Raw genomic sequence first — 72089 nt, 5'->3', positions numbered from 1 at the left:
TCTTTCTGTAGTATGTCTGGATTCAAGGTTGAGGGAGGTTGGCTGCTATAATGAGGCTTATTTTGAAAGGCACTGAATTATGTAGAATTGGATAGGTCAGCGGGGACACTCTGTGCTTGTAGCTGAATGGATAATCAATAATGTCCCAAGATCTAATGAGCCTGCTTCAGCATACACAGATCTAGCCTTGCTCTACAACATTGATTGTGTCTGTGATAAAGACGTGGTCCGGATTCAGATGTCAAGCCTGTCAAAGTGACCATAATGTTCATCTGCCAACACTGTTCAACTACTACTATTTATTTTTATTTTTTTTCCCGTCCCCTGTAGTAGGGCTGGGCAATAAATCTATAATGATTGTAGCAATATAATTTTCCTCAATAACAATATAACAAATGTTCAATAAATGTTTCAGTTAATTCATTTGAATCATGAATGAATGAAGATATTAAAGAGGTGGTATTATGCTTTTTGCATTTTTCCCTCTCCTTTTATTGAGTTATATCTTTTTTTGTATAATTGGTTTCGTCCAGTCCAAAGAGAGTTCCTATCTCCACAGAAAACACTGCTCTGAACTGCCTGAAGTTCAGCCGTTTCCCTGTCATCCCTGTGGCGTCACAGGGATGAAGGCGTCATTTAATGCTTGCCAAATGGCTAGTCCGACACGCCCTCAAACACCGGTGGAAAAGCACTGAGCTGCAGCATACGCCTCCTCTCCCTTCCAAACACTAGCTACACTCCAGGAAGTCAATGGACAAAGTTGTTACTGTGATGTAGAGACAGAGCTCAGTTAAAACTTTATGGGTGAAAGATACATTTGTTACAGATTAATAACTCGCCACTCTGAAACTCTTGCTCCTGTCTATGTTGCCAAGCTGGTCCAAGTATAGCCAGCTGTAGCCCGCAGACCTGATGGAAGTTGACGGAAGTTGAACTTCCAAATATGGTAAAGTTTTAACCTAAATCAAGATGCATCCTGGCTCGTGATGCACAGAATATTCTTGGTTTGTGAAACTTAAAATCACTTTGGAACAAATATACAACAGTATGAATTGAAACATTGCTTTATTATCATTACGCTATTATAAATAAATTTACAGTATTAATATACTATAATAATATAATTATAGTATAAAGTAAATACTAATGCGTAATGTACACTGATTGGTACGTTGATACTTATTTATCGGCTCTTTTTTTAACTGCTCTGTGTGGGCCCAAGGGCCGAGATAAACGTTAACACGTTTTGTGCACGGTGGCATGTGGGACGATCCATACACAGAAGTTCAACTTCCGTCACGTTTGTCTGCAGGCTGCAGCTAGACCCTTCTCAGCTGGTCGGCAGCATGTACAGCTGAAACGAAGCTGGTTTGTCATTGGCCCGCCCTTCTGTTTCTGATTTGCTAGTAGTCCTTAACTAGGAACTGTGCATGTGCAACTCCCAACAAAGATCATTTAGAGGCAAGATGTATCACTCAATAGCAAAAATTAAGCCTTCAACACAGGGTGAAAAGAGGAGCTGCTGCTATGTGCAGTATGACCAAAAAAATGTTATTTGAAAATTAAACCATGTAAAACTGTTGTGGTGCAACCCCTAAATAAGATTTTGAACCTGAAAATGAGCATAATACCACCTCTTTAAAATGTATTTTGTTGAGGAAAAGGGACTGAAGAAAGATTTAACTTAATTTCACTCATGCATATTTGTTGAAAAAAGATTTTATCGTCGTCTTTAATGTTCTACCTCAGATTTAAGTGATCCACTGTTTGGCATCAAGCGTTTGTGATGCTCTGACCATTAAAGAATAGTTTAATACCACATTAACCATCTGGTTTCTTCAACTTTCACTCAGGAGCCAAAATCAGCCTTTAAACTTGAAAGAAATAATGATTTAACATTTATAGTGATAATCAATTATTGAATAATATGACATTATATATCATGGGAACATTTTCGCCATATCCGCCATGTTTGTAAAGATGGTGAAAATTTTGGGTTTTTAAGATGTTTTCTTTGCTCCCTCAGGGTAATCCTTGCTCTGGGTATCTCTATGACATTCATCAATATCCCAGTGGAGTGGTTCTCCATTGGCTTCAACTGGACCTGGATGCTACTTTTTGGAGACATCCGGCAGGGCATCTTCTACTCCATGCTACTCTCCTTCTGGATCATCTTCTGTGGGGAGCACCTCATGGTACTGTGCCCGGCATCATTAACTTTAATGTTTGATGTATTGTTTTTTTCTTAGAGACGTGCAGGCTTGCTTGCTTACTGCAATCTCAATTATAGCCTTTAAGTGCTTAAGGTATTTAAATCCCATCTTAGCCATTCTGGGACTATTAAGTTAATGGTGTTGAAATAAAAAAAAAAAATTTTTCAGCGCTTGTGAGTCTGGTCCTCCTTAATCTAGGTTAATATAAAATTGTAGAGCACTAGCAGCTTGTCCTAGCAGACTGGTTTCTGGATATTTTTTTTCTTTTGTCTTAAAGACTTGAAACTTATCCACAAGTTGTGTGGAATGGCACACAGCTGAGGTATTCAATAAAAATTCAAAGTGGTCCAGTTAGAGTGAGTGTATGTATGTATGTGAGAGGGAGGGAGAGATCTATCTCCAGTTGAATCAACATATGTCTTTAGTAAACAACTGACTGTCAAATCAAATAATTCAAGTTTTAAAAAGGGTTTTTCTCTTGCCAGATCTATGAAATATTCTGGTTTTGAACTGCCCATGGGAAGAATGCACATGTAAGAATCATAGACTGTATATAAGAGGTGGACGTCGTCATCGTAATGTCACCCATTGGTTTGTGGACTGCTGTTTTGAAGCCTCGAGTTTGGCTGATAGCCGGCGTGTGGGGTTTTGTTTTTCAACCGGCGGCAAGGGACGTGACCATATTTGGATGAGACGGTGGAGCTAGTCTTAAAGAGGTGGTATTATGCTTTTTTTGCTTTTACCCTCTCCTCCTTTATTGAGTTATAACTCTTTATTTATTTATTTTTTTTTTCTTTTCTTTTTGGTGCATGAAACAGGTTTGTAAAGTGGAAAAAGCCCAAAGTCCAGCCCGAAGGGAGTTCTCATCTCTCACAGAAAGCACGGCTTTTTTTTTTTTCTTCACAACTTTATTAATCCAATAGTACTTGAGACCCAACAAAACAGGGAGCATAGGTTATAATAAACAAATGGAAAAACAAACAAGACGCATAAGTAAACCAATATAAAAATAAATGGATAGAATTTTAGTTGCTATCTATAATGTTTTAAGATATTGGATGTCTTTAAAACTTTCTTGTTTTTGTTTTTTTTGTTTGTTTTTTTAACATTCTGCCAATAGAAAAATATAGGTTTTTAAGGTCAATATAAAACAATGTCTGTTTTGAAGAAATTGCATACATTTTGCTTTATGAATATGTTTACCCAGAAGACATAATAGCTTAACCAGATCAGCAATTTCACAGTTTATAGATTCCACATTAAAAATAAGACCATACTTTCAGATAAAGGGACCGAGATATTATAAGAGATCTCGGACCAAAAGTCATATGAAAAAGTACACTCATGAAATAAATGAGAACGACTCCGTCTCTGACTCACACAAAGAGCATAAAGGCGAGACATCAGATCTAAACTTGTGAATAAATTCATTGCAAGGATATTATCTGTGTAGAATTTTTACCAGAATTTCCTTCACTTTGTTGGGGACAAAAATACGATTAAATTCTGACCAGACCGTTCTGTTATAATTTGGGAAAACTGCTTTCCTGATAAAGATAAACACAATACCTTGGTCAAACCAGTCCTTAAAAAACATGGTCTTATTTCTATATGCAACTAGTAACTTGCACAATCTGCTAAGTTGCGGTCGCAGTCTGAAGCGGCTTTGATTTGGATCCCACTACTTTGGCTGCGTTTGAAAAGTCTTTTTTTGCTCAGGAAGGTTCCTAACTGAGTGAAGTGAACCGGAAGTATTTCAGGGGCAGCCATAAGAGCTGTTCTTTAGCTTTCAGAGAATTCAAACAGCTCTATTCTCTGAAAGCCAAAGAAAGATACCTCAATGCTTCCTTTCATATCTCCTTTAGCATAGGGTACACCTGACCATCCTTTACGAAAGGAAAGGAGAGAATGCCGTCCCACAATTCCAATTAAACACAAAATTAAATTTAAAGCGGCGCACGTACTCTATAAACTACTACGATAAAATCCATTAATCACATTTAGCAAGATCCTTGTAATACAGAAGCACATTATGATACTTTAAGAAGACTCACAATTACCTTCTTTCTTTTGGTTTGTTTTCTTTTGGCTTTTTTGTAATCGAATACTGTTTCAACACTGTTTTATGTTTCGGGTTGTTGAAATAAGCCATTAAGTGTTTTCTACAATAAACAAAACAATTAACCAACCATGATGGATAAAGGAGGTTGATCACCATGTAAGTTACCATTGGCTATTAAGCCTTTTCTCTCTTATGCCATAACTTGCTAATATTCATATATCTTAAACTGATCACGTTACAAGACAGCTCACATGGGTCTCAGTTATTGTTGACAATGTGAGAATAATGTTGCAGCATGTAGCCTCACGTTATGTACTGCAGCCTTCAGCAAATCAATACTTAAGTCACAGATGCCGAAACCCTCGCCTTTATAAAGGCAAAGATCAAGTAGGCGTTTACCACACACTGATTTATTTGTGGCGGCCTGCCACATTATCAACGGTGATTTTTATATATTCTCTCAGCATCTCCTCTCGCCCCATCGCTCCCTCTCTCTCGGCACAGTTATCCTGTCATTCTGTGGGAACCACTGTATTTACATACAATTGGGATTCATGTTGATAAATACGCTTATGGGTGGGCAGGATGAGCTAGCATTCTCAATGTGACAACCCTGTCTATTATTTAGTGACCGGTAGGCTGCCTTTTTGCTATCTTGGTTATTAAGTAATCCACCGTGTTGTCCTCCTATTAGATGGCCTGCATTACAACAACATGGGCCGCAAAGGCCGTGTCAAAGATGCGCTTTTTGTAGTCCATCTTCATAACATTGTAGTTTAATCACGGCAGGTCACGTCAGTAAAATCCGCTGTCTCATAATTCCGTTGCTTAGAAAAGAGCAGTCGGATTCTCTTAGACCCGTCGTCCTCTTTACCGAATACGGATTCTCCTTCACGTATTTCCTTGACCTCATGACGTTTTCCATCGAGGTCAAAGAAAGGCGGTTAGGAAAGGAGATTTTTTTTATTTTTATTTTTGACTTTTCGGATGCAGCCTTTGATTTGGATCACATTACCTTGTTTCTTACGACCCGCCCTTCTCTGCTTCTGATTGGCTAGTAGTCCTTACCTGGGAACTGTGCATGTGCAACTCCCCACAAAGATTTTGTACAAGTAAGATGCATCACTCTGTAGCTCAAGAGCGGAGTGTTCAACACACAGGGTGAAAAGAGGAGCTGCAGCGTGTAGTATGAGGAAAAATATGGAGTTTTTTTTTTTTTTTTTTAATTAAACCATGTAAACCTGTTCTGGTACAACCCCTAATTAAGATTTTGAACCTAAAAATGAGCATAATACCACTTCCTTTAAAACTAAATGTACATAACAGAGAAAATGAGCAGCCAACTCCTAATAAGCTTTTTCAACGGCGCTGGTTAAGAGTCACTCTAGCCTGATTGACAGGTCGCCATAGTAATGACTCCTGTCGCTTTATGGTTTATTTTCCTCTAAATGGGACCATAACTTACAAAATGAACATCATATTGTATTGAAGAAGACATGAAACTAGAGATTGAGACCTTAAACTCATTAGGAAAGTGTTTACTGAGGTAATTATTCAGCTGAGAAGTAGGGTAATTTTACCATTATTTCTAATGGACTTCTTTTTGCAACCAGAAGAGTCGCCCCCGGCTGGCCATTCAGTAGAATGCAGGTTTAAGGGACTTCGCGTTTGCATCAGTTTGCTGACCGGAAGCTTCCCGCTTGGTTAAAAACCATGTAGGTCAGGGTCCGGAGAGGGCGGCGGCTGGGTCCGGATCTGGACCACGGTCCACCTATTTATCAGTTTTTCAGTCTTGGTTTTAAAACAGAAAAAAACCCTACTTTTTTGTTTTTTATTTTTGTTCTGATTCTGTTTTGAAACTGATTAATTAAAGAACGAGCCAAACACTGATTAAAAAGAGCCCCCTTTTATCTCACTATCATTTTTGTCCAAGAAACGCAGTTCTTTTCAGCATGGGTTCTGGGCAGAGGACAAGTAAAAATGTGTGAGCTGTGACTAAGCCTCAAAATTCCCTGAGCTTGACCTTCATCCCACAAATGACTTGCAGGTCATTCCTATCTGACGTCTGTTATTTGGCCTGTATAGGGGAAATCAAGGAGATGGACAAGACATTTTTCCCGCTGAATGGAGAGTCCATTAACTTGGTGGCCACTTTGACAAACTCCATGTCTGCCTCAGACAGTACGACAGTCTCTTTACCCTCCTCAGCTCTCTGGGCAGCAGCATATTCTGCACAGCAGGCTGTTTCTCTCATGTGGGTGGGCAGGCTGAGCTCTACTGCCTTGTGCAAGAAGGATTTTGTTTGCTTCTTAGCTTCAGTCTATGCATTAAGGTCTATGCAGCGATGCTTCATCTCTGTCAGGCCAACTGCCTCAACTGGTAACGCGTTCCTGACATTATCTATTCCTAAACCTGGTTGCTTGTTCTCAAGGTTCCACCTGGCACACACTCTTACATAAAATCCTGTGTATGCTTGTTTGCAGCACCTGATTTTACAGACTACCTGCTTCATATTTTGCTCCAGAGCTCCAGTATTTGTGTTAAAAAGTCTTAGTTACTAGTGGATGTAGCCACCATGACGTCACCCATTGGTATGTAGACTACCACTTTGAAGTTGGGCTGGCCTGAAGACCATTGTTTGGTTTTGTTTTTTTTTTTTTTGTTTTTTTTGGTCATCAGTGTGTGAGTCACTGCGTGTGTGAGTGTGAGAGAGAGCATTGTTTTATTTATTCCCACAGCATTTTTAAATCATTTTTCTGTAATCCAAATGATATTTGTACATTTTTAGTAACCTTTAGGTTTGTATGGAATTTCCTTTTTTGTCTTAATGATGTAGTGTCAGGAAATTGACTAACCAGCAGTTGAACCTTGGAAATACTTTGTGTAGTAGAGCTAATATCTCATGTTACACCTTGATTATGGTCACAATTTAATATATATTGAATATTTAATCAGTTGCTTTTTAAGGGTTTTTACAACTTACAATGCGGTTTTCATAGATGCATCTGTGTCATCAACTCTTCGCCTGATGTACTCATTCACATTCGGTACCTTTTTAAAACATAAACTCTTCAAAGTTCTTATTTTGGCTACAGGGCAGTAATTTATCTACAGTGTGACCTTGATCAAGAAGGATTTTACTGCTAATGGACTTGTACCATATATGATCAATGACATGTATTCCATTATATCTCATCTTTAAGTTTGTTTTGTCCTTTTCTCTCAGGACCAGACGGAAAGGAACCGTTTCTCAGTCTACTGGAAGCAGGTCGGACCAATCGTGTTTGGTTCCTTCTGTCTCTTTATCTTTGACATGTGTGAGAGGTGAGCCCAACGGACTTGTTTTACAAAAATTGGTTTAAAAATCCCAACCAATACATTATAATAAGGAATCTTGTGACATTATGTCTCCACATGCTGGTTATGTTGGCTTTTTGTAATGAAATGCTGTGACACATGCAAAAATGTTTCTCTTTTTGTGTCACCAGAGGGGTCCAGCTGACCAACCCGTTTTACAGCATCTGGGCGTCTGATGTAGGAACTGAGCTTGCTGTATCTTTTTTTTTTTTTTTATTAATTTGTCAACAGTATCAGAAAAGGAGCACTCCGTTACCGCGGCAAACCGCTTGTCTGACAGGTAGGATGTTAACGAAAACCCTCTATGTAAATGGTCAAATCATGTTTTTCCGGTTCAGCAGCCAGGAAACATGTTTATGGTTGTTGCTCTGCTCTCTGTTGTTGTTGGAACAAATTCATGTCTTTACCGGTTGTTTGTTTATTTTTTGTCTCATCTTCAGGCTCACATTATCATGACTACTAACAAGATGAAAAACAATTTGGTAACGCCATATGTGAAAGCATTGCCCAGGGTCTCAGGATGATGTGTTTGTGTGTGTTTACCTGGCTTGCCAAGCTGAGCAATGCAAGATTCATCAGAACACCTCCTCAAAAAAACAACACTCCTCCCCACTTGAGTTCCATCAAAAGGAAAAGCCAGATTAGTGTTCCTGACGCTCAGTGGTTTGAAGACATTCGGTACAGAGTCTATAACCAGGGTCATCAAATCTTTATAAGGCCCACCGCTGATATGTTTCTGCTGTACCTTCAACTTAAGTAAAGTCTTTTTAAGGTTTCATTAATGAAAACCATAACTTACAAAGTATTTAAAAGCATTTTTTATGATTTACAGATTTGAAGTTGCTGATTAAAGTGTAGATAAAAGCATTTGTGGACAGACAATTTTTAAGTAATTACATCTTCTATTTATATTATAGTATGCACCACCATTCTCCTGACAGGCTCTTTTTAAAATTTGGTTATTACCTTGACTGTTGCCTCAGATGGCATTCATAATTGTGGCAGGGATCTGTGCCTGTCTCTACTTCCTCTTCCTCTGCTTCATGGTTTTTCAAGTCTTCCGCAACATCAGTGGTAAGAGGACGTCCCTGCCTGCCATGTCCAAGGCCAGGCGCCTGCACTATGAGGTGGGGGGGGTGTGTGTGCATTTCTAATTGTTCAGCATCATGAATTTAAAAAACAAAAAAAAAAACAAAGACCAGTTTGTTCATGATTTCTAGAAAAGGATTTCTCTGCTACATGGAGTATGTTTTTAAGAAATTCTGAATCTTTATTGCCACATAGGTTTACACATGCAAGGGATTTTCTTTGGTGTTTTGTTACAAACTCATCCCCTTTATCACTCTTCAGGGTCTGATTTTCAGGTTCAAGTTCCTCATGCTGGTCACTCTGACCTGTGCTGCCATGACTGTCATCTTCTTTATCATAAGTCAGGTGAGTGCCATAATGTTAGGAAATCAGAATGTCCATTTCCTGTCCCAAAACATAGAAGCACCCTGCCATACAACCCTCTGCCTTTAAAACAATATGTGTGGTGTATTTATTGTGGTTTTTTTTTTTTTCCCTCCGTGTCCAGGTGAATGAGGGCCACTGGCACTGGGGAGAGCACACAGTGCAGGTGAACAGTGCCTTCTTCACGGGCATCTACGGCATGTGGAACCTGTATGTCTTCGCCATCATGTTCCTCTACGCACCGTCTCACAAACGCTACGGAGACGCGCAGTCGAGTGGTCAGTGCATAACTGGTAACTACATATTTCTTCTAGCTTTCTAAAGAAAAGATGGCGTGTGTTGGTTGTAAATGCTTTGTAGTAGTCTTTTAGGATGAAACATTTTCAGCCATTGTAGCAGTTAAATCTCGGATATAAGCGAGACAAAGAATTAAATATAGATAAGTATAGTGATAGATGTAGTTTAAAAAAAAATAGTTTCACATTTGCATGAAATTGTCTTAATGCTTTAATATTGATTGGTTAGATAGGTCTCAGTTAAATTCAGTCCAGATAAAAACCCTTTTGTTTCTTGTGTACTTTAAGTTTTGGTTTGAGATCTGGGAAAATATGGTGCTATAATTAAAGAAATAATTGAATAAGTATTACCGTTGGTGTTGCATAAACAAACCTTGTCATTGTCTGAAAGTTATTGGTTAAATTTCATTAGTGTCAGTAGCTCTCACTTCATTCTGATAGGGGAGTAAGTGTCTTTGCTCTGCTGTAAAGCTGCCTATTCATTCGAAGTTTGTTTTTTTGGGGGGGGGGGGATCAGTGATTCACAAGTACCCAGATTCCCAGGGGAAAGAAGGGTCTCTTTGGCCCGAGAGGGTGACTCTAATGGACACCAGGCTTCCTTCCAGACGGAAAGGAAGGGAACAGTGAAGAGAGGATGGGGGTGGGGAGGAGATCAGGAAAGTAATGAAAACCATCCATCTCCTGACGTCCGTGACGCAGGGAGAGAAAAAGAGGGTTTGAAGTTCTGAAAGCTTTCCCTGAAATGCGTCATCCAATCTCCTGGGAGGGGCGCCTCTCTCCAAGTTTCAGTCTCTGTTGATTTACTTTATCAACTCTTGAGTTTCACTTCTGTTTCGACTATGCAATTGTGCTACTGCCTGCCTTGGCCAGGACACTCTTGGAAAAAAACTGTTTTTCTGGAATAAAGGTAAAATAAAACCAAAATCTAAAACTGTAACAGAATATGCAGCTCTAAAGCCTTCTGGGTTGCTTTCAGATATGTTTCTCCTGTAGATCAACTTTTAATATTATCACTGCTGATTCAACACACACACAGGCGTGACTGATTGAGGTAACCTCTTTAAATGTGCATATGGCACCTTTTTTTTTTTTTTTTTACGTCATCAATAATATAATTTTTATTCATTTATAAACTCCTGGACTTTAATAGCTCCTGTGTTTCAGCAGGTTTTCTGCTCACGTTCAAAGTTCTGCACATTCAGAATCTAACTGGGTTCTCTGACATTTCCAGAATAAAGGAATATTTGGAGAAAAGACAATTGTAAAATTAAAAGAAAAATAATCCTCCGTCAAAGTGATCAATGCTACTTCACTAGATGTGCAAAGAATCACAAAACTCACGGTTCTGTTCAATCCATGGTTTAGGGTATTTTTATTTTTTAAATGTGCTACTTTATTGGCTCTGATGTAGCTGCCTCTCTCGTCTGTAATCACCACTCTGTAGTCTTGCTCAGTGTCCCTGGTTGGTTACACGTTACGAAATAATAATCATAATAATCAAAACTTACAAACAGAGGTGGAAAGTAAATTAAAATTACTCACGTTACTGTAAGAGTAGTTTTTTTTGTGTTCTTGTAGCCTACTTTTGCTCATGTAGTTTTTACAATGTGTAATTTTACTTTTACTTAAGTAGCCTTATTTGAAATGCGATGAATCGTCTCCCCATTTAGAAAGACGCTGTGCGCATTTACGTCCGAGGTAAAGCAGCATAACGTCATTGAGTATTTGAATCTCCCGACTCTTTTTTTTTTTTTTTTTTTTTTTTTTTTTTTTTTTGTCATCAAACATGTGCAAGCATGTAGAGGAAAGGGAGGGGGTTGCACTTCTCATGACAAAAGGTCTCCAACATTGTTTTGCACCATTGCTTGGCAAAGTAATTATCAAACGAACTAAAATCAAAAGCGCTACTTGGCAGGTATGATAAGCAGCCCAGTGTCTGTCCAGTTACACCACTGAACATGTCTGAAGTCACAGCTGGGGGTTCACTCAATGGAGGCGGAAGTGACTGCTTTTAAATCAGTCACTGTCTCCCAATCCACTCACTCTAACTTCAGAGTTTAACACAGGATGCGTCTGTCTTTTCACTGCAGCTCTGCATTGCGATGTAATGTTGCGTATTTATTAAAGAAGTAGGCCTAATAGCAGCAGTAAAACTGTTTCTCATACTGTGGTGAGAAACAGGTTAAACTTTGCAATCAATCCACGGTCCACCTGCGTGCCGCACCGTATGGAGGGGATCTATACCACGGATTCTGCGATTCGTTGCACCACTACTATCCATGGTAGTGTAAGGGGGATTTAATTCTTGCATGTTCGTGGGGTTTTTGTTTTCCTTCTTTTTTTTTGCGCGTGCAGGATCACAGCCCCTATATGTCAACATGAGGAAAGGTCAAGATAGGCTATTAGAGTAAAAATAAGTCTTGTCTAGTCTATTGCATTAGACTAGACAACTTGATGAGTTTATTTTTTAAGTAGCCCATTAAAATACAAATGCAGTGAAGAAGTTCAAGTCCACTAAAATTTGTGATTTATTTTCACTTATAAAAACATCTCAAAACATCCCAACCCTTTGTTTTTTCATAAATCGCTATTTATTAGCGTACTCATAAATGCCAACAGGGTTTATGAAGCTGCAGCTTAAAAAGGATAACCGCGTCTCGCAAAACTCTTGCATTCCAGCAGCAACCTCCTGTGAGGTCCAGTCAACACATGTATGGGCGAACATCATTTTTAAAACAAGACAGTGACCAGGTTATCTGTCTTTCAATCAAGGTTCAGTTAGTCTGGACTAATGCAAGTTTCCCCTTCTGACAGAAGCAGAACCCCATTTGGGACTCTCGCCTACTAGCTGAGACAAGGTGGTGGAACGGGAATCTAACTGAAAACACTTGTGATCAGGTGATCAACCTCACCACAAATCCACACACGTTAATTTCAGCGCCTCTGATAAAGTGCAGCTTGCAGCCACTTCAGGTGGCTCAGAGAGGACAGACAGAGCTACAGCTGTATCATCTTATTCTCCCGCTAATTTGCAGTGAAATGTTAACCGTCTGTGTAGCAAATAAACTGACTAGACACTGACGGACAACAGTGGTGTGATATATTATGGTTTGATCAAAATTATTGCTGGGGACAATCCCATAGTCGCTGATGAGCCCTAAAGCCTCGGTCTCTCGCGCTCTCTCCCTCCCGTGCATGTAACATTAGTTAAGCGGAGTAAAGTTCAATTTGCTGCCTCTTTGTTTATAAAAATCCTTTTGAGATCCGGGGCTTTTCAAAAAACATCTGGGGCCCAGGGCTTACGACGCTGCTGGTACTGACGTTCTGTAATTAATCATTTCAGTGTTGAAGATGTGTCGTGTTTATGTGTGTAGGAGATGCCGGCACAAACAGTGGAGAAGACCTACAGCTTACTACTACTATCACCCATGTTGATGGCCCCACTGAGATCTACAAGATGACTGGCAAAGAGGCCCAGGAGTAGATTTCACTGTAAGACTTTAAGACTCCCCTCCCTCTACCTACTGCTCCATTGATCACCTCTCTCATATATGTAATCAAACAGGCTTTTCTCTTTACATCCCCTGGCCCTAAAACGGCATCAACAATCCACAGTGACTGTCCTCTTCCAGCACCAAACCCTCAGCTGTGTGATTTTGTTACATGTCACCCTGTTTCCAAATGTATCTCTAAAGGCTGAATATTATCTACACTCTTATCAGTCCTTTTCATTTCATGGTGGAGTTTTTTTTTTTTTTTTTTTTTTTTTTTTTTTTTCCCCTCACATTTCATTCTGTGTAAACTATGTTGTGTTTGTAAATGTTGCACAATGCTTCTGACACCAAAAAGATATTGAAGTGTAAAGAAAACCATTTCTTGGTGTTCAGAAATTGCATTTGGCAGCCGTCACACTCCTGTTTTGAAAAGTACAGTGTGGTGAAACTAAATTGTTTGTGAAGATCTGAGCTTTTGACAAAGACGGACAAGATTTTGTGGATACATTTTAGCCACTTGGTTATGTTTTTCCACTTAATCGCCTGTTATATAGTGTCACAAATACATATTCTTCTATGGAACTTAGATCATGTTGAGTATTGCTGTCAATCTTAGTCTTTCAAGGAACAGGTTTTTTTTTTTGGTTTTTAAAAAAAATATCTTTGGGGAAAATGTACAGACAACACAGCCACTTTCGGAAATGCATACTGTACGTTCATTATGTTACATTGTAGATATCTATTTTTTATAAAGTGCTTATTTTTAACTGCACAATATATGCATCAAGCTCTATCAATGTTTTTGAAGTTGCCTGTAGCCTGGTTCTTAGTTTTGTTTTTCTTTTGTTTTCTTTTTATGCTAATTTAAATTAAAAAAATCTTTCCTGAACTTGTGTATTGTCATAGTACTTGCTCTTAATGATTCATGATTCCTTACTTTTAGTCTTATTTTCCATTAATTTAAAGACAAATCAAGGGAATGTTACTTTAATATCTTGGTCTTCTGTGTGTCTTACCTCATACCCTGTATAAGTTCTTCATACTATACTGGATAAACTAATCACAAAACTGGGACCTTGAGTGTTTTTGGTATAGTACACAGTCGAAGCACATTGGCTGAGAGGCTTTTTTGAAATAAACAAGAATACAGTACTTGAGCCAAAAGTTGAGTATGAACATGTGTTCCTGTGGGGAGAGTGCGCCTCTGCAAGGTTCAGAGCAGAACAACAAACCTGCTTTCTCTTTTCTGTACAGTCAAGTTAGCGAGAGAGCGCTATTGTGAGACAGGAAGTTGTTTCTACCTACATTTTGAATTTGTGATAGTTGTGAGATAAAGTTGACATGTCTGCATTTTCATGTGCTGTTATATAGTATTTTCTTCAAGAGATTTGGCGTTCACTCTACTACATTTCAGAGGAAAATGTTAAATCCACTGGAATATGGAAAAATGTTGTCCAATGTGTCCAGTTAACCTCCCCATTAAGCTTTTACCTTTTTTAGAAATAAAATCACTTCATACAGTATTATACATATAGTATTGCTGTTGTGAGGTAAAAAATGTCAGGAATGCCAACTTTTCAGGAACTTGTTTTTCAGTTTGTTTTTCTGCCTTGTTTCAGTTTGACAATACAACGCATACAAAATCATCATCAAGAACTTAAGCTAGTTTTCTCGGATCATAGAGAAGCGCCTAACCCTTAATTGATCTTTCAATTAAATTTTATTGTATAGCACCAATTCACAACAGAAGTTATCTCATTGCACTTTTCATATAAAGCAAGTCCAGACAGTACTCTTGTGTGATTATTATTTAGAGACCTTAAAATTCCCACCGTAAGCAAGCACTCGGCGACATCTTCATCTTCGGAGCAGTAACGTGTTATAGGTTTTTCTAAATTGGAAACACTAGCAGGGAGCTTCTTCACATTTGTATTTCCTGTCAATAAGTGTGTGTGTGTGTGTATATATATATATATATATATATATATATATATATATATATATATATATATATATATATATATATATATATATATATATATATATAATTTAAAATTATTACTTGCTCAGCGTCGTTTTATTTTGAAAATCTCCTCAGGAAGTAGTATATTGGCAGCAGGTACCTTGACGCTGGTGAACATCCGCCCGGGTTTCGGGTTGGTCCGCCTTTCTCCTCCCGACTAAACTCGACTGTTCTCGTCGCGAAACCTCCAAGTGGCGGAGGAAAAGGGAAGGAGAGGGGGGGACCAGTCGTACTGGGAAGGCAGAAAAAGTAAACGACAATTGTATATTAACACCAACCGTCAGCGGAAAGTGAAAGCGGTACGAATCAGCAGCTTTGAAGTCGCCAGTGAGGTCCACGTTGAGCTGGTTTTCCACAGTCTTTGGTGTGTCAACACATTAGTGTAGTTGTGACATTTCACCGTGAGCGACACAGCAGAGGGAAAGGTCTCCTCCCAGTCTGTTGACGGATACAGTTCAGCTTCAGTGTAAGGAGACACGGCAAGACCTGACTGTCCATTACCCCGGCCAGGTAAGACTGCCATGTGTCGATGAACTGTCACATTAACGCGCTTTTCCCTGAAGCAACCGTTGGGCTCGAGCTGTTGTACATTTTTACTGTCATTTCTGACAGCTTTTCACAGTTTCTTCATCCGTTTATGCAACACTCAGGTGACACAAGAGCGAATTTATACATATCTGTGCCTTATCTGTGACTCTTATGACCACGCACATAAATATGGGATTGCTTCATGAATATAGTATTCAACAGGTGATAGCTTGAGCTCAAGGTTTACTCAGTCAGCACAGTGCTGTCTGGGCCTTCTGCCCTGGTTATTCCCCACAGGCCCCACCTACTGTGTTTGCCACATAATGACATATTTTGGAAAGCGAATAGATTTTTCAGAATAGCACTTTATAAACATGCACACCAGCCACTTCCTTAACATTTGTCGATTATGAAATGGGCAATGGCTTGCAACATGGCAAGTGTACTCCAACACGAACCAATTACATTATGAACCCAGTTTCATGGTTGAAGTGGAGGCCCCACACAGGGAAGTGGCTGAGATGTTTACATGGAGCATCAACAGCTCTGTTGATTTCCCCTGGCCATTAGGAGGGCAGAACACAGACCAGCCATTGATAAGGCCAACTCATTAGTACTCCATTCACCGCCATCAAAGCCTCCTCTCAACGTCCATCGACCCTGAGTGGGTCGCACCACACACTGGAAGCTGAGGATCTCACGCATTTTCTCCCTTCACGCTGATGACAGGGGTTTGGTTCAGTATAACATGCACAAAGTTTTATTATGAAGACGTGAACAGCTTTATGGTAGACACTCACCGAGAGGAAGTGCCTCAGAATTCAGAGGAGATGAAGTGACAGACATACAGATTATGAACATGTGCGACAACATCTGTGCCAGTGTCTTTCTCATGAAAGGCACCCACTGGTTATATTTGATACATGAACGTGTGCTCGTGACCCACATACACTGGTATGACTGGCAAAAGCAGTAAAATGCAGCCCCATGTGTTTGGTTTTTAAAAAAATTATAAATGAAGATGGTGACGTCCACGAACAGCTGCTTTGTCTAATGCTGTCAGGTCACTTCATAAGGCTGTCTGGTGCAATTCGTTGGAACAAACACTTCTGTGCATTCACACAGATTTCTCATTTCCTCCCTTCATTTGAATGGGCAGGACAGGCCAGTTCCTTTTAGGGCAATGCTTATTGAGATGTGTGTGACCTTTGACATGAAAGACTCCCGCTTTTAAACTCGCTAGCTCCCTACCAGCTTTGGTGGCATGGGCTGCATTCGGAGTTGAGTCTGAGTAGAATAGCCCGGATTGCTGGCAGGATTTAATGTGACGTGTGATGCATGTAAATTGATTAGTACCAGTAGGAGGGGACTTGGTGGTCGAAATGGGAACAGTGTCTTGCCTAATCCTTGCATCAGTTAGGAGAAAAACAAATATATTGTATGGTTTGAGATTGAGCAGAGGATAAGTTTAACTTGTGGAACAATGGACAAACTGTTGGGAACATGTGGGAAGGTGGTACGCGCAGCTGTAACCAATGCTGTAAAAGTTTTTCAACCAACAGGCTGCTCTGGAAGCGGCGTGCATCTCCTCTGACACTGAATGTAGCCTGACTCGATTGGCAGCTCAGTTGCAAACTCCGCCTTCCAAGCCTCTCAGCAGCCAGGATCTGTTTCCTCATAGTGCCGTCTGTGGATTCCCCGCAGGTCTGTCATCGTACAGAGTTTGCTGAAGTAGGAGTTGGAGTGTGTACATGCCTGTGCGTGCACTTCCTTGCTTGGCTGAGTGATTCACACATTTTCTTGACACTACAGTGTATGTTTCTGCCTCATCAAAGAAAACATTCACAACATTTCTTCTCTCTGTTTTCACACACTCATAGTAATCTTGAAACTACATGCTCATCAAATGTGATATTTCTGTCGTTTAATTAACTTGGTATTGTTTGAATCTGTTTAGAGCAGAAGCAGTTAGTTGGTTAATCACATTAGCTTATAAGCAGAAAGTTAATCAACAACTGTTTCAATTAATCAGCTTCTCAAATTAGACGATTTGAGGCTTTTTCTTATCCTCATATATGACAGCAAACTGGATATTTGGACAGTTGGTTGGATAAAACAAGCAGTTTAAAGATCTTCTGAGAAACATGCATTTTACACTATTTTTTGACATTTTCTAGATGAAGAGTTTCATTTAGAAACATAATAACAAAAAAGGTTTGTAGTTGGAATCCTAAATGTTTCTGACATTTAAGAACTTTCAGTTAGTTGTCAATGCCAGCGTTCTGATGAGCGTGTAGTTTTAAGAAGTAAACATGTCTGAAGACAGAAAAAACATTAATAGATTCATCAATAAAATAACTGACAGAGTGATAAATGATGAAAATAATAATTAGTCACGGCCGTAGTCATGATTTTTGTACTGAACAAATGTTGAATATTAAACACTAAAATTGGCAGTTTAAAATGTCAGTAACTATATGATCAAAGAATAATTTAACTGGATTACAAATTTAAGGAGACATTTGATGCAAACTTTCGGTTCTTGACAGTAGCTTTTAGCAATAAATTGATATACCGTGGAACTATATCAATTTGAGATTACGCCAAAGTTAACAGTGTTCTTTCCGTCATCTCTGGGTGTATTGTCAGTAATCAGGAACGTATCATGGCATTACTGGATTTTTTTTTTTTTTTTTGCACCAATATGATAAAGCACCTTGATTTATCATCCATTTAATTTGCTGGGTTAGCCAAAAACAGACACTCCCATCTGTTTATTATCATCAGTAAACAGAACTTTAATCTGTAGTTCAGAGATGTGTAAAGATGTACCACAGCCTTGAAAGGCTTGCTGGAGTTGGTGTTTGGGGTGTGTGTGTCTGTGGGTGTGCTCTGCATTGTGCGTGTTGGTAGTCACAAGACCTTTAGTGCTTTGAACTTGAACTCCACCCTTCTTAGGAGCAGATGTGCTGAGAGGACTGGTGGTGACACTGCAGATACACGGTCACACCCATCTGTTGGTTTAGCAGCAGAATTTCTTGCTTTCATGAAATACCGAGCATTACTGAATCCTTATTTTATTGGTACAAAATAGACCAATTCAATAGAAAATTAGCTTTAAAGCAGACACATTTTCCAAGATATTAATATGTGTAATAACATAATTTAAATATTAATTTAAACTTCAGGGAATGAAAAGCACAGAGGTAAGAACAGTCCAGGAAGTAAGGCGCTCTCAGTGCTCACATTACTAATCTGGTCGACATGTACACATTCGCTAAACCAAGCAGGAAGTGTTGTCAGAGCAACCATCTCAGATAGGTAAGAAGGGCAGCGTAACAGACCTAATTTCCTCTCATTCCCGTAAATGTGTCAAGATCTTTTGATTCTGATGCATCGTCATTCAGCGGTCTTCGCTGTTCAGAGCTGCTGCAGTCGTGTTTGTCTGTCTGACCAGGGGAGACGGCCGACAGACAGAAAGGTGGAACTGACATCTCCATCACCCATGGAAGGAGAAACCATGCTTTGCTTTATTACCACTACTTCCTGCTCACAGCTACAGAGCTCATCTCAAAGCTCATTCAGTTATCACAGTTTTATTCTCAAGTCAGTGTATTGTGGCTCATGATGTTTTGCAAATAAATGTAGTTTGAGTTCAAGGTTTATATCAAGTTTTCTAGACCTTCGATGATTAATCAAATAATCGATTAGTTGTTGACTATTAAATTAGGCCTAATCGCCAACTATTAGGATAATCGATTAATTGGTTTGAGTCATATGATTACAACTATTTAAGTGTGACTATTTTCTGGTTTCTTTACTCCTTTATGACGGTAAATTGAATAACTTTGGGTTGTGGACAAAACAAGACATTTGAAGACATCATCTTGGGCTATGATTGACATTTTTGACCATTTTCTGACATTTTATAGACCAAACAACTGATCAATTAATCAAGAAAAAAAGTACATCTTTAAAATTGCTTCTTTTGTCAAAACCAGCAACAAATATTCTGCTAACAAAGAAAGAAAAGCAGCAAATCCTCACATCTGGGAAGCTGGACCCAATGAATGTTTAGTTATGAATACCAGTTTCAGTTGTGATGTGTTCACTGGCGTTTTTTGGGGAAAAAAGCCTGTGGTATGTTGTGACTTGCCGTGGCCTACCAAACGCTGGGGGCCTGTGATAGCATGTTGGGAGCTAACACAGAAATCCAGTATATAAAGGAAAACACACTTACATAGGAATATTTCTACAGAGTGAAACCAGTGTGTGGATTCTGAGCTGGTGCAAACCAACAGATCATGGTGGGAAACTCATCAGCGCCATCTCGATTTTTTTGTAGATTTAGCAGGTTATCTTCCTATAGGTTAAAGTAGTGTTGTTTTCTCAGCTGTGTTGTGATACTGAACTGTGCACAAGCATTATACAATATTTATTGTACATCCCAGCTGTTGTGAATTTTTGTTATACCATAGCTATCGACCAATCAGCAACCTGTTTCGCAGTACTGCATTGAATATCTAAATTTAACACATGAATAAAAGGAGTGTCAGTGACACACCATATTTAATTGTGGATGCACATCAAGAAAAATGGAATTCGTGTAAAGGAACCTTGCTTTGCAGCATAAAACCTTAACATAATTACAAACCCAAAGAAATCCACTCGGTCAGGTTGTTCAGGAGGCCTCAGTTTGCTGCCAGTGCTTAACACGGCTGTTCATCCTCAACTCTGATTGGGCGGAGAGGAGGAAGCAGATAAGATAGGTGTGTTTAGAGTGTAAACTATGTCCAAGGTTGAAGTTCCTCGTAGACACTGATCTGAGGTTAGATTGGCAACAACTGTCAAGGTTAGTAAATGAGCTGAGAAGCTGTTTGTATTTTTGAAGAATTTCCTCGGCGGAATCAGGGAGTGTTTGTAGCAGATGTGCTGATAATTAAGCCTGATAATCTGACTCAATTGTCATTTTGTTTCAGTATAGTAGTGCAGTGCCTGTTCACAGGGGCCGATGTGACGCCTCCCTGCGCATTTTAGATGCAGGTGCAGTGCTTTTTAATGCCATACGCCTCATCAAGCAAGAAGTAAGTCTGAAATATGAACTATTGGTTAACTTGAAATGGTAGGCTTCTTGTTAGTTTGCAGTTGAGCAAGGACACCGCAGGGAGTTTAACCCCATTCCAACAATGTGGAAGTACGACTACCAGTGCCTTTTATTTTTGCCTAAACACTAAAGTGCAAAATAATAAAGAACATTCGATTAAGTATCAATGAACAAAATGAGGTATATAAATAATTTAATATATAATAGATACTTTATAGAGATAAAATGAAACAGTATGAACACTGCTGCTTAGTACTCCTTAGTACAGAAGTACAGAACTTTCACCACTGGAATAATGAAAATGATGCACGCACGCACGCACACACATACACACACAGATTCCTGCCTTTTTAGAGAGATGAATTGCTGGACATTCAGAGGTATGGAGGATTAAAACTAAGCAGAGATAAAGGAAAAAAGGAGATATCTGGTTTAATGAGTATCATAGCAGTCATTTATAGATGTGTAGCGTGTGTGTGATAGAAATATTAAATCAAAATGAGATGATTACAAATATGTAATTATCTAATTGATAATGTAAATTTGAACATTCGATGTTAACTTATAATGCTGTATAATGATGTTTGCAGTTTACACAGTTTTTTCTCAAGAAACATCCGCTTGAAACCAACTGCTTTTGAAGGCACAACCAGTGATCCAAACAAAATCTGGTCAAATCAGGAGGGAAAAAGCCAGTTTTCCAATCAGTGCTGAAATGAATTGAATGAATGAATTCATTTGTCGTTCAACAGAAAATGACATGCTGGCTTTTTTTTATAATCAGTTCGTCCTAAACTTTAGTCTGTTCCAGCTTTTTAAATGTGAGCTGCTTTTCTCTTTGGGCCTTTTTTTTAACATCAACAATGACTGTTGTTTTTAAGTGTCGCAGTGAGCCATGAAAGTGTGATACTGAGGCAGCATGCACAATCGCAGGACCCTGAAACTGTGAAGCAGCAATCATTGAGTTTATAAATTTTATTTTATTGTTTATACCATGTCGAAATGTCTTCTGTAAAAAAAACCAAATGGATATTTTATGTGTCATTGTAAACTCTTTTTAAAAATAGTTGAAATGATTTATCTATATTAATTGATAAAAAAATAAGCAGCCTAATTTGACACTTCAATTTCAAACTCTAATAAAAAATTTTTGCAGTTCCTGTGCTCTCAGCTGGGAATCAACTGTTTGTGTGTGTTTCTGTTCATACGGGCTGTGAACAGACAGGAGAATAACGTGTAAATGAGTGAGAAGGACGGGACTAAAGGTTATTTATAGATGAGCGTTGACTGACAACAGAAAGTCTATTTTTAGGCCTGTTGTGATCTGCAACATGCAAGGACGTCTCCCTGGCGTCTACCTGCTGTTACATGTTACCTTGTGATTGGGGAGAGAGAGGGCACCTGCTACTGCAAACAAACAGGTTAGGTTTTAAAAGGAAAGAGATTGCTTCCAAATTATAACGGAAAACTTTTGACTGTCCTGAACATGATCAGCAGGAGGATACTTCTCCTGCTTTGTGGTCCGGTGCTCTGCTACCACCCCAGTGGTAATATCACAAGAGTGGATGATGTTTGGCAGTGTATTAACACCCAACAGCTATCTGTAGGAACAGATGAATAGTGTGTCTCACAACACAACAGGCCTTAAAGCACATTTTGTGGGTTCTGCTTTGAGAGCTGTGTGTGTGTTTTAAATACTTTACATAGTTTGAAATCAGCCCCCTTGAGTAGTTCTGAGCAAGAGGAAACACTGCTGCTGTGTATGATAAGTATACTCAGCATGAAAGCTTTGTTTGGTGTTTACATATATTATTATTAATAATGAAAGAATGTTAAAGTAGACGAAAGCAAAACACAAAATACTAGATAGATAGTACTTCTCTCTTGAAATTAAATAACATGGTTATTATAACGAACAAATGTACAGTACCTTCTTTCTGCCACACGGTGGTGCACTCTGACTGCCTCCTGCCTGCCTGTAGTTGCTGGCTGCTTAGGAAAGGTTCAGTGGTACAAAAGGCAGAACATGTGACAAGGTGCTTCAGTGTGCTTTCAGCTATGCGTGTAAGTGAAAGTGTTTACGTTAGTCGCAGTGCCCACATGGTGCCAAGCGGAAAGCCAATGTTCCTGTGTCGCCCATGTCCACCTAATGACAGTTACCCCCCTTATCTGTATTTCTGCCTCCCTTTTGCTTGTTAACACACTCTCTCTCACTCACTCACACACACACACACACACACACACACACACACACACAAACATCTGTGTCTCCAACCTTTATAGTCTGTGCTCCAAACACACAGGTTGGTTGCAGTTTGTCATTTCTGTTTATTCTCATGAGTGAGATGGAAGAGGCGAGAGAGGCCATTTCCTGCAGAGAGAGAGAGAGAGAGTTGTGTGTGTTGCACCTGTGACGTGAGTACGTTGTCAATCATTTGTCCTGTCGGACAGCTCAGATAGTGTGTGCGCACCCCTGTAGATCATGTTACTGTCTGTATTGTTTACTGGAAGGACTCTATAGTAACCAACACAAACATAGTGTCATTAACACACGTTCACTCTCTAGATGATGTGCTGTTTGTTGGAAACCTCCCTGTAGTTACAACACTTAGCGCTGTGCTGCTAATAATAATATGCATTGTTTAAATTAAAGGTGCTGTCAGACAAGACCCCAGTACAGATGAAGCCAAAAACAATTAACATGAATTCTGAAAAGAAGAAAGAAGAAAAATAAAGATCACAATTAAAGCCAATAGATGCGGACATGTCTGTGATATGATTCTAGCTAAAAATATGTTTGCCCAAAAAAACATTATTCTAGAGATAGCATATGATGTCTTGGGTATTAAAACATCTACAGAGTCTCAATCCTTAACATTTTGAAAATAATTTTCTTAAAAGTATATATTTTTTCTTCCTGTGACCTTTCAACTTTATGATTTAATGCATCCTGCATGTATGCTCTCTATTCATGCATTTAAATATAAATGAAACTCTATTAAAAGTGTTGCACATGTGATAACGGTAAAGATTGCACCCTCATATTTGTTGGAATGTCATGTAGAGGCAATTCTAGTCTGCTTGGGCTGGGCGAAGTGCTTTGAAGTACTCCCACTCAAAGAAAGTTACACCTTATTGTAAGGACACAAGCTGTCCTCACTTATGTTATTTCATTAGACGTACACAGCATTTCATAAGACCGTAGCCCAAATATGGGCATATCCTGTGAGCCAGCATAAACACGCTTCCTGTCAGGTAGTTAAGGAGGAATAGGAATGGATATGACTTCTGTTGTGTGTTAACAACAAGTCCTGAATATGTTGATAGTGTGCAGTGTTCTTTCAGTAGTATGTGCTTTTGACGTATCTGGAGGAAAGTTTAAGATGCAGCTGAAGCTTTGCATTTCACTTTGATGGATTCTTTCATTTCTTTAGTGCCCTTTATGGGTCCATGGGGAAGTTTGCTGGCATCCCAAACAAAGGCCTGTGTATGTTTGTGTGTTTCTGCACTGAAGCCTAGTTGGGACTCTGGAAAGGAGCTTGACACCTGTAGCACCGCATAAGTGTCTGCGCTCACACATGTTCGTGTTTTGAAGGAGAATCTGCACCCCTTTTTTGTCTCCTTAAAGTCCTCGGGCCCCAAAGTTTTTGTCCGACACCACACTACATGTCTTTGTTTAAAACAAGCAGAAACAGGTGTCAGAAAGATGCACAATCACCGCCTGTCTCCTTGCCCACAGTCTCAGGGTCTCTTCAGTTGCTGAAATCAGGTGGCTCATTCACCCTCTGTCAAATTGACTCAAGTTTAAAGAGCTGCAAGGCTTTGTTTAACTATGATTTATAGCTATTTTCTCTGTTCTGGTGCACCATGGAACAAGGCCTTGCATTTTGTCCAGGAACCGTTCTTGTACAGTGGCTCCTTGTGCAGTTACCTCTCTGAACTGTAACAAACAGGCAATGTTCTCTCTCCACGGGCGTCTTATTGGAAAACGAGACAGTTATCTGATTGTGTGGAAGATTTTTTTTCTCACCAGGAGCAATCTGCAGGATCTGCAACTCAGACATTTCATACTGACGCCATTTGGAAACAACGATTACATCTCGGTGTACACACATCCCTATATGTTAAAGACTTTACCACCGTAGAATTTTGTTTAACACATTCTACTTTGAACACAGTTAAGAGAGACACATTTTGGCCAAGCAGCCCTCTGTGTATTCTCCTGTATTGATTATTGATTTTAACTCCAAAGTGTCCACAGGCCCTTTTTAAAATAAACAAAACTACTTGTATGAATGAGACAGGTGGACCTAGTGACCTCAGAGATGACCTACTCGTGCTGAGAAATGAGTAGAGCATGAAGGGAGAGGATGTAAAAGGAGATGAAGGGAGGATGAGGAGGAGGCAAACGTCACTTCTGAAGGGATTCGGGTGGGCTGCAGAGGAAGTGGCCTCAGTCTGACCCACAGCGTGAGCCTCTTCTTCCACCAGACATGTCTTTGAAACTGTTAGATGAACGGAGTTGCAGTAGTTGCTGGGAGGAGCAGCCCTTCATGTGGTTTCTGATTAATAGTAACTCAGACCCCTTTGTGTGTGTGTGTGTGTGTGTGTGTGTGTGTTGAGGGGTGAGGGTTCGTAAGTCAATCTGGCTGTGTGTAAGTTAATGTGTCTGTCTGAAAGTCTGTCTGCTTCTTATCTTGATGTATTTTAAATAATTTCAACTTTCATGCCTTGCTGTCCTAAGTGTCTTGAAACAAAATGAATCTACTTAATATATCTGACTTGTTTTAATTGAATTAGTTTTCAGTTCACCTCCACTTTCCCTCTCTGTATCCTCTGTAAATCTGCAGATGTTTTAAAAACAAAAAGGAAACCAAAGGTACTTTTGACTTTGCTGTGAGTAGTATGACTGGTAAATATAATCCCAGTAGTCACATTGAATTCCCCTTCATGCAGCATCTTGATGACATCATAGTTTTGTTTCATTGCATGGGATTTTATGCAGTGATAAGATTCTTTCATGCATTCAACCTTTAATTCACTTCCCATTTATAAAGAGGTGCTCCAACGATATTACACAGGAAGTTCAGTACAACACTTGTCCAGAAATACCTCTGCCACTCCTGATATACACAGACCACAGAGGATGAATCCTAATGACTTTGGTTATCACCTGACTTTTCCTCTAGCGCATAAATGTTTGTACAGACATTAATGGACCATGAATGATGACGCTTAATGACTTTGGTTATCCCCCGTCCTTTTATCTAGTACCACTTTTGTGGCTTTGAGTGAAATATCTACAGAAGTGTCAAGTGCCGCCATGAGGTCAAAAGATTTTCTCAAAAATGTATATACAAATACTTTGATAATGACTAAATACCTGCCAAACGGATAATATTCCCCCCACCTGTGTCTGTACTAGTGTTTTGTGCTAATTAGCAAATGTTAGCATGCAAAAATGGTAAACATTATTCCTGCTAAACATCAGCATATTAGCATTTTCATGTGGACATTAGCATTTAGCTCAAAGCGCCGCTGTGGTTAAATACAGCTTCACAGAGCCGCTAGCGTGGCTGTAGTCTTTTTCTCTTATTAACAGAAAACCCGTGTTACATACTGGAAGTGTGGAGTGTGAAAGAAGCTGGCACTTAGAAGTCAGGGAGTGTCTAATGAAAGATTCTACCCTGTTGCACAATGGGAAACGTAGGATCCAGTCATTTTTTAAGCTTGACCCTTACTAGGGACAAAATGTCAGAATATTTCAGCCTTTGCTGCTTCAATTTCTTTTTTAAATACATCTCTTGTCAGTCTCCCAAATATATGAAAGTCTAACACTAAATTGCTGGAGTACTCCTTTAATTTAGTCTCATAAGTGCAAATACAGCATAAATTAATCAATGAATGACTCATAGTACCTGCATATCCATTCTCTTTCAATCTACACAGTTGTTAGGTGGAATTTTCCACATAGTAACTGAGGGGTTTGGGAAGGTTGCTGTACTTTTCCTTTCTTGAAGGTAAGAAACAGGAAAGTCAACCTTAAGCAAACTTTGACTTATTTGCAACACAAAGTTTCTTTTTGCTTTAATTCCTGTTCTTTCTGGTCTTGACCCTTTTGTCCTAGCCTCATCCCTCTTCCCGCTCAGCACTGAAGGCCTTCAACTCTGTCATAAAGCGTTCATAAAATCTGTCAACTGGCCTTGGAAACTGTAGCAGAGTAAATGCTTACAGAGTTTATTGAGAGTGTAGTCATGACCTGATAGTGCTAATAAGTTTGGAAATCATCAGTAGATATTAAATCTAACAACGCTTTAATGTTTGCACCTGAGTCAGTGCTCCAATAATGTTGTCAATGTGTATTTGTCACAGTGACTGTTGCATTTTTTCTACTTTTTTACTCGAGGGATTAGGCATCAGCGTTATACCCATTTCCCACTAACTTGTTCCTGTTTTTTGTAGTGTGTGTGTGTGTGTGTGTGTGTGCGTGTGCGCGTGCCCACAAGTTACTGCTCATGCAACTTGTCTCGAGTGGTCACTTGCAAAAATCTCATGCCTGTCATTCCTGTCCTTGTTTTTTCAGAAATGTCCCTTCTAGCTTGCAGTTAATGTTGATCTTTGGGTCCTGAAATATACGTGGCCGTTGCTACAGATAAAGACAATATGAGACCATGTGACTTATTGTTCATAAATCCTAAAGTTATCACATGCTTCCTGTAGGCTAAAGAAAGGCTGAGGTGTTTTAGAGTTGCTTCTTTCAGCATTGTGTGGCTTGTTTGAGATATGATTAAAGTAACACATTTAAGAGCCTGTACAGTACTACCATCAAGCTACAGGGGATCTGGGAGTGTCCTGTTGAAAATAGACCAATAATATGTCTTAGAGGTAGTTTATGACTCTTGAAACTAAATTGAAAGTGTTTCAGGTTTCACCTTTTCTGTATCTTATCTAAGTTCAAAGATGACACACAAGTAAAGGAAACTGCTCAGACTCAGGAAAGAAAATGATACCTACACTGTCGTAGCTGGCCTTTTGAACTTTGACCTGTGAGGTCAAGGGTCAGCAGTTTGTAGGTAAATCATTTTCACCCTCAGAGCCACACATTAGAGTAAGGAAACCTCCCCAAATATCTTTTGCAACGGGAGTTATGAGTTATGCCATGGAATGTGATTGCAGTTTCATTTGCATTCATAAGTGGTAGCTATTGTTGCAGTGCCAAACATCTAATTACATAGTAATAACACAGTTTTAAAACATAATATGTGTGTATATGAATGCAAATCTATTCTAACACACGTGCACCTATACCTACACATTTACTGACATTCAGCTACGTTTAGGTTTTATAAGATTGTCATGAGAGAGCTATGATCTGTGTTTTCGCCTAGTACAGTAGGGCTGCAACTAACGATTCATTTCATTATCGATTAAGTTGTATTTATTTTCTGATTTCAAAAGCAATTGCATTTGCTGAAATTCTCTTTATATCCTTATATCCAGGATCTGTGGCTGTCACCAGACTTTAATCAGTATGTCTAATCATTTCATTTGGCGCATCACAATTTCCCAGAGCACAATGTGACATCTTGAAATTGTTGAAAATCTATATTATATGATTATATTCCTCACAGTAACAGAGTTTACATTCGCTTTGTGATATAGAGCGACAGCAGGAAAGTTTGCTTTGTCTCATCACTAAATAGGAGAGTACTGCCTGCAAACGCCTTTTTTATATAAAGGGTTTTCTAGACTTGTGTTGCTGAAAAGGAGAAAATGACTGAGCCTTTCTTCAATGTTTTGTTCATATAACAGTTTCCACTGTCATCCAAAGCTTGTAGGAGAAAACACAAACAGGCCATGCTGACCAATCACAGTTCTTGTGGTTTCCACATGGTGTAGGCCTGACATGTATTTAGATTTAGAGGCACATGTCAGCTACACTAGCTCAATGTAGGCTCTAAAGCTATGCTGTAATCCCTTAATACAAAACTATTAATCCATTTTCCAGTGTTCTGGTGCTATAAGAGGGGTTGCTCTTAAAAATCAGCTGTTTTTATAGAAATGCTTCATTAGTGTGAGTCTGTCTCTCTATGAGCCAAGGGACTCCACAGCTTTGTGTCTCTTCTCTTAGGCAGTAGAACTGGGATCCTCCTGTGGATGTCCCAAACGGGAATTTCACCACTATGTGAAATGAAAAGTGAATTTTCGTTGAACGTTTCTGATGGTATGGAAAGCTCTGTTTACTTTCCCTCTGTCTCTCTTTCCCTCTGTCTCTCTTTCCCTCTCTCTCTTTCTCTGTCTAACCCTCCTGACAGAGGAAATCATGCTGCCTGCATTTTCCGCCACTAATCCCTTTGTCCTGTTTAACAGGGTTGGTAGCTGCTGTTGATGTCAGAGTATTTTACATGCAAATATCCACTCACCAAAATGGACTTTGCACCCACACACACACACACACACACACACACACACACACACACACACACACACACACACACACACACACACACACAGACAGTCTTTGTCACACAAATGCACACACACCTCATCCACATTTATGTCACCCTCTGACTAATCCCATTTCCTCCTTTCTTAACAAACAAACTCTCCTTTATGACCTTTACGTTGTTTTCTAATGAGCTATGTGACGTCCAGGGCATAATCAATTATTCCATCCATGCATGCTGTTGTTCAACACCTCTTACTTCAGCTCTAGGAGGAGGGGCTACAGAAATTTGGCTTTCCGTTATCCACCTTCGCTGCAGTAGGAACGTAAATGTGGTCGGACCAGTGCAGGGGTGGAGGCTGGAAAGACTGAATGCGTTTGTTTATTGTTCCATATAGGCAGGGCAGTGTTGGGTGAAAGATGGAGATCCATTGTGTAGTATCTCCCTGCCTTCGTCATGAATAGTAGCTTTCAGAGGCAAGAGGGACCGAGACGAAAGGCAAAGCACTCACAATAGCTTTAAGTTTTATGGCGTTCCTGTCGCCAGCAGCAGATTTTTGGCATGCAACCAAATGCAACATACACACAGCTGCACAGCTTGTTTTCTCCAGCTGAACTCTCTCTCTCCCTGAGACACACACACACACACACACACACACACACACACACACACTCTTATCTCCCTCTGTCGCAAGCACACATTTTTTTTTACAGCCCTCTGCCCCACCATTCATTCCTTCCCTGCATCCATTTCCAGCAAACTCCACTCGGCTTGCACTAAGCTTTCTTTTGTGCAATTTTTTGACAACAATGCTGTTTGTTTTCCGAGGGGCAGAGCGGAGAGACGCTGCCTGGCAGCCTCTCTGCCTAGGTCGCCCGTGTCTCCTGCATGTCACCCTCTGTGCGTCTGCAGTGACGTCTGAAGGGCATTATCTGCACTAGGCCTCTGTTTGTTTTGGGCTGCTCTGGGCTTGATAATGGCCCATTACTGGGGAACCAGAGGCTCATAGGCACCTCAGTGGAAACTGCAGAGACCTTGCTAATCTGTATGATACCCAGCTGGCATTTTGCTTAGTAATACTTAGCTACGGCTGGAGTCGTTTTTAGCTGAAACCAGCAACAACACTGACATGTTGGCTATTTTTAGTGCATACTCTACGCTGCTAATGATGTCACTGAGGCGCTGGCTGACCTTTGTGTCTGTTTTTGTGTTGCTCCCAGACATTTGGCATCCTGTGTGTAAAACAAGGAGTTGTATGTTGAGTTGTTGAATACTTGTTGAGTATAAACAAATCCTTTTACATAGTTGACTCATTACCTCCGGACTTTCCTGTGGAAGGAGTTCAGTTGACAGTTACATCAATGGAAAGAAGTAACATCTCACAGTCATTGTCACGCTTTGCTCTCAATTCAGTCATTCTTTCTTTGGGCCTCTTGCAGTTTCTGTTAGAAGTGCGAATTAGGTCCCTAAACATTCCATCCCAAGACTGTATTTCTTAACAACACTTAGTGTATAATGTAAAGCATTGTTTTTAATGAGGAGAGAGCTGGGAATTACATGCAACAAAGGTCACCTGCTGTATTTGAACTGGAGACGCTGCAGTTATGCATCTTCATCTGTAATGCACTGTGCTATTAAACATGCACGAATAAATATCTAGCAATGGTTTTGGGAAGAAAGGGTTCTTGGTGAATGTGTCTTTCATATTAAGTGGGCACCTCGTATGTATGTTTGAAAATCAATTTCAGGTGTTCTGTGTTATACTCTTGTCTTCCCAGGCCGACCCCCCTCTACACCTGCTGCAGGTATCCATTAGGCCTACACTACACTTACACTATATTCGCCATAACATTTAAACCACACGGCACCCACATTTAGGATTACACAACTGATAATTTGCAATCTCAACAGTAGGCTAACAGGATGGCTGACCCTGCTAGCTTAAAAAGTCTTACTCAGCATTTCAGGAGACATATTTTACCACCCAACTCACTGGTGCAGAGAGAGAGGGGAAATAAGTAAAGGACAGAATTTTTGCCACTGTTTTAATGGCGTGAAAATGCCCACACTATTTCTCCGCAAAAGCAAGTGACTGCCCATGTAATTATTAGCATGGGAAAAGGATAAAGGGACAACCGTCAAGTGCAATGAATTTTTGCTGCACCATTACTCTGCAACTCTAAATTAGTCAAGTAGATGAGTGTGTGTGAATTGTGCCCTGTGGAGAGTGGAGCCTAATTAGAGGTTGCCTGGTTAGAGATCGTCCTATTCCGCCATGTGAATTCTTGCTTCTGCTTAATCCTTACATACCAGAATGTTACTTGCCCCCTCTGTTATCACTTTTATCTGTCATTATGTCAGGCAGCCTGACACACCTGCTGCTCCTTCTCAGTAACAGCCACTGAATGTGCAGTCAGTCATGTTCCCACAATCCTGTTCTTAATATCATCGTGTTTAGGGACACTGATTAGCTTCCTCTCCTTGCTGTCTCATAGATGTGCTTACCATATCTTACTTGACATGCATAGCTTTTTGATTAGTGGCTAAGTGTTTTTGAACAGAGTTCATAATAAACTGGGTGTAATTCCCGCAGAATAGCTTGTCAGCCATCTAGTCTGTGCTTGAAACAAGGAATCATTCATAGTTTATTTAGACTAAGAATGAGCCTCAAGTAATTGCGCATGAATTTAGGATTTAGAAATCCTGCAGAAATGAGTCCAGTCTAGTCTTCTGTCTAGACACTGCAACTGTGTTGCAGTATGCCGGATTGTTTTTTTTGTTTTTTTTACCCTGTCAAGCCACAGAATTTACAGGATTGTTCAGTTTGCCAGATTCTGAAAAGCTACTGTATGGGAGTTTAAGTCTGACTGAAGTGTTTTCATCGTGATACAGTAAACGTTATTGTGTGTTCTTTGCATAACCATATGTTTAATGTACACAATTTACCATTAACCTTTACACAGTCCTGCAGCTTTTCCTGGAAATGTGTGCTTTCACCTTGGCCAATCACAGTCTAGCAGTCTAGCAGAGAGAGCGTCGAGTTTCCCAGTATTCCCTTTGTACTGAGTGTGTAGCCAGTGGCCTGGGCGGGGTCCTGTTAGCGCCACTTATCACAGCGGCCATAAACACAGCTCAGGGTGGTGCTGCAGCTCTGTGTCTCGTTATAGTTCCCCTTGAAGCACACAATCTAGTTTTGTGCTTCTCTCAGCTGTATATTCTGCACTGTGGGCTGTACGTGCATGCAGCTGATTAACCTAATGCTCTTCTATACATAGCCTTTACTACTCTTACTGTAAACTTAGGGCCAAAACTAAACTCTAAATCATAGAAAATTCTGAGAGTCCAAGGTGACATCTTAAAATGCCTTTTTTTTGTAAAACCAACATTTCAAAACCCAAAGATGTTGAGTTTGCAGTGAGAACAAAGAAAAGCATCAAATCCTCACATTGGAGAAGCTGCAACTAGCAATTATAGGGCATTTTTGCTTGATTTCAACAACTGAAATGAGTCACCAATTATCAAAATAGTTGCCGTTGTTGTTAATTTTCTGTTGATTGACTAATTGATTTAACAAGTAGTCGTGTTAGCTCCACTTTAAACTGTTTTTTTTGTGCAAACTAAAATGGAGAGATTAGCGTCAGAGAATAAAGTGGACAGTTTTGGGGGATCAAATCTAGCAAAGGAGTACTTTTTGTTTGTTTTGAGAATTAATTTCCTAGGTTTGTGGTGCAGATGATCTTCAGGGTACTCTAGTCCCTATGGTTTCATCATCATCATAATGATATTTGTCCTTTTCAACACCTTCTTCTCTTTTCTGGTTGGAAAGCAGTGATGTCACTGGTGGTTCTAGTGTAAAAAAGTGAGAGCCCACAGCATTGCCTCCCCGCCTTGCCCTTTCTCTTTCACAGACACAGCAACCTGAGTCTCATAAACACAATCTCACTTAACTCAGCAGCAGGACTGATGACTGAGTATTATTGGGTTTGATAAGCACAGTAACCAAGTGAGAACAGGCTGGTGTTTAAAGCAGGAGAGCACTGAGCAGGAACACTGATCAGATCTGATCAGTGGCGAACTCCAGCACGGGGTCATGTTGTAGGTGTAGCAAGAGACGGTTTTTCATTCAGCTGGAAAAGTGCTGACTGCCAACAGAGTATGAGAAGGCTACTTTTAGCTTTGCCTGTAGAGTGAGAAACTCTTACTTGCAGAGCAAGAGAGGGGGGAAGGGTGTACATGAGAGAGACATGACAGAGTTGTGTATGTGCAGATACACAAGGAACAACAACCAGTATCGTGGCTTGTGGCTGGCGCCCAACTCTTTGAACTCCCCTTTGTTCAAAGCACCAGACATCTGTCTAGACTCCAAATATTGCCTTTCCACAGTTCACTGTTCTTTACTCATCAGCTGCTATATGAAGTCAACACAGACACCAGGAGCTTTAATTTGGATTTTAGCAGATAAGAAATTAAAGTTCTTTATTTTCATACAAGACCAAGAGCTGTCCCGCGACCCTGTACGCAGGATAAGCAGTTGACGATGGATGGATGGATGGATGGACCAAGAGCTGTGCTAGCAGCTCTGTGAGGCTGTGCTAAATGCTAACATCTGCATGCTAACATGATCTCAATGACAATACTAGCATGCAGATGTTGAGCAGGTATAGTGTTTACCATGTTCACCATCTCAGTTTAGCATGTTACTAACATTTATATGCTAATTAGGACTAAACACAAAGTCTAGCCGAGGCTGGTGAGAATGTCTTTAGTTTTGCAGATGAAAGTTCAGGGGATAACCAAAGTTACTGTTACAAATTTTGCAACAATCCATGAAGCATCAGTGGTGATATTTCAGTTTTGTTTAAGGGAAGTTCTCAGCAAAATGAATAATCAGTCACTAGCTTTGTCAGAGCACCACCTACTTGAAACTGGCTTCTGTGGTCTGCATGTAAGTGGACGTGCATGATTGCATTCTGCAGTGTTTCCAGAAATTCATGTAGCTTTTTTTTTGTACTTGTACAATTTTTGAGTATAACGTTAACATTGTTTTACTTCAAAACCTGACAGGAGTTTTATCAAATGAGATATGATCAACTGAGATTTGAGAGGGGTGTGTGTCAGCTGCTCTGCGATCTACGCTTACCCATGATGCCTTTCTCTGTGTAAGTCCATAGTTCTCTGTGAAGATAAACTCTTTTAAGTGTTCATCTTCAAAAGCATAATTCCAGTCTTAGTCCACTGAAGACCTCTCCAAGTTATGTAAGTTAATGAAGCCAGCTGTTACATCTGCAGCAAAATACTCTATTATCATTTTCCCCCAAAGAGTGAACTATGGTTGCTAACTTTGTTTTTATAGTCCTACAAACCACAAAAGAGAGGGGAGAAAATGATGGGGTGAACTAAATGGAAGGCTTTTGACATGGAAAAAGCTCAATCTTTGTCTACCTCTCACCACCTCATGTTAAGTCTTAAGTGCTGCGGCAATAAGCCCTAAAGCAGATTATTTCCAGCGGTGTAACTTTATTACAAAAGCTACTCGGGTCTGAAAAGCCTCAGATACTTGCTGGAGGGACCACACGTACTGTACAGTTGACAGGACCGACTCTTCTTTCAGCCTTTGATGGATGTCGTTTGTGTTCGTCAGCAGTACATTTAAGAGTTTTCTTTGGGTCTGAGCATGCAGCGTTGTAGTAGTGTAAGACACACACACAGTTTCATCTCTGAGTGTTGGTGTTAATGGCATTGAGTCATAATGGTTCCCTGTTCTTGGATCTTTGAACACTGTGCTAATGAATCGCATGTGTGTGGGTGGATTTGTGTGTAAGATAGCAGGGGGGGGGGGGGGGGTAGCTAGCTCTGTGCAGTAGGTGGTCCTGGCTGCTGTGTGCGTGTGTGTGTGTATTGTGATAGGGTGGGCTTTGAAGGAGGTGGGCTTTTTTCTGATCCTTGGAGTTAACGTTTTTGCAAGGCTCCCATATATATACGTGGTGGTGTTTAATGCCACACACACATGGTCACACACATTGTTGCTCTCCCGTAGAGTTTCAGTCAGGCTGGTGCTGCTGGTAGTAGCTGGCATCACATCACAGGGGTTGCACAGTTTGACTGAGGTGACTCAGGTTTGCCTGCAGAAATCCCTTCTGAGGGCCGGTGGGCTTTCACTGCCTCTTTCTTTTACTCCACATGCTGGTTGAACTGATATTTTGGCCGCAGAGAGTGGTAGACTAGTTCTTTTTTTTCGTACATGTCATGCGCTATCACGTGACGAATGGAGACGGCCGTAAGGTATCAGAGGGCTACTTTTCTGCCTTGCCAGCTTGTCGATCTACTCTGTAAAAAGGTAATTGGTAAAGAAGCGCATAACACAAGTCTTTACTTAATTGCTCAAATTTGCTGCAAATATTTGTAGCAAGGCATTATTCATTCAAAATACGATGTTACAAACCTAATGCATACAAATATGACTTCTAGTTAATCACATTTGAAAACCACATTTGAGGATCCCTTCAATGTACATTCCTTTGTATTTTCTGCGTTACAGTTAAATTATATCAGAGAGAGGAGATGACATGCAGCAAAGCAAAGGGCCCCTGTGTTGGAGTCGAACCTGGGCCGCTGCAGTAAGGACTCAGCCTTAACGGCTGCCCTGTCGTGTGAAGGCTGTTTGCACTTCTCTTGTTATCTCTTTATTCATTCTTGTATTTGGTCAGCATATTCTGCACTGTTTGCAAATTGCACAATTTATAAACTCTGCAATCTGGTTTGCTTGGTAGCACCAGGAGGCTTGAGTTTTTACCTGACAGAAAAGTGCTTGAAGCGGAGTACAAAGAAGTTAGTGACATACCCTGTGCACCACTTGAAGGATTGGCACAAAACATTTGTTATACTGATTGTCATTCACTCAAGAAAGCCACTGAGTTTATTATTGTTGCAAATGACTGACTTTGTATCCCATCAGAAAAATGTCCTTTGGGTCTGAAACACAAGGAGCTGTGGTCAGCATGGATTCACATCACAATAGAGACAATTTTCACATCCAGAAGTGACATTTTTATGGTTGAAAAAAGTATCCACCTGTCTGAAGCAACACCATAAACTAGCAGTGTAATACAATGTTTGTCACTTTCTAGTAATGCACCACGTCTTTTTAAAACTTCACTGATGTTTGTCAGAGGAGCAGACATGTGGCGCTCAGTCTGCATTAGTTCCGTCTAAAGACCTCCTCCAGACTGTAAAAATGAATGCACTCACTCATCATGTGTGACCTTTATGCCTTAACTGAGAATATTTCCCTAGGAAGATTGCTTGCTTTGCATTGTAATGTCTCACTTTCACGTTATCAATAACATTTGAGCTCTGAGTTTTTTTCTGGCTCCTTTGGAGTGATTACTGATCTTTTAGATGGAAATAAAACTCTTTAATCAGGCACTCCACAGAAAATGGAGTCAGAAAATGGAGATTTTCTTCCCTCCCCACTTCCCTTTCCTGTTTTTTGTCTTTATTCCTCCCTCTGTCTTTGTTCCCTGAAACAAATGAAGAGATCCAGCCACAGCATCAGAGGTTGTCTGGAGGGACTACATCCTGAAGGGTGAACGGGGTGCAGACAGGGTTAAACGAAACAAACATTAAGTAGAATATGTTGTGGTTGCTAAAAGCAGTGAGTGCATGTTACTCTCTGTTGGATTTACTGCTTTAACTTCCCATATTATACTTTTTTATTCACAGTTACTGTGGCTGGCACCTGATTGCACAATAATCACACTTATTACTGAATTAAGTATTTTGAGCATTTATGCACCACAGTATTGACATAAACATGACAATATGCAGATGGAACAAAAGACAATTTAACTGCTATGGTATATAACAGCCAACTTTAATTGTAAATTGGAATAGAAATAAACCTCGAGGTCGGAGAAGCTTTCTGGTTAATGTAACTACAACCTTCTGAGAAACTGTTCTTGAAGCTTCCTGTTTCCTACTGAGAAAAGTTTTGGTGAAAGCAAGGTGTGTCACAAGAAGAAGGCAGGTGTGTGTGTGTGTGTGTGTGTTGCAGAAAAAGTTAAAGGTGATCCGTGTGCGTTTGTATGAGTAACAAAGACAAATGGCAATAAAAAAGGAAGCAGGAGCGCAGGGGAGAGACCCTATAGCCAGAGCTCCCACATGGGCTGTAGGATGTGTCCGGGCTTGTTCCCATCCAGTCTGTAAATGATTAGCAGGAAGTGGAATCACAACTCTGAACGCATCAGCCCCTCGGTTACATACACTTTTGCACACGGAGATCTTTACATTGCCATAGCTCTTTGTTTAAATATAGATATCCTGCATTGTTATATTTTTAGTCATTGTTGTAGTTTAGCAGCTATCAGCTGAGCTCATAGTGTACACACTGAAACAATGTGGAACTGGTGGTCTGCATGAAAGAATAAAACAAGAATAAAATTCTACTGAAATCTTTCACCACTTGTTTGCAGAAAAACTGTGCATATGCACAGGCCTCAGCTTTCTGTGTACTTTTTTTGATGAAACCTCGTTGGTGACTTATGGGAACAACGCTGCAGAGGAGTCGTTTCCCCATATTAAACAAACAGCTCTACGGTTTACAACACACTCCTCTGCTGAACATGTAGTTAAATCATTTACTGACTGATTATTATTATGCCACTCTTCCCTGCACAGACCATGTTAGTGGCTCATGCTCCTGTATTTCTGCTTATTCATTCTCCTGACTTTATCTAGTAAACAAGATGGTTTTTGCACTATAGCAGCTCTGCAATCTGCCAAGCAGCGGACATCATTACAGCCAAGTTCTTGATCTGAATATTATTTATTGGTTCTTAAGAAAAAACAATATTTGCATCATTCTTAATTTGTCTTCCTTCATTGCAGTGTTGTATCTCCCAGGATGTCTTCGAAGGCTCACAGTTCCAATAACATCGCCCAAGCCCGGCGGACGGTGCAGCAGCTGAGAATAGAGGCGAGCATTGAGAGGACAAAGGTACGGTACAGCGATAAACCATGCAGCACGCAACCTCTTCCAGAGCATCTTCATTGCACTTCATTGTGGCAATAAATCCAACACATTTTGTGTGACGTACCTTGCCACCAGCAGCAGAATTTCACACCTGCTCTGGTTTTTTATTGTATAAATACATCAAATTGTTGTAAATGTCACATGTTAAATGCAACATTTTTAAAGAATAAAATAATTTATACTTTTGCAGAATAACATATCACTGAGAAAATGTAACAATAGATACTGGGCCTGTTGTACCATTGGATTGGCTAACTGCCCCCCGTTTGTTTGTCTTCCATTGTTTCTGTAGGTATCCAAGGCCTCTGCAGACCTTATGAACTACTGCAGTGAACACGCCAGAAATGACCCTCTCCTTATGGGCATCCCTGCTTCAGACAATCCCTTCAAGGACAAAAAACCCTGCACTATATTGTAGTGGATGCCACTTAGCCTTTGTGTGTTTATTTTTTTGCTTGTTAATGTTGCTGTATTCTTTTTGTTGGGAGGAGGTGAGGGGTGGACTGCGATCGCATCATTACCATGTGTTCACTTGTTCTGTTAACAGTTCAGCAATTCAACCAACCATTTTCTAAAAAAAACCCCAGCAAATCGTAATGAGCAAAGAAAGGCCCACTGGCCTTTACAACGCGCTGAAACTACTGACCTTGGTGGTGCCACTGTGCAGTTTGAGCTCTGACCACTAATGAGACTGCATGAGTTGTGATGGCATCAGGTACATAATGTTGCTTAAATAATAATCAACGGCATATTATATTTTCTGGCACTCCTGAGTGCTATGTAAACAGCCTCATCTCCATTGGGCTGTGACTGTTAATGTCTCTCTGGTTTGCCTTAAGTGGATTAATGCAGCCAAGGCTTCCCTTCAGTGTAAAAGCATATTAAGATGGATAATACTGGCTCTTATCATGTGGCTTCATTCCCACCAGTATTTTACAGATTCTGTGCAGTTTAGATCACTGAATTCAGGGGCCCGGGGTTTACCCTGAGCTTTTACTCAAATGTTACCTTGATGTATCTTTGATTGGGGCAGCGACCTCACTTTAGCTGGTGTGAAATAGTACTCTGCAACCCATCACGGCTGTAGCAGCTCTGACTGGGCCATGCCAATCCACATGCCATTTGAATCCATAGTTTTCTGGTATTGGCTGTATGATTACCATAAGACAGTGTTGTCTTTAGCTGATTTAATGAACTATCATGTTGCGATAAGTTTCATATTAACATCCAGGATCATGTTTGGAAGATCATTTGACCCCAATGCTGTGATGCTTTTTGTAAATTTGTGAGCAGTACATGTACATTACATGGTAGAAAATTAAAATGCTTTATTACATTAATGCAGTGTAGTAATTAGATATTTTTTTACTCAAAGTGTAACACTGTGTGATGGAGAACATGGGACCAAGCCAAACCAATGATACAGCATTTCAAAACATCTAAATATGCGTTGGAGTGAAGATATTTTCAGACATTCCTTCTGAATATTTTCTGTGGTACGGTATTTTTAGGACGCTGATGACACAAAGCATGTCAGCGAGTGTCGTAACACTGTGAGCCACAGCTTCTTGCTCATCACAACAAGTGTCTTAGTCGAGCGGCAGCGTTCGTTGTCTTAAAAGTGTTTTTGGCACAAGTGTTGTAGGTACAGGTGCAAATGGTAGTGTGCATTGATGATAAAAACCACTCTCCCAAGACTGCTGTCAAATTTGTGTTGTTTTTTTTTTTCAGTTTATGCTCTAACATTTGTGTCGGTGGGGGTCTTCAATCTTAAGTCTAACTTGTCCTTCATGTTATGAGTTTCTGGGGGAACATATCTTCTATGGTAAATTTAAAACAGGATAGATCGCATAAATTAAAAATTGCTTACACTTAAGCCTTACTTATGTTTGCCTTGTATCATGAACAACATTAATGGGAGTGCTTTCTTCTTTTTATCTGTGGGATGAAAGTGATTTGTAACAATATTGTGCCATCTGTTTTATGTCACAAGCAGAACATGTCAACCATGTTCAATTGTGTTTCACTTGGTGCTCCACTTTTCAGCAGTTTTTAGTATTGTTGCCTTCTCCAAAGGGTATTTTCAGGTCTTCAAATCAGCAAGATCTGGTGTTATTATCCAATTGTATTTTTTATGATTGTCTCCAACAGTCAGTTCTTTTTACTTGCAATAAATCATTCCTTTATGCCTCTTTAGGAAAAGTTCAGATTACCACTGCCATGTCATGATTTCTGTCCACTCAGCAACTCCGTAACTGCCTTATTGTACCATTGATAGAGTAATTTAACTGTCAAAATCTGCTTTTTGATAAATGTCCTTATTAATATACCAACCTTTGTATGAAGACTTAACTAAGATTAATAAAGTGAAGCATTCCTACAGTACAATACTGTACTAATATCTCAATAAAGATGTGTTGTGATGCACAGTTGGAAGAACCACTGCTGTCTTGATACCACCTTTTACTCAACCTCAGATGTAAAGTTGTTGTTTTGGTCTTTTATTCAATTGGAACCTGGCCAGATGGATGTGCCCACAGTGTATCTGGGGCCGTTTCCTCTCATTTATGGATTGTTAATATCTCACTCGGGATATGAAAGACCCGGGGACACCATGGCTGTCAGAAACCAGAGAACACAAGAGGGCTAACTAGAGAAATTACCAAACCCTGATTTCCGCTCTTGAAGAGTAGAGCAACTATTTTGGGAAACCGTCTCCCTAGCCTGAGAGTCTGTTTTTATTCTCCATTGGTAGCCACTTGGGTCTCTCTGACCTTGTTTCTGTCCAACTGGTGTATAAACAGCTGGTTTAATTTTCCCTACACACAATGGGAAGATTGTGCAGGAATAATAATTGGGGTTACCTACTGAAACAATCGCAAAAATACTGAACTGGATATGACAGCTCTCACACATAAAACTGACTAATGATGAAATAACATTGTCGCCTATTATTTATTGTTAAGGGCAGCCTAAAATATGAATAGTGTTTGCTTTCCTCTTGTTTTCTCACATATTGTGCTGTTTCCCTGGAAAGATCAAATGTCACCGCAGTAAAAGCCAGGTGCATTAGCATTGTGCAGACTATAGAACACTTTCACTGAATGGAAAAGATAGCACACGCAGTGAAATAAATCATAATACATGCTTTTTAGCTAACTTTTTACCTAAAAAAAACCCTGCAGAGGTATTCCTGTTATGCACAAATATGAGGCAGACTGCCTGGATATTCTCTGTAAGCATGAATGCCCCTGAAGGCCTGAAGCATATCCCCCACCAGAGCACCGCCTCTGTGGTAATCCCAGTTTGTCATTGTGCAGCAATGTGAGAATCACAGGGGGGCATATGGCCAGTGGCTGGCAGGGAGGCAGGATGGCCGGCTCACTGACCATGTGCCTCTCTGTGAAAATCTGCCCTGGCCGTTACAGTGTCAGTGTGTTGGAATGTGCTGATGTGGGGGAGAGGAAGGGGAGGGAGGGAGTAGCGGAGGGTGTGGGCTGCAGTGGCACCTCTGTTCCTCTGGTTGGCTCAGCAGGATATAGAAATACATTTTAACTCTGTAACTGCCTTTGCACCCAACTATCCCATAGATTGCCAGCGTCAAATCTAATTTATATTATCAACAAAGTACATTTACTTAAGTATTGTACAATTTTGAGGTACTTGTACTGTACTTGAGTGTTTCCCATTTATACTACTTTTCTTCTACTTCACATTTCAGGCAAATGTTGCACTTTTCACTTCACAACACTTATTTTGCACTACTAGTTACTTTGATTTTACATTTAAAAGGTATGATCAACTTATAAAACACAATGCAATTCTAAAGTGTATGTGAAGGCCCTGATGTGGCTATATTTTTGATTGTGCTGATTAGACATATTCAAGTTAGAGTTGTGCAATGCCGTGCTGCGATTCAAGTGAGGTCACCATGTGCTAATTACAATTAAACATTTTATTAAAAGTTTGCGTTAGCATAAAATATAACGTTTTCGATGCCCCTTGGTTTAATACTCTTAAAGGGTTCCTATTTAAAAATAAGTACTTTTTATACTTTACTTACATTTAGCTAATACTTTTACTTGCACATTTACAGAGTATTTTTACATTGTAGTATTAGTACTGTTGGTGAAGTAAAAGATCTGGATACTTCCTCCACCATTGCCCATCATAAATTAGCTTTTTGCAAAGGTGAGTAAGATCCTGCTCAGTTTTGTTTAGAGAATTTAGTAATAAATGTGAATATTTAGAGTTTAGTTGGCTGTTGGGGCATTTTTTGATTGACGTCTAAAGGCTGCTTTCAGGTCAATACTCTTTTTGTTGAACATCAAAACTGTTATGCACAGTATAACTTCTATTTTATAGTGGATTTTCCTTTATTCTGCAATACCGTTATCTTAACTGGGAATTTTCCTTTTCCTTCACATCAAGTTTGGTGCATTGATTTCTGTATGTTCTTACTCTTTGGCACAGTAAATTCCCCAGGTTGCACTATATATAACAATTCGGTAAAACTTTATTTTAAGGTGCTTGTAATAAGCATTAATTAATTAATTAATTAACATTTAATAAGCAATAATTAAAAAATAATAAAACACTTATAAGACCTTATAAGATACTTATAAACAAAAATAAGTGTTAACTAAAGTACAATTAACTAATTTATTATTGATTATAAGACACTTACAGGCTCTTATTAGAAACTTGTTGATGGTTTATATACCTGTCATAAACATTAATAAGATGTTTATTAACATTAATTAGACTTTATAAGGGTTGGTTATTGATAAATTCAAACTACACCATAAGAACATCAAGGACTGCTCTATTTTAGAAAATGCGTAGATAATGCTTCACTTGAACTTTGACACACAATGCAGCACAGCCAGCAGGCACTAATGACGGTATGCAAACCTCAACCTTATTTGGTCCAGCTTCCCTGGAAATGGCGTGATAACACTGACATCAGCCATCCACTGCTCCCATCTTAAAATAACCTTTCCCCTCGGATCACATTACATTACATCAAGTCAGCGTCACAAACCCAGTCACTTGCCAAGCAATCTTTCATACAGTGCTGAAACCACAGGAATGTAACTGTGACCATCCATCCATCCATTTTATATTCTTGCTCATCCTGTTCAGAGTGTTGAATTTCTGGTTCATCTTACCTGCAAGTCATGTAAAGAAACCCCAAGTTGGTGTCTGCCAGCTTTTATAACACATTGAATTTTGCAATATTAAATATTGTCACATGATCTCTCCCACGTGATAAGATGAACTGGCCTCTGCCTTCTCTCTTCTCCTGAGCATGACTCTGCACTTCCAGAGGGGATTGCCTGCCTTACATCAACCCAGTGACATCACCGACATTCAACTCTAGAGAGATCACCTGTGTCTGCCTGCGTGTGACACAATTGGAAGAGGGAGGAGTTCAGACCAGCTTGCACAACAGATTGCATGCCAGTGCCTCCTTCACAAAATTTTCCAAGTCATGTGCTCTTCAGTAATCCCGAGGTCAGACACGGCCAACAACACAAGAAGCATGAAAACACCTGATGTAACCTCACTATCTCAGTGACACACATACAACTCTTCTATTATTAGCACTTTATAATAATAATATAATAATAATACTACTAATAATAATGATAATAATAAAACATTTTATTTGATGGTGCCTTTCATGACACTCAAGGTCGCCTTACAAACTTTAGGTAATGCAGTTGGTAAAATATTGGTATTGTGTCCTCTTTAACTGTGCAGCTTGTGTGCAGTTGTCACATGCTCTAGGCTGTCACATGACCGCAAGAAGTCACCTGGTGAAAATGCAATCTAAACTGTCCAACAAATCACTGAGAATCGGTGAAACGGGAGCCTGTTTGGATGAATGAACGTGGTCCTGCTGACCGAGGCAGAAGCTTGCGCAGAGAGAGCGCTGAGGATTATTGTTCTCTTCAGCTCAGAGATGGCACTGAGGCCACAGAGGCCAACATGACCCCTGTGATCCGCACGTGACTCCTCTTTACAACCGCTACAGATCAGAATCCAGCTCGGCTTTGCTAAAATTTCCAGAAATGAAAAAGAGAAACCACATGCAGCTCTGGCTCCAAAAAAAAATTTTTTATTGACAGCAATACATACGTATTCAGAATTTGCAAATAGTTATGGTAAAAAAAAGGAAACATAAATACACTTAAATATCATTAGAAATAACTTAAATTGTAACAAATGAATAATTTTACATTTGTGGCAAAAAACCCCAGCTGGCATAGGAAACACTAAATACACAGAATGTCTTCACTGGATGTGTAGCCCTTCCCTTTTTAAATTATGACAATAGCAACATCAACATTAACAATTTAAATCAAATAAGTGAAATTGCAAAAAGGTCCAGTGTTTCAACAAGTGCTTTGTTTCTGCAGAGAGAGGCCGAGGCCTTGGTCCACTCAACAGCTCCATTTTCTGGTTTCTCCCCACTTTTCTGACTCGTCACAGAAGCTTTACCAAACATACATGATACAATCCTTCTGTACAGTCTCCGGCTTCACATTAAAAAGCACACACATGCTTCTTTTTTGTTGGAATTTCCACCTCATGACGATACAAGTGCCTCGCCATCTCATCTTGGTTCCCAAGGCTGACAGATGCAACTCCAAACAGTCCTATCCAAAGTGGAAATCCATTCCTCTTTTTTTCTCTTTTTAATACACCCCATGTAGACAGTGGGGCCTCTTTTTTTTTCTCCTTCAAATTTTTCTCCCACCCCCCGTCAGCAGAGCTCTGGAATTTGATCTGGTGGTAATGTGTCCATCAGGGTTCACACCACTTTTCCTGTGCAGATAAGAGTCAAAGTTTTTGCAGCTAAAGTTCATCGCTCAGGCAGGTTGATGATGGGTACCCACTGGTCCATACAGCGGCTCTCTCTGCAGAATCGGTTAACTTTGCTCAAAGCAGGGTCCTTCCACGATGAAGAATGTGGGCTCTGAAAGTATAAATAAAAAGAGAATAAATTATCTGAATGTACATACACGGTTTACATTGCACTAAGATACAGAAAGTCCCTGTGTCTGTGCAGCAAACAAGGTATTCCCAAGAAGTCACAGAGGGAGGAGTCAAATACATGTTTATCAAATGCACAAGAACAAGTACTGGCAAGTTCCTGCTCTAAGAGTTTCACTCACATGCACACTCAACATCTGCTATAAAATCACAACATTACAAGATTTGTGTAGACATAAAACATGTATATTAATAATGAAAAGATGCTTACTGTGACCAGGACACAGTGTAGGTCCATAGGTTCACCCCCACTCTGTTTTCCACTTGCCCCTCCACCCAGTATTTCTGCCAGGCGCTGGGTGTTGTTGACTCTCAGGATGCTGATGTCATTCTCGCAGCAGAAAGCCTGAATGAGGGTAAAGTGGATCTGCAGGGCCACATCTTTCACATCTTCATCATCCGTGGCCAGGATACACAAAACCACATTATCAGGGTCTCTGAAGAGGGGGAGGAAGTGAAAAAACATGCTCTTAGTCTATTTATATTTCAACAAAGCATGGTCTTGCTAGACATGGGTTAAGCAGCCTTGTACAGGTGTAAGACGTGTGAGAGCAACTGTCAATAGGTCAGTACATCTGTGTTATATAACCTTGTACTTACACATTAAGTGATTTGGCAGCCTCGTAGACTCCGACTGTAATGCAGCCCTGCGGTAACGCAGAGGTGAGGACTTCTTCCAAAGCTTTCGCTACTGAATCCATTCTGCAACACAGAAACAAATAAGTTGATGTTAAAGCCGTTTCAACGTTGCCACATAAAAACTTTCCACCGTCTCTTTTCTGGCTACGTTACTGTTAGCTGGACTGCTAGCTAACCACCCGGCGTCGCTTCAAGCAGATGTGCACAAGTTGGTCCCTCATCACGTTAAAACACAGATTACAGTTGTGAATTTTGCGGTTGAAATCGTTTTGACAGCTGCGGGAAAGTGAAACGGCATATTTAAGACTGCCATATCAAGTATTTCTCAATCGTTTTTGTTCACCTTTAACAAGTGTGTAACGTTAGCGTCGTAGTGTTAGCTCACTTAACTTATCGGAAAGTGGAGCTTGTCTCGCGACATAGTCCCAACAGAAGAACAGTTAACTTAGCTGATCAATTACTGCATTTTAACATCTGCCACCAGTTAGTATGTAAGTAGTTAAAACAGAAATAGCTATGAAATTATCTTTATCGTGCATCCATCTATTTAATGCATGTAAGTTAATGTTGCTGCACATAAACCGGCACGTCGGTAATTTTAAACATGCATCAACTTTAGTCGTAATTCACATTATTTACCTTTCTTGAGAATAATCCCCACTTAGTTCCTCAAATGTCATGTTGTACATAAAATCCAAGTCCACTTTAGTGCAAAGAGTAGCCTATTGTAGTGGCGAGTTATCCTGGTAACTTCTCGACTACATATACACACACACACACACACACACACTTGATCTTTAGTCCACTATGCGCTGTAACTGAGTGATGCATCTGGCAACTTCACATTAAAACTGTCAGAGACACTGCAAGTCATTTGCATAGCTCTGTTCATTGGTCGTATGCTAATGTTTCGGGTGTGCTCTCAAGTGGGATTGGAGACACACAGCAAACAGGCGTGACTGTCTCCAACGGGTAACTGAAGCTGCCTGCAGGACTCTAACGTTTGGACTAAAATTAGTTTCTACCGAGTAGCCTGGCTATAATATGCATAGAGCTAACTTTGATTCTACTAATGAACATCTGATATTCCCAAACCTTGCACAAAGACACAATTCATTTGAATACATAAATGAATTCTGGCAATGTTAGCTCAATCCAGAAAATAAACTACTTTTTGAAATATGTCTCTCAAAGTGAAATAATCTCTGTTTACATTGAACATTAAATGAAGTGATGAATGAATGACTTGTTGCAGAACTCACCCTCGCAGCCGGATAGGACCATGGGTGTGCATATAAAAAGGGACAGGACCAGGACCAGGACCAGGACCAGGACAGGTTTCAGGACAACTGCATGGCAACGGGACGCTTCTGCGGGAAACTGGCCTCTGATTGGCCGTGCTATGGAGCGTGCTAAAGCCCACCGAAACCGCGCGCGAGATCCAAAGGACTGGCGCGAGATGTATTTCTCTTAAGGTTGGCTAGTTTTGTTGTAGCTCAACCTCTCAATGTATTGTAACTGAAACCTTGTACAAGTGAACTTTCTACATAATTGTATCATAATCTATATATTATATATTAACATAATAACAACAGAGCGCAGTGTTTGATTTTATTTCCCTAGTCGAGACGCTACATCTGGAGTACTGGTTATTTTTATTTATCATTTTATTATCAATTATTCTGCCCATCATTTTCTTGATTCGGTTTGTATAATATCAGCAACAGTCCAAAGGTTAAAGATATTCAGTTTGAAATGATATAAAACATTTAAAAAATCATAAAATCCTTAGAACTGAGAAGGTTAAATAAGTAACCTAAAATACCCTAAATAAGTAAGTAGCCTTATTGATTACTTGTTTCACTTCTAGACTTAATGGATTCAGTGAGGCCAATTTATATCACAAAGAAAGTAGTGAAGGGAAGCCCTGGATGTTATGGGATATTATGCTGCCCCTTGGTGGCTGCAGGCAGCTCACTGTGTAAAGGCATGGCTGCAAACACAGCATATCAGTACTGTTACTAGTACTACAGAGCATTAAACATGACAGAAACTATCTCTTTTTGCACAGTGTTTGCTGTCTGGGCCCTTTGACTCGGATACAACAGGTATTAGGGTATTAGACAGAGGGTATTAATCTGTGTAATCCTTCAAATCACTTCTCAAAAACTCACTGTTACTGATGCTTGAGATGCTACTTGTTAACAATATTAACTATCGTAATATGATTTTTATTCTGTGGTTGTCTAGATTATGTAGACTTTATTTTTTCACCTAATTTAATTTACATATTTATTTCATGGTGGCAGATGATGAAACTGAATGAAAGATCTTTTCAAAGACCCTCCAGAAGGAGGCAGCACTAGCACACCTCACACACACAAACCTGATAATTACATCACATGTGCTACTTTACCACAAATAAACCCACATTCTGTCTCTGAACAACCATCTGGTCTTCAAATTGTGTTCATCACATTGTATTTATATTTAATCAGTGCCATGGATGCTTGTCTACTGCATTTACGTGCAACAAACTTTCCTAACAGTTCATGTCACTGTATGTAGCTGAGACACTGTCAAACAGGTGATTTCTGTCTTTTAGTCTAACAGTGTAGCTGCAGCTCTAATGCAGGAGTGGAATGGTTTAATAATTAAATGAAAAACACAATAATCAGAAAGAATCAGATTCAGAATCACTTTTATTGCCCAGGTATGTGTAGACATCCAAGGAATCTGACTCTGGTTTTACATTACTCTCAATATACAGACGCATAAATAAACAGGGCAACAAGCTCAATAGGTGTCAGATGCAAACTAAACCAACAAAGGAACATGCAACATCTATTTGAAAAGTTCTATTCAGTCAATAACTAAATATATGTGGGAGATAAGGAAATATAGGTCAGTGTGCTCTGGGCAGCTCCACAGATAAATGTTGTTGGATCAGATGTACGATCAGGCTGAGCCACTTAAGCCTTGTCCCCACCTTCACAAGCTTTTTAAACTTCGTCAAAAAATACTCCATTAACTTTCTACTATAGTCAATAAGTTTGTAGTCAAAAACTTCTCTGGAGACGGTCAAGAGTCAACATCCCTGCAGGTCAGAGGATGGTGTCAACCCTGTGGTCAGCAGACAGCCTTATATGTCTCTTCTGGGCTAATTTGCCCCCTCCTCTCCTTATAGTGAACTTCATATCCTCTTCTGTTAAGCTGCTTACACATGTTATTTTATCAATTAACAATGTTTTCCAGCTGTCATTCATTACTGTGTGATTTTCTATATTTTTGCATTACTGGATAAGAAGTTCTCCATTATGTTTCAACTTCAGTTTCACCGTATTTTTAAAAAGTTGTACATGCATAAGTTGACACACAATTACATAAAAAAAAAAGTTAATACAAGAATAACATGTGTAATGCTGTATCTTTCATTAATGCTTGGTTTCTTACAGTAATCTTAATATAGTGCTGACTGTATCTGCTGCCTTTCTGTTCATCACCAATCCGTCGCGAAAACGGTCAGCAAAAATTCCTTCAGCAAGTTCACTCAAAGTTCCCCTTCGAGGGATCTTGAACTGCGTCGGTGACGACACTATGGGAACGCCTCTGGGTGTGGCAGGGCTGAAAGGAATGAATGAAACTACTCCAATCCTACTGGCGTTGCTAGAACGGTACGGATACGTTCTCCCCGTGGCTCGGGCCCGGCGGTCGCTGAGGCGGCGCGGTGGCTTTGGTGATGGGGCTCCCAGCGCGACATCTCTGAAAGCATCAGGACCGCCTTGTCTGCTGGCTCCGACTCCCCTCTTCCCCGTTCGGGAGCCCGCTTTTCGGCTTCTCCCGCTTGAGGTGTGGAGAGGCTGCAGCTGTCCGGCTCTGAGGAGCTGGATGTGCTCAGCATTATGGAGGAGGAAGACTTCCGGTAGCTGGAGCAACATCATCAGTCAGCGCCAAGCTATGACGAGCTCTTGGAGGTGGTGACACGGGCAGTGTGCAAGCTCGATAGATCTGCGAGATCTGCGAGACGCATATTTCCACATCTCCATCCGTCCCTCTCACAGGAAGTTCATGAGGTTCGTCTTCGGGGGCGCGGTGTACCAGTATCGGGTTTTTCCGTTCGGCCTAGCACTCTCTCCTCGCACGTTCACCAAATGCATGGATGCAGCTCTGGCCCCGATGAGGCTCCAAGGCGTCCGCATACTGAACTACATCGACGACTGACTCATTTTGGCTCAGTCTCGGGAGTTAGCGGTTCGGCATCGAGATGTCGTCCTCGCCCACCTTCAGCGTTTGGGGCTGCGGCTCAACGTGAAGAAGAGCGTGCTGCCACGCGGTCGCCACAGCCTGGTGCAGACGTGACCTGGCAGTGGTTCTCGAAGCGTTGGCTGAGGCCCCCTTCGAACCCCTGGAGTCGGCTGAGGCCAATCACCTGACCCTTAAGATGGCCTTTCTCCTCGCTATCACCTCTCTGAGGAGGGTGGGGGATCTCCAGGCACTTTCGGTTTCTCCTCAATGCCTGGAGTTTGCCCCGGAGAGGGTCAGAGCCATCCTGCACCCCTGGCTATGTCCCTAAGGTTCCGTCCAGGTTGGCAGGGTCTACGGTGCTGCAGGCGTTTCATCCCCCACCTCATGTGACGGCGGAGGACGTGAGACTTCATCTGCTTTGCCCGGTCAGAGCACTGAGTATTTTCACTCTGAGGTCCTCCCGGTGGAGGAAAGCAGACCAGTTGCTGGTGTGTTTCAGGTCCCCCAAGGCTGGGCTGCCCGCTTCTAAACACATGATCAGCAACTGGATCGTTCAGACTATTTCCCTGGCCTATCAGGTGCGCGGGTTACCTTCACCTATGGCCGTAAGGGCGCACTCTACTCGAGGCATGGCGGCCTCTAGGGCCCTCCTCGCAGGGGCTTCGCTCCAGGATTGTGTGAGGCAGCTGGCTGGGCCACTCCTCACACTTTCATCCGGTTTTACAGTCTGGACCTTCCTTCTGCACCCAGCACCTGTGCGCTCTCCTCTTAGTCGTGCCTATGGGTTACTGCACACTGGGGGGCAGGCGGAGGCTTCAGCGTGGCATAGTGGGTATTCTCGTTCCCATAGTGTCGTCACCGACGCAGTTCGAGTTCCCTCGATGGGGAACGTCTTGGGTTACATATGTAACCCTTGTTCCCCGAGAAGGGGAACAAGACACTGCGTCGATCCGCCACACCTCACCCCGCCTGGAGTGCCTTGCTTCATTAGCAAAGAGCTAATGTGTCCGGTGTGCCGGCGTGCTTATATACGTCTCCAGTTACGCCATCACACGCTACCATTCTAGCAACGCCAATAGGATTGGAGTAGTTTCATTCATGATTTCAGCCCTGCCACGCCCAGAGGCGTTCCCATAGTGTCGTCACCGACGCAGTATCTCGTTCCCCTTCTCGGGGAACAAGGGTTACATACGCAACCCGAGACGTTCACATAGGCTATAAGCAAGTTCACTCTAAGCTCACATAGGCTTACTGTGATGAACTATATTGATGCTGCTTCTATATTTTCCTTTGCTGGTGTTTTTGATGCGTGCTACTGCTGAGCCTGGGCAGTTAGATACAAAAAGGAGCACACACACTTGGAGCTATAGAGTTTTAACACTGTGATCCTAACTTTACACTATAAAATAACACTTTATATGATGACAATGTAGACCACCTTCGCTCTAATAATTAATGATAACAATTTAGGCTATAATGCTCTAAAATTATTCACAACAATGTCAAAACTGATGAATAAACATCAGCTGATTGATTGATGACTGTTTTATTGTCTGAAGGGTGGCACACATCAATACAGATATATTCTGAGCTTTATGTGCATGCACACATACAGTAGATACATAAATATGCACTACACATGCGAAGTCGCATAGGAGCAAAACAAATAATCATGTGATGTACAGGGACAAAATGACAAGAACAGCGGAAGGATTAAAAGATTAAAGGACTATTATAATATGTTTTAAAAAGCCTTGAGTGCATTTCCATACAATGATTAATATTATGGATAATTCTTTCCATCACAGTCCAAATACAGTAAACACAAAACATTGATCTGACAAAATTGCTGCTTTCAAAGGCAGGTGTTATAACTTTTTATGAACTAAAAACTCAAAATATGGATAAAATTCACACATATTTTCTTTACAAATATTGTCCAGGACACAAAGTTAGCATGGCTATAACTTAGACCATGGACATGGGTGGGGAACTTCCATGGAAAGTACGTGGGCGTTTCCCTTAATCTTAATTCTTTCACTTCCACTTTTTAAAAAATGGTCCGTGGTAATTGTGTATGCATCTAAAATCAGAAGTTACCAATACGTTTGACAGTCTACATTTGATTAATTAAAAACCTTATATATTGTGAAAAAAGTAAAAGTGTGTTCTTCTGCACTTCTGCTACTTCTATTGTTAATACTATTCTACATCAAATAATAATATAACAAAATAAAATAATAAGATTTTTTATCTGTCTGTCCCTCCAGCAACATTCCCACTTCCTCAAACACATTCATTGTCATTCTCCACTAATCCACCAGAGGCTGTCAGAATTTCCATCCTTTGCCCATCACCTGACTGCCTCACCCAACTACAAAATGACCAACATACACCTTCCACCTTCCAAGTGCACTTATGACATGGCTGAGGAATTAGAGTGGTCATCTAGTAATGCTCTCAAGGTTCCTGGTTTGATACCTAGCTCCTCCTGAGAGAGTGTTCAAGTGTCCTTGAGCAAGACACTGAACCCCTAACTGCTCCTGATGAGCAGGTTGGCACCTTGCATGGCAGCCAGTGCCATCAATGTATGAATGTGTGTGTGAATGGGTGAATGTTGTAAAGCGCTTTGAGTCAATAGACTAAAAAACGCCATATACATGCAGTCCATTTATCATTTACATATACGTCTACACAGTCAACCAATAATAGATTTAGTGGATCCTTTCTCTAATTAAACTCATGCAGCACAAATAAAATAAATATATACAAAACACAACAATGAAATAGCAGTGATTGTGTGTTGTTGTGAGCCTCTGCCGCACTGCCTTACATGGTATCACCTGTGTCATCACATTCCAGTGTTGGTGTTTTCATTCGGGCACTGTTCCAATGTAACTGGACTTTCATTCACTTTTAAAGCACACATGTCTTGTTTGGTGATGCACTGATCTGGTTTGTTGGAGAACACAAAACCCTCATCCTCTGTGAGGAGGGATGGGAACAGAAATTATAATCTATTAATAAGATTTAAATTCAGAATTTTTCATACATTATTATGCTGTGTGCAGAGTGGTGATTCTATTCAGGCTTAATAGGAATAATTTAGAGTAATCAAAAATATATAATAATTTTCACTTAGCTCATATGGTTACAATTCTCAGACTGTGTGAAACAACCAAAAAATGTCACATAAACTGTTTTATCTGCAGACATTTTAACTTTAGGTGTAACTATTTACATGAACGTGTTAGTCATACTGCTGTAAACTGAATGGAGCCATCTTTAAAGTTATTTGATACACCCACTTTTGCTGCTTCTGAAATTTCTGCTTTAAGTAAACCTCTTGGTGTTTCAAGCATTTCCTTATTAGTGCAAAACTAATTCACATGCTGTTATTTGGACCAAACCGGCAGGCGCTCTTCAAAGACTGAAATGTTGAATAGGAATTGGTAAACCAATTACATGACTTGAAAATATATTCGCTCAGTGGACAGTTAAGAATGAGGAAGACAAAATGTTTGACAAGAAAAGCTCTGAAGGAAACTCAGTGTCTCCCATGCCACAACACTTTGGTTTCACATGACATTACCTGTCTCAGAGTGCCGGGTGTTATAGTCACAATGTAAAGCACCCACAGAGGAATAAGGAGAGTTGAGGAGATAGCAAAAAATATCCCCCTTTTTACCCCCTTGAGTGGTGTAAACTTGATCAAAGAGATTAGCAGAGTGCACTGTAAAGAGAAATAATAATCCGCAACGAGTATTATCCATATCTGTATGTTAAGAATTATTCACACCAAAATATTTTGTTAAAAACATATTTTAAACAAATAATTTCCTCACATATCTGAAATATGGAAATTCAAATAGTTTACTCACCGTACAGACGGCTGGCGTGATGTATTTCCAGCAATATTTCATATAAGGTGAAGGCTGGTAGCCAATCATGTCCTTAATGTTTTCATAGTAATGATCAGCACCTTGGACACAGACATTTATTTTAGGCCATTTCTTTCATGTCTTCTTGGAGGTGCCGAGCTGGGGATTTCAGAAAGGCTTGTTCCAGAGGTTAAAGGCAGGGTAAGCAAGTTGCTTCTAAAACACTTTTTGTCATATTTGTTGAAACTGTCTTTATACACCAATACATATTAAAAAGTTAGGTGCTCTGAAAAAGCGAGTATAAAAATCGGTTGTCTGTAGTCTTCTCAGGGCTGCAGTAAACACAGCCACTCATTGCTGACTGTCACTCTTGTGACCAGTTTTAGACACATTGCTGGAGCTGCCCACATGGGCGCACCCGTCAGCTCTCTCACCGGAGGGTAATGTCTGTGTGGCTTTTCAACGATAGTGACTGACAACTGAGGAGCATCAAGGGGCTGAAAAGTTTTTCTACTTAGCATACAGCTAACGGTTGCTACGAGTGCAGGCTGGTGTAGGAGCCAGAGTAGAGATGATGAATTATATCTAGCTGTAGGTGAGCTGTTAGCTAGGACAATGTAGTTGTAGACTGCGCCGGTTTAGTTATTTACCATTACTAGGTTTATTATACTATGTTTACACCTATCTTTACCTTGTATCTAATCTGATTGTGTGATTATCTTGTGTCTGCAGGTGTTTGACTGTATGTTACACTCTTAGACATGATGTAGCTGTGTGTTTGTAGTTCTGAGAATGACATTTCAACGTTAGTGTACATAAACAATGATGGCTAAAGGTCCCCAAGTATCTGTGTTTCTGGTATAAAAGCAACCTATAATAGTTTTGACATTGTTTGTAGCTAAACCTATTGTATGAAAACCTTTTACTGTAACTTGTGTTATGCCATTACTTATTTTACCAGAAGTAAAAAATCTTTGTGTTTTATTTCTACTGCGCTCTCAGGTCACCTGCAGTCTTCCAACACCCTGTGCTTCTCACCAGTATATGCTGATCGGACCATGCTGGCTGGCCTACAACCACCATGTCCACAGACCAGCCAGAGAAAAGTTGATGACACAATTCAGTATGTTGCATTATGAGTACTCTTGTGCATTTTACTCATATTTACTCATTTACTCAATACATTTATAAGTGATGAGTCAAAAAATATTAAACAGTATGAGGAATACAGATAGATTTATTGTTATTGATTGCATTTTATGTGGAAATATTTTACTAATTACTCTACAAGAGAACAATGTCAGGTGTTACAAACTTTTCACTAAGCTTACCCTACTTTCTGTATTATCAGGTACAGCAAGGTTTACAACAAAAAGTCCAGGAAGTCGAGTCAAGTCAAGTTTATTTATAAAGCACATTTAAAAACAACCAGAGTTGACCAAAGTGCTTGACAAGTTATACAGAAAAAGACGTAATAATAAAAAAGAAAAAAGGAAAAAAACTAGTGAAGCTTGTACTCATTGAAGGTGGAGAAGGACTACAGTTACATTGCAGACCTCCAGAGTGCCATCCTCCTCCGGTTGTCTACTACTGAGGAGATGCCTAGGAGCCATCTCAGGTTATCACTCTGACGGCTGACGTACTGCGGTAAGCGTGTCGACTCATTTCCGTTTCCGCTTGTGTGTTGGTACCGTGTTGTGCTGCTCTCGCTAAATAACCGTTACATTTGTTAGATTACAGCAGCCAACTGTCCACTAAACACTTATTCTTACAGTAATTTTGCCTAAGCACTCACAGTTCTTTCCATCTTTTAGTGACTGCTGTTCAATCTCATAGTTGTTCTAAAGTTTTGGTAACTGACACTACAGTACTTTAGCTTAGCCGTTAGCGACTTTAGCTTAGTAGCTAACGATGGCTTCTCCTTCTTCCTCTCTCTCTCCGACTTTCTCCTGCTCGGTGTGTCAGATGTTCAGTTACTCCTCTGCCTCCTTTAGCGGTATTGGTACGTGTAATAAGTGTAGTCCGGCTCCGCACCTTGGTAGATCAGTCTTTAGCTACTGTAGCTAGCCAGTCCCCGGTAGTCGCTGCAGAACGGCCTGAGTTAGCCTGTGGTAGCCGTCCCCCAGCATCCCCTGAGCAGCCAGGAAGGAGGGGTGGCTGGGTGACTGTCCGAAGGAGGAATAGTCGTAAGCATTCAAAGTCCACAGGGCACCATCAACCTGTTCACGTTTCTAACAGATTTTTCCCACTCAGCGACACACCCGCTGAGAAACCAACTCTGATCATTGGCAGCTCCATTTTGATAAACGTGAAGTTAGCGAAGACAGCGGAAATAGTTAAGTGCATCCCTGGGGCCAGAGCGGGCGACATTGAGTCTTATTTGAAACTGCTGGCTAAGGATAAACATAAATACAGTAAGATTGTTATTCACGTCGGCGGTAATGACTCCCGGTTACGCCAATCAGAGGTCACTAAGATTAATGTTGAGTCGGTGTGTACATATGCAAAAACAATGTCGGACACCGTAGTTTTCTCTGGACCCCTACCAAATCTGACCAGTGATGACATGTATAGCCGCATGTCGTCATTCCGCCGCTGGTTGTCGAGGTGGTGTCCAGCAAACGATGTCGGCTTTGTAGATCATTGGCAGACTTTCTGGGGAAGACCTGGTCTGATTCGGAGAGACGGCATCCATCCCACTTGGGAAGGAGCAGCTCTCATTTCTAGAAATCTGGCCAAGTTTATTAGTCGACAAAATCCATGAAAACCCAGAGTTGAGACCAGGAGGCAGAGTCGCAGTCTAACACACTTCAACAAGATGCATTGGCTTCCAGTAAAATCCAGAATAGAATTTAAAATCATTCTTCTTACCTACAAAGCTCTTAATGGTCAGGCACCATCTTATCTTAAAGAACTCATAGTACCTTACTACCCCACCAGAGCACTGCGCTCCCAGAATGCAGGGTTACTTGTGGTTCCTAGAGTCTCCAAAAGTAGACTAGGAGCCAGAGCGTTCAGCTATCAAGCTCCTCTCCTGTGGAACCAGGTTCCAGTTTGGGTTCAGGAGGCAGACACCATCTCCACATTTAAGAGTAGGCTTAAGACTTTCCTCTTTGATAAAGCTTATAGTTAGGGCTGGCTCAGGTTAGTCCTGAACCATCCCTTAGTTATGCTGCTATAGGCCTAGACTGCTGGGGGATTTCCTATGATGCACTGAGCTCCTCTCTCCTTCCATCCCTCTCTTTTTCTCTGTTCCTCTCCTGCGCTCTCTCTCTCTCTCTCTCCCTCCCCTTTCTTCCTGTATGTACTTATTTTTATTGATGTTTTAAAAATATCTGTGATATAGGTTGTAGTTTTAGTGGTATATAATAAACAAGTGTTATACCACATTTGGATGTCATTATTTCAGACATAAGACATAAATGTAGTTGCTTGATTTTTTTTGTGCTGCAAGTGTAAAGAAAAGGCATTTATCATTTTCAATGTTTTATTTAAAAAATAATGAAAATATTATCCAGAACAGGGAAAAATTTCTTTGTATTTTCTCTACCCTCCTGGGCATAAAACTAACAATGTACGGGTATTTATCCACACAGTGGAGGGAATTATTTGTGTAGCAGTTAGTGACATTACATTTTACACCCTGCTAGGATTAAACCTCTGTATTGTCCTGGTGGATCAGGATAACAGTTGCATATCTTCCAGAAACAGCAACTTAGTATCACGACTCTGTGTCTAAGTGCTCCACATTGCCACACTACAAACTGTTTGTTACTCTGTCCTGGGTCTGGAAGGTCAGCCTTGTGTGGTGCATGGAAACACTGTAGTCTGGATTTTGTTCACAGTCCTCAGATTCTGGCCTTTAAAGAAATATATAGTTGTTAGAACCCCAAATTGGAAAGATCGGTGTAACTGGACAGAACATTCATCAACATGATTAGATATTTTTATTGAACAGGTGTTTGTTGTTCTCTAACAGGACTTCTGTGTCCACATTACACACCAGGTCAATGTACATGACACAGATGAGCTGATGGCTGAAGCAGAGCTGAAGTTAGTTGTTGTAGTCAGTAAACAATAAAAAAAACTCTCAATCTCAAACTTACCTACCCTGCCTTTTAACACAATATCGCGAACACCTTTACAATGTAATTCAATACGAAGCAAAGCCCTGCAACAACGTCAATTTTTGACGAAACTGTTCACAGACGTGAATTCATGTATTGGATTGAGTGGAAGTTACAATCACATGACATTTTACCCTCACCAGCTCTTACGTAAAACACAAGGGTGGATAACGAAATGTATGTTTGTAGTCCCTTTGTGCTACATGCACACACAAACAATACAGAGCAAAACATAACAAAAAAGTCCCTTAAACCTATATTTTATCGAACGGCCAGCAGGGGGCGACTCTTCTGGTTGCAAAAAGAACTATTGGTATTGAAGTTTCATGTCTTCTTCAATATAACATGATGTTCATTTAGTAAATTATGGTCCCATTTAGAGGAAAATAGACCATAAAGCAGAGTATGATTCAGGGCAGGATTATCTGTGATTGACAAGTCAACTAGAGTGACTCATACCCACGGCACTGTGTAAATTTAAATATAAATAAAAGCTTATTAGGAGTTGGCTGTTCACTTTCTCTGGTGAGTACATTTAGTTTAAGACTGTTGTTTGCTAGACAAAATTGTGAGCCCTGTTAAAATGACAGTTAACGTGAATTACAGATGCACCTAGCTAGCAAGCTCCACACATGGCCGTTAGCTCCACCGTCTCATCCAAATATGGTCACGTCCGGGGCCTCTGGTTGCAAAAAATCAACATGGCGGTGGCCTTTTAGGTATCAAATCCGTGCTGTCTGCCTGTTGTTGTCTGTTCTCATCTCAGGGCGTCAAATACTGACGCTTTCAGAAAGGCTAACAAAGTTTTATTTGATCAGAGTATTTGATGCAATAGGTACCCTTCAGCATGCGTATTAGACGCCACCGGGCTCGTCTATATGAGATGCCCTGTATAGACCGGAAACTAAAAATGGGCTGTTGAGGTCATATCTTAAGTATATTCCTATTACATCATAGTGAACACTCTCCAGTGATTAAAAAAACATTTTGTTATCTTGATTTCAAAGATTTAGTTGGATCATTTTGAATAGGCAGATTTGCGGTAACCTTCTTTGAATAACAGAACCACTTTTGCGCATGTGCAGAATGGATCTGGCAGGCAGTACGGATTTGGCACTGACAGGCCGATCGGCCAAACCTGAGGCTTCAAAACAGCAGTCCACAAACCAAGGGGTGACGCTACGATGACTACGTCCACTTCTTATATACAGTCTATGCAAAAAACTTTGTATGTATTGAGGGGGATGCATTTAAAAGTCTCACAGCCTGGGGGAAAAAGCTGCTCTGAAGTCTGGTGGTAGCGCAGCAGAAACTCCTGCATCTCTTGCCAGGCGGCAGCAGGGTGAACAGACTGTGGCTGGGGTGGGTACTTTCTTTTGGGTACCAAGATATTCCATTAATCACCCGCTGCAGAGCCCTCCTTTTCTGGGCCATGCACATCCCATGCCAGCTTGTATTATTTCCAATCAGGATTTTTTTCTATTGTTAAAAACTTGGTATGGGAATTTGAGCATTCATAACCAGGTGGAGATAAGACATGACCATGACAAGTTTTCTGTGACACTGATTCCCAGGAACCTAAAACTGTGCACCTGCTCCACCTCAGCTGGACATTCCTGTCTGCAACAGACAGGAATCTTTCCAGCTTATCAGCTCCTTGGTTTTGCTTTCATTTTACCCCCTTTCATTTGAATAGATTATTGATCTTTAAAGAATGTGTATCCTTACCATACACCCATCCTATACAGACAGACTCAACAATGGCAAAAAACATTAAGGGTATTCCGTTGGAGGCGTAATAGCCAAATAGCAGAAATATGTAAAGTCCACCCTACAGAGAGAAAAATTAATTGATAGATGTACACACAGCAGTATCTGTAGAATGGCAAAAATTATTTTGTTAGTTAGCCTAATCATACACAATAATAATACAGTAATACAATACACAGATGCCTCACCTCAGTGACCATCAGAAGGCCAACAAAGAAACATCCAACACAGATGGCAAGCAGAAGGAGTTTATGTCTATGTCCAATGTGGAAGAATGGAAACATATCTGATATGGATGTGACCAGACTCTCCAGATACACAAACTATAACACAGATTATATTCTTTTACGATGGTGTTTTCATATTGCAACTTAATTTAATTTTCATATAAAGGTATTAGTAAAGAAAGAATCATTTATATGCTCTACCCCTAGATTAAATTCCATCTATCAAAGATCATTTTGTGGATGAATCTCACCTGACTGTCCACCCCAAGCAAGATAATCATGATGAAGAAGAATGAAGCCCAAAGCTGGGGAAAAGGCATCAAGGCTATGGCACTAGGATAGGCAATGAATGCCAGACCTGGGCCTGCAATCAATCAGTTCACACATGGCAGTAAAATGCTCACGTTTATAAATAAATATTTGGACAATAGACGTTGTAGGCTATGCTGCTACTTATAAGTGGCCACCAGGTGGCAACCAAGGTTGGGTTTATGTTGGAGCTACCTGTGTGCAGATATTTGCACTGATTGCATTGTATTTTAAAATCACTGCATGTTCTCATTCTGTTTTAGTTGTTTGGTATGACAGGTTTGTTATATTGTGTAGTAAGCTAAATCCTACATCTTTGACCATCTCATAGGAAAATTCTGAAGAAGTAATCACACAATTTACAGCAATTTAAAGCAACAAATTCAGTGCAAAAGTTATTCAAAAATCCAATACCTGACTCCGCAACTACAGAAATATCCACATCCAGTTTGTTTGCCATGAAGCCAAGTACAGAAAACACTACAAAGCCAGCCACAAAGCTGGTTAAACTGTTCAACAGGCATAGGAAGAAAGTGTCTCTGCAAACAGAAGGACATGCACTGTATTAAACGCGATGTGGATAAAACAATATACATAATGCAGATATAATGCAAATAAGAACAGAGAAAATGTTTTCCATACTTGTAGCAGTTGTTGTTATATTTGTTGTAGCTTCCTAAAACTTATAAACATCCTGCACAAAGGGAATATGAGGCTAAAATCTGACTGCCAGCATCCATCCACACCTAAAACATCCACAAAAAATTATTTAATAGCAGATATAATTCATTTCATTTTTACTGATCTATATTGTTTTCTCTTTATTCTCACCGCTGTCGCTCATCTGTGTCACAGCACAACAGAATTTTGTATAACCAGATAGAAGGTATTGTTTCCCTAAATGTATTATGACGTGAACTCAAACGTGTTATCTGTCTGACAGAGATATAGTGTACGGCTCAGCCCTGTATCAATTGAAAGTATCTGCACATCACTCCCATCAAGACATGTGCCTTTAAAATACAATAAATACAATCCAGCATATAACTTCAATAAATTGAATATTTATTGATATGTTTCACTTAGATAAAATAAGCTAATAAATAATCTTGGAGACTCAACATAAAAGCAACATGACAAAAACAAGTGTATACTCGTATTAAAGGGGCACTCCACCTTTTGTTTTTTACACATAAATGTTTACTAGTCATGAGTAATGATACTCAGTCTGTGAATACAGTTGCATAATGTCTTCTGTGGCTGTCAAGGAGCTTTCTGAAGTCTGAGAAAGTAACCCTGATAATGTCATAGTGTCAGGACCGGGGCCAGAAACTCAGACGCAGACCAGAGTATGAGCAGTGTAAGGATTTATTGAACACAAGGGAGAGACAGGTGTGGCTTGGGGATGGGTGGTTGTTCCAAGAGGCATGTGGTCCTGGTTCCAGAGCTCAGGGGTTTTCGTGGCGCAGGAGGGAATCCGAGTCAGGCATGGGCAGGTATGCTGTGGTCGAGACAGAAAAACACGTTAATATGAATTCAAGGGTTCAGACAAGATGCTGATTGTTCAGACTGGGCAACAGGCTGGCATGTTCATACTGTGTGGTACAACAATCCGGCGGGGACTGGAAGGTTGGGCTGGTCCTTTAAAGGTGGGTTGATTGTAGGCTGAGGCACTGGTGTGCTGATTAAATGGGTCTCAGGTGCGTCAACAGGAGCTCAGGCAACCACGCCCACCAGCAGCCCCAGAGCATGAGGGAGGAAGCAGAACACAGAGAGACAGACAAAAACCAATAATACACCAAGCACACCATAAACGCCCCAAGGGGAAAAGTACTCAAAACTACAATCACACACACACACACCCCAACAGGAAGGTCAGGGTCACGACCGGGGGTTCATGACACATAGTGATGTCATCAGGGTCAAACAACATTAAAGTCTTCATAAATGGTTCAACCCCTAAGCGGTGGGAGACATGAGTGGGAGGCATCATAATAAGGCGGAGTGCCTTGATGTTTTTCCTTTCCTGAACGTGTGGTTGTCATGTCTGCTTTTAATTTACTGCTGTACTTGTCTTAGTCTCCATTATGAATGACCTATTAGGTCATACATTACAAAGACACCTGCAGATAAATGAGGAATGTATTTGTGCTAAATGCCCGCAATACCTGAGTATCAGTGAGCCGTGCTGGGTCAGGGTAGAGGTAAAATTTAACACCATTTAAAGCTCCTGGCAGAGTGACCCCTCGGACCAGCAGCACAGTCATCATCACATAGGGGAAAGTGGCAGTGAAATACACCACCTGGCAACAAGAATTAGGTTCGCTTTGAAATACTTAAAATGCTGTATGCATACGAATAAATTAATGTGGACTCCCTGACCAACCTATCCTGAACACTTGACCCCCTTCCAGACACTGAAGAAACAGATGAACCAGCTCAGCAGAAGACACCCTGCCAGGTCCCAGCGGATACTACCCATCACCTCAATTCTCCTTAACATATGATGGTATAATTAGAAATGTTCTACTCTGTTTAAGGTCAAAATATGTATCCAACCCTTTCTCCTTGAACAATTTTACAGAACACGGTTTATGTCCCACATCAATGATAAGTTTCAGTGCAGAAAACATTCATGTATAATAGACATTTAATTAAGAGGCAATTCTGACCAAAGTGTTGAGCTGACAGACAGACAGAGAGGTGCATGAATGAAACCAAACATTGTCATCTCTAAAGCCCCACAGCTTGGCTTTGCTAAAACTAGCAATTTGACAGTTTGCCAGAAACTGTCAATTTTTAACATTTTGTTTGGTCAGTGTGTTGATTTATTTGTAGACTAATTGTATAACTTACTGCCAAAATTATTTGACTGGAGATTGCAGATTGAAGATATTACCAGCTGATGAATCATTTTGCCCATAATCAGAACAGTCATCTTAAAAAAAGAACAATCTTTATCGCTCAACATGGTCTACTGGGTTCATAAAAACATCTCAAAAGGATCCATTGTAGAAATGATTGAAATCACAGGCTGTACCATTACTTTATGTAATTCTGTGTCATAGACTGTCTATTTTCTGTAGGAAGAAAATATGAAAAACCAGCCCGTTCTCATTTCTGGGTTGTCAAATACTGATACTGACACTTTGTCACGCCCCTCATCGCCTCATATGCAGAACGTACCCCTTAGCATCTGTATGATATGCACTGGGCTGTTAGGAAGGCTTTAGGAAGTCCGGTGACGTAGTATAAAGAAAGACAAAGTCTGCGTACGGCGGCAGTGAGTTGGATAGGCTAAATGGTTCAAACCATAGACTGTATACAAAGATGGGCAACATCACATTACCACAAAGGTGAAGACAAAACATCTTGATGTCCCCCTGGTGGCTGGGTGCAGTATAGGTCATAAACTCTGCCTCCTCTATATTAGCGGACAGGAGTTCTTATGACACAGATGTAAGTGCTCATGTTTCTGATAAGTTGGGCTTAATTTGTTATTTGATGCTATACAAAGGGGCTTTCATGTCGTGACTGACAGCTGAGCCCTACTCGCATTTGAGTCAGCTGGGTGTATGGGCGGGACCTATCTACTGCGCCTCCAACTTCAGTCACTGTTACTGTTAAGGAATATGTTATTGTGCACACCTTGGCTCCAAATGACATCACAAGCACAAGATAGCAGCGCCCGTAAACTAGATATTTTGTTTATGTTATACACTTATGTGAACCCATAAAATAATATTTTCTAAACCTACCCAAGTAGTTTTGGTGCCTAAACCTGACCAAACTGCAACCATTTCTAACTTTTTAATATTGGTTAACCATGTGTTAATGTGTGTTCTGGCAGAAAGGCTTTGTGGGAGCCCGGTGTATCTCATAGTGACTCTAAAGGGTACCACGTGTGCGTATTTGACAACCTCGGAAAGAGAATGGGTTGCAAAATACTTCAGTGTTTGCGTGTGTGTACCTGTGTTCCAGGTGTTGTTGCAGCTGCCCCAAGGGAGTTCAGCGTTGAAGGAAGAGAAGAGGTAGAGGAAGGCCCAAGCCAGGATGACAATGTAATGAACTAAAGAGTAAAAATTAGCCACTTGGGTGCCATAGCCCAAACCTAATGGTAAAAATATGTCATTATTGTGAGTCAGAGTTCTCATAAAAGATAAGATTTATAAATATTGCTTGAATAAATGCATTTGAGTTATAATGTTACACATCTGAAAAATAACTCTCAATATAACAACCTTTAGCAAGAAGACATATATTCTTCCAACATGTGATTCCACCCTCACGACTGAACTGCCCCAAAGACGTCTCCGCAAAGAACAGAGGGATCCCACAGGTGCACAAGAACATAATATATGGGATGAGGAAAACCCCTTGTGGAAAGTAATTCAACACATTAATCGATCAAGAGCATCATAATCAGTGTTCAAAATATTACTCAAGGAAAAGTAAAAAAGTACCTGGTTTTAAAAGTACTTAAGTATCAGAAGTAAAAAGTACAACAAATCTATTGATCTAATAAAGAGCTATGGTTTTTAATTCACTGAAGACAGGTTTGAATACAGCATAAGTTACAGTAAATCACAACAAGGAAAACTGATTCACAAGAGAAAATGTGGATATTCCCTATTCTATTGTGCAGGGGATTAGCCTGCATTATTGCTCTGCTGTTGTGGTGAAATGTTTTAAACTTGTGAGCCATGTAAACAATTTGCCACTGATGAACAGTCACACCTGACACAAGTAACACCAAGATATGACTGTTATCAGTTCCATCAGGCCCATTCATAATGGCTTCCCCAGATTTCCTTTAATACATTTTCAAATATAAAATACTATGTAGGCCTATGCTATGACTTCACTGAATACGTGATGCTTGTTATTTACTGACATGGTGTGCATCCATATCACCCACTCTGCTCTTCTAATCAACACTTTAATAGTCAATCCATTGCTTTCCATCTTGCATTAGTCCAGAGTTTTAACTGAACCTTTACTGAGAGAATCACTGACTTGTTTTAAATTGATGTGCGCCTGAGGAGTGCCATCACATCCGTGTGATGTCTGGACTGATTCCAAACATTGTTGCTGGAATGCAGTTTTATTTCGTGCACACCCATTTGAGCGCATGTTCACGCGTTCACTTGTGCCCAGAACGAAAGTCCCTCTTCATCCTCTCATCAAAGTTGTAAACATTAACCCTCGCTTTCAGCTTTGACACGAGAGTGAAGACCGGACCTCTGCGCAAAACTGCCTTGAATAAGATCCCTTCATTTTCCGGTGTCGCATCAACTGGGCGCAGATTAACGCAGAGTCATTTAGCCTATTTATTTTCACTACTGCTCCACTCAGGTGCTCTGCATGCTTTTCTTTTTTCTTTTTTTTTTGGTGGCCTAACGATGTCTCGTGCAGAATGTATAGGAGTAAAAAGTCGTTATTTGGCTTTTAAATTTAACGAAGTGAAAGCACAAGTCGCAACAACTTGAAATACGCAATACCTGAAATACGGAAAAAAACTACTCAAGGACAGTAACGACTTTGCACCTCTGATGATAAAATAGAATAGTTTTCCTAAGTAGTTAATAAGTCATGAGCTTACCTCCTCCATTTTTGAAGCACAGATAGGGAAATCTCCAAACATTGCTCAGACCAATAATTTGTCCTGCAACTGCTAAAATGAATTCTCGCTTGTTGGCCCACTGCCCTCTCTACGCTGCTGACTGCGATCATTGCTCATTGTGATTTTTAATATCTAAAACTAAGTTGCAAATAGCCTACTGGCAAGTGCATAATGATCATCTCAAGTTATGTAGGGAAGTCACTGTCATGTTGATATATCATATCACATTTTTTTTTACTTTTAAAACAATAAACACCCTGAAAGAGAAACTGATAAGATACTGTTGAAGAAGCAAAAAAATGTCACTGGACTGGCATTTTCGGTTTGGGGTGAAGCCTGATTGGTTTATTTTATATTGAGCCCACAGGAAAGTTGTTTATCTAACTGATGCTAGCTATGGCAAACTATAAAAAAAAAATAAAAGAGATGACAGACACTCACTTAGTCATTGGCTATATGTCATGTTAAGCATAATAACTACATGCCTCTCTTAAAGACTTACCCCAACCTGCAATAACTGATTGTTTGGCCCCTTGGGGGAAGAAGAAACAAGCCAACAGTTACCTACCTATTAAGTAGATTTGCTCTTCACTAACTTTTGCGAAAGAAAAAAAAAAGCTATATTTGACATTATTTCCTACTATTTGATGACAGTCAGTTTATCAGTTTATGTCTTAATAATTCACCATCAGGACACGAGCTCAGCAGGTTTTCAGGGCTCACAGCTGCATTCTTCATCGATGCACGAGCCTATGTCATGAACCCTGCATCTCTCACCTGAGTTTGGGACTGAGTGAGTGTGTTTTGATTTGTTTATTTCCTTTGGGTGAGTGAGGTATGCTTGGTGTGTTTTTGTTCTGTTTTTTCTTCTCTCAGTTTTTTGAATCCTGGGTGCGTCTGGGTTCCTGAGTTGGCACTTGCTGGTAATCACGCACCTGTTCCTGATCAGCCATCAGTACCTCTTAAGGAGACACCAGACTTCCATTCCCTGCCGAATTGTTAAGTCATGTACCGGAGTTCTTACCTTAGCATCTAGCCTTATGCCTGTTAATGTAGTAACAAGTTTGCTTTTACTAACTTCTCTCTGCCTGTCTCCAGATCACCTGCTCTGCCTGCCTGCCAGTTCCAAATCCCTCAAAGCAGTGATCCAAAATTTCCAGCCACACTCCCGCCAGCCCTCACGCTCCACTGCTTGGAAAGAGACTCCCTGCCACCTCACCCTGCCTAGTTTGCTCACCCTGCCTCAGTCAATAAACTGTTTAACTGCTGCTTTGTCTCCGTGTCTGCATCTGGGTTCTAGCATAACTCCTGACAGTACAATCCGGCCAGGATGAACCCAGCAGACTTGGAGGCCTTAAAACATGCTGTGACTACACAGGAGAATGTGCTTGGAGAGCACAGCCGGGTTCTCTGGGAAATCACGGAGGGATTACAGCGGTTAACTAGGAGTGTTGTCGGCCCACAGACCCAGATTGCGGCTGCTGGAGTGTGGCTGGAAAGCCGCAACCCCAGCTCCGGCCGCTCCAACTATACCTGACCCAGGCAGTTCGCCTCATTGCACCCCAGCAGATCGGGAACCTTGGGTCCCGACGCTAGAAAGGTATGATGGGAATTTGGGTCAGTGCAAAGCCTTTCTTATGCAGTGTGGTTTAGTTTTTGACCAACGGCCCCGGACCTACTCCACCGACCGGGCCAGGATTGCCTACCTGATGGGGCTGGTCAAAGGGGAGGCACTGGCCTGGACCTCAGCTCACTGGGATCAACCTTCTGCTACGACTGCTTCTTACGCCCCTTTCACCACTGAGACGCGTAAGGTCTTTGATCATCCCATTCGAGGTAAAGATGCTTCTAAGAGACTCATGGTTCTTCGGCAGGGGGCACGCAGTGTAGCAGAATATGCTATTGAGTTTCGCACCCTAGCAGCTGAGTGTGGCTGGAACAGTGAAGCACTGCAGGCGGCTTTCTCTCAGGGATTGTCTGAGTTAATTAAGGATGAACTTATTTCGTACCCTGAACCCACTAACCTGGATGATTTGATCTCCTTAGCAATTCGTGTGGACAACCGGTGCCAGGAGCGGCGGAGAGAGAAACAGCGGGGCTGGAGCCGAGACTTCTCCATGCGGAGGACCACCCGCTCTCCGGAGGGGGATAGACCAGCCAGGCCTCCAGCCTCCAACCTCAGCCAAAAGGCACTGCGGCGGGAGAACTCTCTCGGCGTCGAGCCTATGCAGCTGGGTCGGTACCACCTTGATGCAGAGGAGCGCCAGCGCCGCAGAACCAACAACAGTTGCCTTTACTGCTGGCTGCAGGGCCATTTCATCGCCACCTGCCCACAGCATCCGTCAAACAGGAGGGCTCGCTAGGGGAGGGGCGGATCCTGGCGAGCCTGACAGTTTTACCTTTATCTTCCCGTCCCAGAACTCAACTTCACGCCACTCTCATCTGGAAAGGTCAGTCAGTTGATGTACTAGCTCTTATTATTGATTCTGGGGCTGATGAGTTTTCTAGATGGCAGACTGGCCAAGCAGTTGGGACTTCCCACTGAACCACTAGCTGAGCCGTTGGAGGCCAACATGCTTGATGGGCGCCTCCTCGCTACAGTTACAAACCTAACCAGCCCCGTACATCTCCAGTTGTCTGGTAACCATCAAGAAATAAGATTTTACGTAATTGACTCACCTTTTGTTCCTGTTATCTTGGGCCATCCCTGGCTGGTAAAACATAACCGGAGTGTTGACTGGACCTCAGCTAAGATTACTAGTTGGAGTACCCATTGCCATGCCTCTTGTCTGCAGTCTGCCTTGCCCCAATCTCTGTCCCGCCAGGTAGCCAGCCCACCCGCGCCTGACCTCTCCCTCGTTCCAGAAGATTATCATGACCTCCAGGAGGTTTTCAGTAAGCAGCCTACCACCTCATCGCCCCTACGACTGTGCCATAGACCTGCTGCCTGGCACAGCCCTTCCCAACAGTCGCATGTATAGTATCTCTAAGCCAGAAAGAGAAGCTATGGAGACCTATATTGAGGAATCCCTGGCTTCTGGGATAATTCATCCATCCTCATCACCCCTAGGAGCCGGCTGCTTCTTTGTGGAGAAGAAAGACAAAACACTTCGCCCGTGCATCGATTATAGAGGTTTGAATAACATAACTGTGAAGAATAAATACCCTTTACCACTAATGAGTTCTGCTTTTGACTCTCTCCAGGGAGCCACCATCTTAGCTTACTTACTAAGCTGGACCTCCTCTGCCTAGTTTACTCACCCTGCCTCAGTCAAACTGTTTAACTGCTGCTTTGTCTCTGTGTCTGCATCTGGGTTCTAGCATTACTCCTGACAGCCTAGTGATCCTCCACTAAGAGTTCTCAAAGTTTTGGTATTGTTGGGAGGCCAAAGTTCAGAGACAAGACAGAGCAGGAGACAGTGACCACACTATTCATTGAAAATAACATGAAAATAATACATGAAACTCTGAGGTGAGATCCCACAAGAAAAAGGCCATAGAATGTCTACAGAAGGAGAAAATCCTCACCCGTGAACAATATCACTGCTTATATACTGAAGAAGCCATCCCATGATTTAATGGACTACTTAAGATGCATAAAGAAGGAGCCCCCCTCAGGCCCATTATCACTTGTCTACTGTCCTAGCCCTCTTGGTCGGCAGCATGCCTCACCACATCCAAAACTCCATAGGTTTTGTGAACAAAATTTGAGGACTGAAACTGAACCCAGATGAAACCATGGTGTCCTATGACGTGACCTCAGCCCACACCAGATTTGTAAACTGCTGGACCCCTGTCTGAATACTACATATTTCCAGTCCAACAGGGGATTCTACAGACAGAGGCATGGCTGTGCCAGTGGTCACTGGTATTTCCTACTGTGGCCAACATGTACATGTTATTAGTAGAAAGCAGAGTCATGAACTCTTTCAGAGGAACAGCACAGAGCCACTGGTACAGATATGTGCATGACATGTGGATCAAAAATAAAACCCAGGATGTGCATGCCTTCACAGAACACACCAACTCTGTGGACAGTAACATCAAGTTCACACAAGAGTATGTTTGGCATGTGGACTTTATTGTTTGGCTTTCTTGCAGTAGACCGTAGTAGTAGACACAGACCAATATTTACTCTTTGATTCTCCACCCTCTGGAGCCTAAGCTAGGGGTTATCATAACCTAGCACGACAGAGCAAGCCTAAGAATGAGCATAAACGCCTGAAAGATGCACTTAAATATTGTGGATACCCAAAATGGACCTTTGTAAAAACAGCCACAAGATCCAGGAAGAACAGCAACAATATGGGTGATGAGGAATAGAATAAACGCAACAATGTTGTGATTCCATATGTTTCTGGAGTATCAGAAAAAGGATTTTCAACAAACACAACATCCCTGTGTTTTTTAAACCCAAGAACACACTAAAGCAAATACTGGTCCACCCTAAAGATTACACATCCAAACACAAGAAAAGCAATTTAGTGTATGCTGTCCAATGCAGTGAGAAATGCACCGACCACTACACAAACACATGGCTCAACACAGAAGGGTCAACTCCTCAGGCCAAGACTCAGCAGTCCACCTACATTTGAAGGACAAGGGACACACCTTTGAGGACAACTATGTATATATTTTGGACATTGGCCATTTACACCAGAATAGAGAGACCATCGCTCAACAGGGGATGAGGACTGAGACACCACTTATCCCCCACTTACAATGCTGACTTTTTTATGTCTTCGCAGGAGACTGAACAGACACATTTGGCCTCATGTGACAATGCCAATGATGGTTGTTCAGACTTGGTCTCATGTGACTCCAACAACCATATTGACTGTCATTACAACAGCCGCAGCAAATTTCTTGGATGAGAGACAAAATGTTTTCAAGTATCTTCAACCAAGTCCAGCAGCCCTTGATCTTGTGATCCACATGTATCTGGAAGGCCTGATTACATCCATATCAGTCATGTATCCATCCTTCTTTTTCCATATCGGCATAAACTGCTTCTGCTGGTCATCTGAGCTGTATGTGCTGTTTGGTCTCTGGGTGGTAACAGAGGTTGGTGTCTTTTTGTTTCTGTGTGAGTTAAGATGAAGAAAATATCCTCTGTGTCTATCTGTCTGCAAAACATGCTCTAGAGTTGAATGTGTTTGTGACGCCAGTTAGAGATGCATATGCACATATTGTGTCCTGCTGTGAATAAGAATGAACAGATAAAACTTGCTATTTCAAAGGAACACTCTTCCCTCTGTCTATTTGTAATTTTCTCCCCCACTCTTTTCATTCATGGACTGCGCTTACAGTGGCATCCCATTGATACGTTTGCCATTTTGGAGTCCATTTACGTAGGATGGGTATCTGATGAGCTACATTTACTATGTCCAGTTCCATGTTAGTTTCCCATGGACACCCAGCTACCTGTATCTGATGATCTGATGAACTTTTACAACTTTTTACCCCTAACATTTATATGTAACTTTATGTTGAATAGTTTTTCTCGTTTAAGCTTACATTCTATTATAAATTTGCCTGATAGTACCATGTATGTCTTCCTGCAAGGTGCTGATCATTGCTACAATAATATTATGGACATGCCACACATTGTGTACATTTTATGGTTACATTATTACGTGCCCCATAACATAATATTCTATAATGGTCAAGTATTTTACTTCTGACAGATATGAATTTAATGAGTTTATTTAATATTATTATGTTACAAGGGAGGATGGGACAAGGTGAATGTATTTACAGTGTGTTTGTGTATGTATGTCAGAAAGAGACGATCTGTTCAGCAATCTGTGTTTTATTTCAAATTTAGAAAATAAATAGATAAACCAATGAAGTAATTAAAGGAAGTAAAGTATTAACTTCATGTTCACTATGGGTGAACATTATTATTATTATTACCAACCACTGATTGGCACAGTTCTCTAATTTGTCCAGCAGAGGGGGGCAAATGTTAGATATTAGATCATCAATAAAACTGTCCCATCTAGTCAGAAGCTGTGAGGGGACAAGTCTTACAATGTGCATTATCTGATCAGAGATCTCTGGTTTAGTGGGTTTATCAGTAATTTGATGGAAGGTTTTGCCTTCACAAGCCAAAGAAGAGTACCAACATTTATCAATAATGCTATTTGAAAATTAGGAAATAGGTAAATAACTATGGTTAATAATAAATACATTTTTT

General features: G+C 40.7%; 3 protein-coding genes and 1 pseudogene across 6 annotated transcripts in view; 2 read left to right on the top strand and 2 right to left on the bottom strand.

Annotated features, from left to right (window-relative positions):
* wls (Wnt ligand secretion mediator) overlaps nucleotides 1-12990 on the top strand; it is a 24804-nt gene extending 11814 nt beyond the window's left edge. The window contains exons 6-13 of one of the 4 annotated variants that reach the window (XM_038718352.1): nucleotides 2027-2195; nucleotides 7502-7599; nucleotides 7764-7827; nucleotides 8616-8759; nucleotides 8983-9066; nucleotides 9209-9362; nucleotides 12195-12278; nucleotides 12755-12990. In XM_038718352.1, coding sequence (XP_038574280.1) covers nucleotides 2027-2195; nucleotides 7502-7599; nucleotides 7764-7827; nucleotides 8616-8759; nucleotides 8983-9066; nucleotides 9209-9362; nucleotides 12195-12232 — 751 coding nt within the window. In that variant the 3' untranslated portion in view covers nucleotides 12233-12278; nucleotides 12755-12990. Of the gene's footprint in view, nucleotides 1-2026; nucleotides 2196-7501; nucleotides 7600-7763; nucleotides 7828-8615; nucleotides 8760-8982; nucleotides 9067-9208; nucleotides 9378-12194; nucleotides 12279-12754 lie in introns of all 4 variants that reach the window. The other 3 variants (XM_038718351.1, XM_038718350.1, XM_038718349.1) reach the window with 3 other exon arrangements.
* A 2029-nt stretch (nucleotides 12991-15019) lies between these two features.
* On the top strand, nucleotides 15020-40449 carry gng12a (guanine nucleotide binding protein (G protein), gamma 12a). Its single transcript, XM_038718347.1, has 3 exons — nucleotides 15020-15407; nucleotides 37863-37971; nucleotides 38300-40449. Exons 2-3 carry the CDS (start codon nucleotides 37879-37881, stop codon nucleotides 38423-38425), a joined length of 219 nt encoding a protein of 72 aa, XP_038574275.1. The 5' UTR covers nucleotides 15020-15407; nucleotides 37863-37878; the 3' UTR covers nucleotides 38426-40449.
* Nucleotides 40450-44109: 3660 nt separating this feature from the next.
* Nucleotides 44110-46538, bottom strand: gadd45aa (growth arrest and DNA-damage-inducible, alpha, a). The gene is made up of 4 exons (XM_038718346.1): nucleotides 46348-46538; nucleotides 45670-45771; nucleotides 45281-45506; nucleotides 44110-44992 (listed from the first exon to the last, which is right to left on the bottom strand). Exons 1-4 carry the CDS (start codon nucleotides 46395-46397, stop codon nucleotides 44879-44881), a joined length of 492 nt encoding a protein of 163 aa, XP_038574274.1. The 5' UTR covers nucleotides 46398-46538; the 3' UTR covers nucleotides 44110-44878.
* A 6331-nt stretch (nucleotides 46539-52869) lies between these two features.
* LOC119902985 lies at nucleotides 52870-66843 on the bottom strand (annotated as a pseudogene).
* Nucleotides 66844-72089: the final 5246 nt, after the last annotated feature.

Source organism: Micropterus salmoides, unplaced genomic scaffold, assembly GCF_014851395.1.
Source record: "Micropterus salmoides isolate LMB-PRFRI ecotype aquatic unplaced genomic scaffold, ASM1485139v1 Ms_hic_scaffold_14, whole genome shotgun sequence".
Classification (NCBI taxonomy): Eukaryota; Metazoa; Chordata; class Actinopteri; order Centrarchiformes; family Centrarchidae; genus Micropterus; species Micropterus salmoides.
This window is presented reverse-complemented; position numbering and strand designations above follow the sequence as displayed.

Bases quoted from the DNA above. Each gene is read 5' to 3' on its own strand.
- gng12a (XM_038718347.1), top strand. From the start codon at position 37,879: ATGTCTTCGAAGGCTCACAGTTCCAATAACATCGCCCAAGCCCGGCGG. The intron at 37,972-38,299 runs GTACGGTACAGC...TTGTTTCTGTAG, and splicing joins CGAGCATTGAGAGGACAAAG to GTATCCAAGGCCTCTGCAGA.
- gadd45aa (XM_038718346.1), bottom strand. From the start codon at position 46,397: ATGTACAACATGACATTTGAGGAACTAAGTGGGGATTATTCTCAAGAA. The intron at 45,507-45,669 runs GTAAGTACAAGG...CCCCCTCTTCAG, and splicing joins GCTGCCAAATCACTTAATGT to AGACCCTGATAATGTGGTTT. The intron at 44,993-45,280 runs GTAAGCATCTTT...TTATACTTTCAG, and splicing joins TACACTGTGTCCTGGTCACA to AGCCCACATTCTTCATCGTG.